This window comes from Haliotis rufescens, unplaced genomic scaffold, assembly GCF_023055435.1.
Source record: "Haliotis rufescens isolate VD_foot unplaced genomic scaffold, xgHalRufe1.0.p SCAF_23, whole genome shotgun sequence".
Classification (NCBI taxonomy): domain Eukaryota; kingdom Metazoa; phylum Mollusca; class Gastropoda; order Lepetellida; family Haliotidae; genus Haliotis; species Haliotis rufescens.
The window spans coordinates 8,310,919-8,383,007 of NW_025963924.1; the positions used below are offsets into that span (position 1 = coordinate 8,310,919).

Sequence of the window (72,089 nt, forward strand, 5' to 3'; positions counted from 1 at the left end):
GTAAAGTTATCTCTTATCGTTTCCGAGATACGTGAAGGGCGAAACCCGTTTCTTTTTCCCCCGCCAAATTCAATGGGGCGGGGCATAATAAAGAAGATTACACCCGGAAGTCAGTGCTGTCGTCATTTACTCTGGTTCCAGTGAAATAAAAAATAATCTGTTCCCGAAAAATCTTGAAAATAATTTGTCTCTTTTTTCTTTTATAGAAAGACAATGTATGTCTTTAAACGTTGGCTAAAAAATAATCTGTCTCAAACAAAAAATCCAATCCGCCAGAACATTTAAACGGTTGCGCTCAAGTACATCGTGTGCAGATCGGACCTATCCATATTACAGCATTCGTGTTTCCTCAATTGAAAGTCATCTAAATTGAAATCTCGTGTTTGCCAGCTGAGCCAGGTAAATGTGCCAGCACCTGCGATGCACCTTCTCTTGGTCATGTTCCGCAAAGTTAAATGTTGACGTCTGGGAGTTACACAAGCTACCCCACGATTTCTTGTGGACCTGATCATTTGGATGGCTTGCTCCACTTCCGGAAACAATAAAAGGAATATCTTCAAGTGCATCCATATGATCTTGTTAGTTTCATCATGCTCAACTTCAGAGGAAGCGTACACACACACACACACACACACACACACGAACGCACGCACAGCTCTTTTCTGATTTAAACCTGTTTCTTCGGATTGACATAATCACGAACTGTAACTTATTGTTCAGGTATATCGATGATCTTGTATCGTTGAATAATTTTCAAATAACTGCATTACCCATTTGAAGTAGAAATAAAAGAGTGAAACCGCCTCATCTCTTTCATATTATATTCAGACCTATAAGTGATCATTCAGAGTAACACTAAACTGTCTTCGAGTCCATGTGACTCCCAAGAGGGATGGCTCTAACAGTCAACTTTACCTTCATGTTGAGCAATATTACAGCAGCTCCAGCCTTTGGTGCCTTTATTTTACACTTGATGTACAATGGTACAGGCTCTTTGTACGAAGATTTTATAAAACTCTTGCCCAAAAGGTGTTTGATGAGGTTACGTAATTCAAGGCTTTGTTATTGAGCATAAAATGTTTTATGGCGGACATTTACAACTTTGATGCCAAACTGATGTCCGTTGCAAATACGACCGCCTCCGTGGCCTAGTGGTAGAGCGTCCGCCCGGAGAGCGGAAGGTCCGGGGTTCGATCCCCGGTTGCGTCATACCAAAAGACGTTAAAAGATGGTACTTGCTGTTACCCTGTCTGGCGCTCGGCATTAAGGGGCTAAAACAAGGACTGGTCGGCTCTGAGTCAGTATACTGTGTCTGCGTGGGGTATTCATATTAAATTCCCAATTTGGACTTTTATTATGTTCCCGTGTTTGTTCATATGAAGATTTGAATTGCCTTTGCGTGTGTTTTCGACGGATCCGACTGATGGGGCAGGATACGCACATCTTTTCGCGAACACCCGGTATCATCGCTATTTGATAGAGATTCATAAACTCATACAATCAATTTGAACATTTGAACCCGAAACCAAATGTAAATAACAAATAACACGCGCACAAATGAAAGCACAAATTAATGGGGGGCACAGCTGGCCCAGTCCTCTAAGGTGCCTCGATTCGCTGTGCAGATTTGCGGCCCTTGGCACGCCAGAAATCTGGGTTCGAATCCCAATTCGCCCCCATTATGTTTCTAGGTTTGTCAGCACTATACCCGTGCTCGTGGGTTTCACCAAAGTGGTAAACGTCTGAGACCTGCATCACTTCGGGCTTTCCTCCCACATTAAACTGACACGCCGTGGTATAACTGGAATACTGTTAAAAACGGCGTTAAACCCAACTCACTCACTCACAAATTAATGTTTAATTAGAAGCGACAAAACCCCGTTCCATAATCATTAGAAATCTCTACACCAGAGCTCACTCTAACATTCCGACTGTATCATTAGCATGTGTTAATGAATCACGATCAAATAGTGACGAAACTAAATCAGTTGAAAGAAATTGGCTACTTGGTGGTTATTGAACAATATCAAGTAACTATATTTTAGGTCACTCAAAAAGAAACAACCTTTTATTGACTTTAATAAGGCGTTTGACAATTTAGGAATTAAACTATAATATAACGCTACAATATAAATGGTAAATCAGGTGAATGATGGAGGAGTAAGCGGACACTCTAAAAGGTTGTGTTTCTCATAATAAAGAAGCTGACAACCATAAATTCTCTCTCTCGACTGACTTCTGAATGCCATTCAAAGACTTGATACGTTTTAATGTGATTGTTAATATTGCATTTGTACAATGGTATTATGTGTATCTATTGATGCATGATATTGTTTGGTCTGCTTCCCTTGCTGTATTGGAGAACGACAAAGAGAAAATTTGTCACCCTTACATTTTTCTCTATTTTCAAATGATCCAGAAGATTATCTGTCGAAAAAGGTGTGCAGGTGTAAGATCTATGGACAATGAAATCCCCATAAATGCACACAGTAAATTTATGTTACTTTTATATGAAAATGGCATTGTACTTATGCCTGTCAATGCGACAGAGCTGCAGTTTACTCTCGATAGCTTCGAGGAATAGTGTTCCTGTCATAAACCCAGTTAAACCAAAGGTACTTATTTCTAAACGCGCCAAGAAGTATTATAAACGTTATTTAAAGTATGTGATAAAATGGTATATATTGTTGACAGAACACCTTAAATAGTTTGAACATACTAATCCCCACCTCTAGTAAATACCAGACCATAGGTGTCAAAAGATGCTAAACGTACAATCACCATCCTTCAGTAAATACTTTACCATTTCATAACACATGTACATCTGTCATACCAATAACCACCGCCTCTAGTTATTATCTTGTCACATATCCGTATGCTTAGACATACGTTTAATCATCACCTTCAGCAAATACGTGTAACTTTGGTGTCAGAACATAATCATATGTTTTAACATAATTATTAACACCACGTCTAATAAATACTTAACCATTCGCTTCAGAGTATATAGGTTTAAACATACTGCTGATATTCTTTGTTCGAAATGCGTCCCCGTTCACCCAGCAGTGTGTGTGTGTGTGTAGGGGGGCACGGGTGGCCCAGTTGTCTAAGGCGCCACAATTCGATGTGCAGTTTGCGTCCCTTGGGCACGTCAGAAACCTATGATTGTGGGTTCGAATATCCCGGTTCGCCTCGATTATGTTTCTAGGTTTGTCAGCACCATACCCGTGCTCGTGGGTTTCACCGAAGTGGTAAACGTCTGAGACCTGCATCAGTTCGGGCTTTCCTCCCACATTAAGCTGACACGCCGCGATATAACTGGAAAACTGTTAAAAGCGGCGTTAATCCCAACTCTCTCACTCACCCAGCAGTGAATTGGTTAAAGTTAGGATGAGATGACAATGTGCTTGTTAACTTTCTCGCGCCTCACAGGCAGCTTGGGTTAAGCCTTCTCAGGGAGCTGAGAGTGATTGTTGAGTGCACACTGATCCATTGATCAGTAATAATAGTGCCTTGTGCATGCCTACGCGTGGTGTGGAAATATGCGCAATATAAATGGCCAATTATTATTTATTATTAATCACCACCTCCAGCTATGACTTTAATCACCGCTATTCCTCTTGGAAATGGCGGGCAAGACGTCTTTATGGTATCGACCTGCTTCGTCTAATTTTAAAAACAGATTAACAGTACCAGTAAACAGTAATTAGACAACCCAGGCGTTGTCAGTGATGAGTGACGTTGCTGGTTAGACAAAGTAAGAATGTTGATTTACCCCCGTAAAAAAATAAAACGAAAAGACATTTTTATTGCATCCTTTGTTTATCTATCGCTCTAACACAGAGACCTTCATTATTCACGACAAGCGTAAGATTAAAGCCGAGCATACTATCCTAGAAGATGTGCAACTGTATAAGTGTAGTCCAAAGTTTCTCCTTCTCGTGTCCAAGAACCTGATTCCATTAATCTCTGTCTTGTCAATCTATCTTAGTTAACTTACATTTCTTAATTGAAAAAAAAACCCTTATTTTTTTTATATCCCATTACTGAGAACTTGAATAAATACACTCTATATTTATCTCTATACCTGTCCCAATCCAAACATCCCTTTACCCATTGATAGTCTCTCCCAAACATATTTACGGGTCAGTGAATACACGGATTACACTGAGCCGTGGAGAAACCACTCAAGCCTGGTCAGACAACCCAGACATGGCCAAGCTCTTAAAAATAGACGACCCGGGTTGTAATCGTCTTGAGTGAGTGAGTGAGTGAGTATGGTTTTACGCCGCTTTTTGCAATATTGCAGCAATATCACGGCGGGGGACACCAGAAAAGGGCTTCACACATTGTACCCATGTCGGGAATCGAACCCGGGTCTTCGGCGTGACGAGCGAACGCTTTAACCACTAGGCTACCTGACCGCCCGTAATCGTCTTGAGTCTCGGTATACCATTACAATAATATACTTGCCTAGCGTCTGCAGCATCGCATTGTGGTTTTACTTACCCAGGTGACAACACTTGTAAGTATACAGGTGCACTCAGTCACCCCGGTAAGTACAAGTACTGTGCTAGACATCTCGACGAACACTAATGACCAAAACGTCAGATAGGATACGCTGGACAAACAATTTCCTGTTTATGACTAGCGTCATGGTTGTGACGCCAGACAATGATTGCACCCAGACGCCAAGGAGGACGTTCAAGTCTCTGATAAGTCTAATTTCCTTCTTGTGTCCTGTACTTAAACACGCCAAGCTCGACGACTCATTTGTCACTTACAAGACGGGAGAGGTCAATAATTGCTACCAAACACAGATATGGGACTACATCTATATTGGAGGGCCATAGATACGTCTGCTGGATTGATAGAGGCAATCGGCACTGGTAACTATAAACTGGCATTAATCCGACCCTGTTAATCCAGACACGTCTGAATCCTGGATCATGTTGCAGATCCGATTGATCTGGTATGCGAAATCATGACTCGGAATTTTAGTGGAAGACAACAATCATACAACATCTCCATTAAAGCAGAATCGATTGACGATTCCAACTTAACCATTAGCATGTGCTTATGGATCACTATCGAATAGTGATGATACCAGATGTTCCAAAGGTGATACCAAAGGTGGAAGCACCCTACGCCACCGTGGCCACCCGTCACGCTGATGACACACCGATGACACACATGCAGAGTCAACCGTTAGCTCACATGCAAAGTGGGGGCACGGGTGGCCCAGTCGTCTAAGGCGCCACAATTCGCTGTGCAGAGTTGTGTCCCTTGGGCACGCCAGAAACCTATGATTGTGGGTTCGAATCCCGGTTCGCCCCGATTATGTTTCTAGGTTTGTCAGCACCATACCCGTGCTCGTGGGTTTCATCGAAGTGGTTAACATCTGAGACCTGCATCACTTCGGACTTTCCTGCCACGCGATATAACTGGAATATTGTTAAAAGCGGCGTTAAACCCAACTCACTCACTCACTCACATGCAGAGTCAAGCGTTTGCCTGAAAAGATACGGGAACATAAACCTACAGTTCTGTTAAATTGCACGAATAGGTTGTTAGTATGAATCTTGTTAATGCGATGTTGCTGTAAATATATATCGCATAGTTGTGATGGTCATTGTGTGTGAGGGTTTTTCTGCATGGATCAGTACAAGAGATTTCTGGCATTATCTCTAATGTAATGCAACACGAACATAGTCACTATCGAAAACACAGGAAGGATTAAACACCATTGAAAACACAGAGAGGATTAATGTGAATGTTTTGAAACATACCTTTTTTTATTTTAGTTACGTTTTGAAATCAGTTGGTTGTTAATACAGTGTGTCATCAAAGTCGTCAGTCGATGAGGGGCCGTGGGGTAGCCAAGGCCCCGCGATTCACTGTGCAGAATTGCGTCCCTTTGGTACGCCAGAAACCTATGATTGTGGGTTCGAATCCCGGTTCGCCTCGATTATGTTTCTTGGTTTGACAGCACCAAACCCGTGCTCGTGGGTTTTGCTGAAGTGGTAAACGTCTGAGACCTCAATCACTTGGCTTTCCTCCAACATTAAACTGACACGCCGTGATATAACTGCAATACTGTAAAAAAGCGGCTTCAAACCCAACTCAGTCACTCTTGTAATGACAGATGATACAAAATATGTAGAAACATACACACACTATCTTTTGCAATCAGGTCTGGGTTCAACAAACCTCCAAATATTTTGAAATTGTACTGACTTTCTAGCCTGTCCGCTCGGAAATCCACTGTACTTGATAGAAACGACAGTTGCAACTCACAACGGTTTGGGCAGTACAAGTGTCCCCCTACAGAGATAGTGTACCCATTTTCGGAATCGAACCTGGGCATACAGCGTTACGAGCAAACCCTTTAACCACTTGGCTACCCAACCGCCACTCAACAATAAGAAGAAACATGACACTGTAACAATACGAACTCTAGCGTCGAATAACGGTAATTTGTATCTCAAACGAAAAGCTTTATAAAGATTATAATATATAACCAGAGATTCTATTTGATAAGTAATCTGATTTACCACTCTGAAGTACACAATCCTGTTTCCGCTAGACATCACCGCTACACGTGAAGCTGAACGTGAATAGACATGAGTGAATTTGTAATACCAGCTCCTAAATTATTGTTATTGTCAACATCAAAAATATGTTGGATCTCAGTTGGGATCTTGTGAATTATACACAGCTGAGCGATATAGTTTTGAATAGCCCTGAATGATGTGCCTGGTAATGGATGGCGGGCATGAGGTACATACCTAAAATACAAAAAGCTGTTCTCACAATTGACGTCTTTGATATCTTAATTAAGTTGAGTACACAGTGAGCTCAAAGCATCGGGCGGGTATTTCTGTGTCAATGATGAATGGATGAAAGATTGGATGTCCGACTGATGATGAATGATCCACATGATATAGTGCTCGATCAATGTTTCGTACAAAAAACGATGTATTTTAGATCATGTTATTTACAAAATTTCGGAGTTGGAAACTTCAAGGGTTTTCACAAGGACGAATTTGTTTACTCAAATTTAATGTTTTTTGTCAGGGACCGACCATTTATTGTTTCCATAAAAACAAAATTGTGCCAGGTTTTAAAAAATATGCCGTTGTTCGCTGGAGACGCTTGTCTCTTGATATAAGTGTAGTTTAAAAGCGAAATGTTCATGCTCCTACTTCCAGAGAAGAAATTGTATGATCGAAAACATTAAATTACAGGTCCCTAGTTCTACATTAGCAATGACATAATGTGATATTTAAATTTACCATACCAAGAAGTAATTTGTTTAACTTGTTACTTGAGATACCACTCACTGAGTAATGAGTGAGTGAGTGAGTGAGTGAGTGAGTGAGTGAGTGAGTGAGTGAGTGAGTGAGTGAGTGAGTGAGTTGGGTTTTTACGCCGCTTTTAACATTATTCCAGTTATATCAAGGCGTGTCAGCCTAATGTGGGAGGAAAGCCCGATGCAGGTCTCAGACGTTTACCACTTTGGTGGTACTGGATTGATTGGGTGAGTGGTTGAATTGACTAGTATTTCAGTTGTATCACGGCGTGTCAGCATTATATGGAAGACCAAAGTGACTGAAACTTTGGTGAGACCACCAAAGATCATAATCGGGCGTATCAAGGATTCGAACGATCTTTGTATCCTGTACGACTTAGGGAAGCAGCTCTACACAGAGACTTCGCGAACCTGAGACCACACAGCCGTCAGTGAATTCCAATGCATTCGAGACATCTGTTTTTGTTTGTTTTTGTGTTATGAAACGCCGCAATATTCCAACTGTATGTAAATATAATTAAGTCTGAACCAAACACACCAACTTATTTTATACATATTATAAGCAACGTCCCAACCCCGTCCATCATCGCCTCCCCATTGAGGTTGGACGATGAAACTGAACCCCACCAATAGAAAGCAACTGCAATTCATATCCCCTTCATGAAATAGCAAATGAATATCATACCGTCTTAGATTCTACCCATTTAAATAACCACAGGCTAAAGTGTACATATCAAGTCAGTATGGCGACAAGCCAAATATAATAATAACAATAATAATCATCATCACCATTTGTTCAAAAGAAAAGCCAGCATTTAAGAAAGCTTAGTGTTATCTGTTCAATTATAATGAAAGCCAAAAGTGAGTTTGGTTTAACGCCGCTTTTAACAGTATTCCAGCTATATCGCGGCGTGTCAGCTTAATGTGGGAGGAAAGCCCGAAGTCGTACAGGTCTCAGACGTTTACCACTTCGGAGAAACCCACGAGTACGAGTATGGTGCTGACAAACCTAGAAACATAATCGGGGCGAACCGGGATTCGAACCCACCACAATCATAGGTTTCTGGCGTGCCCAAGGGACGCAACTCTGCACAACGAATCGCCTGAGACGACTGGGCCATCCGTGCCCCCTGAAAGCCAATAAGCCCTTTGTAAAAACGTAAACTGTTAAACTCTGTCTGTCTGTCTGTCTGTCTGACTGTCTGTCTGACTCTCTCTCTCTCTCTCTCTCTCTCTCTCTCTCTCTCTCTCTCGATGTATATATATGTACGCGCCATCATGTTCTATTCAGTCATGTTGTACTTCATATGCCGTTACACGCGTCCTGAAATGCAATAGATTTCAGTCTGTTCAGTCGGCTGACACGCAATCAATCAATTCTAACCCGGAATCCAACAGGGAAGACATAATCAGTCACGAACAGAGATTATCGTCACTGCATGCCTCAACATTTGTCAGTCACAGCTGCTTCCTGTTTTCATCATGGTTTGCTGGGCTTGGTTTTTTTTATACACGCCACATGTTTTACAATCGCGACGCAAGAATCACCAGAATCAACAAATCAAACAACAGTATAAATAAGTAGGGGTAAAATCGTTTAAATGACAAAAAAAATAGCATTTCTGTTCTTCTGTAATGCATTTGTGAACGACCACCGGTAATGCTGGATCCTGGCTGTAGACGTGTTTACAACGTAACGTTTAACGGGGATGGTTGCAGTATCCCAACGTGTGGAGAACTTGGGATACGTTTGGTAGGAACCAAAATAGATTCAATTTGTCTGGTAGCAGATAAAATCATGTCAATAATGTTTTAAACATGTGATTGGATACTGAGCTATTGCTGTTCAACCGGAGAGCGGCACATTGTATGTTGAAACATAAAGCTGACTCATTAACCCCAAAGTGAGTGAGTTGGGGTTAACGCCGCTTTCAACAGTTTTCCAGTCATATCACGGCGGGTCAGCTTAATGTTGGAGGAAAGCCCGAAGTGATGCAGGTCTCAGACGTTTACCACTTCAGTGAAACCCACGAGCACGGGTATGGTGCTGACAAACCTAGAAACATAATCGGGGCGAACCGGGATTCGAACCCACAATCATTGGTTTCTGGCGTGCCCAAGGGACGCAACTCTGCACAGCGAATCGCGGCGCCTTAGACCACTGGGCCACCCGTGCCCCCTTAACCCCAAAGAGACATATTAATACGTTTTACTATTTTAAGCGGGACAAAAGAATATGATATTTTGTCCAATATCCTTAAAGAAGTGCGAAATAAATAGCTACTTAAAAACACACAAAATGCAGACCATGGGTATTAACCCTTATTTGTCGTATACACTGTTTAAATGTGGAAATGATTAAGATAGCTTGTCTGGCATCTGCAGGTACATTTTTACAGCGCATTCGAAACATACGATGTGCAATTTAAGCTATTAAAACTGTCTTCCAAACAATCAAAGTCTGCCGCACTGAATGAAAAGTTCTCATTCCCAATCATTCTAATCTAATGGAAGCTTGGTGTTACCTTTCCCATAACAAAATTAGATTGTTTCCAAAAATGTGTTACATATTAATAGAGAGAGCCCAAACTCAATATTACCAATTTAATACAAGCAATGTTTGGAAATGGTGGACTCCCACGCATTGACAGTTGGAGTGCATGTACATTAATGTTCTTTCCCAGCTTGGAACGAAAGCCTTTGCGGTTTAATCAGACGCAAAATATTGCGTCTTTAGCGCATACAAATTGAAACTTGGCCACATAAAGTTACTTTGCGAGTCCCGGCAGATGCAGTTAAAACTAATTTAAGTTGTTTGTTGAATGTTACATATAAATGACATTTATATTCTTTACGAACTGTAGTGTCAGTAGTTGATTTACCACAATCTAACAATGACATTCTCATTAATAATACATGTTGAGGTTTTCATGTTCAGTTATTATGACATCATCAATACATTTCCTGGAAATCATGAAGCATACTACATGCAGCCAGTCTCCGACTCCTATGACCACACCTCCAATTATTAGTGAGAGACTCTGGACTCGAAATATAAACAGATGTCCACACTTTAATGTTATAACGGTGACAGGAAATTTTGAAAGACACTGAGACTGTTATGTTCTCTTATATATTGCATTTAATGATCACAAGACAGCACTATCTATTTCTGTTCCAATAAACCGTCATAAATTCTCCCAATAACCTCAAGGAAGAAAACAAAATCAACAGACCGCAAATTGAGTGTACGTTTCAAGGTTTATATGCAATTGGAACTTATCATCATGATTAAACGTGACTCGGAAATAAGGACTACGTGTGGTCTTGCAGTCCCTTTGCTAGCAGACACGCCGAGCATCTGAACACGTCTTCTAATTACTTGATGGAATCGGCTATCGGTTCCAACACGTATGTACTCTGTAATGATACTGCAACGCGGCACCGGCATGTTATTTTCAGTTAGTGGGCAGATTAATCAATACTGAAAGTAAACAGAGAATATTAGCTAGGATTTACACTTCTACTTCTTCCCTCTCTACACCAACATGTCTGACATCACCTCCTTCACACTGATTTACTTTGCAGGATCGAATCGATCACAGGATTACACGTTAATGAATGGAGTGAACGTCTATGTTAAATATCCCTAATATATTGGACTAAATGTATTCCCCTGTGTGGAACTTGTTCAAGATGACCGAGTAGATCCTGTGAGAGACGAAACTAAATATAACATTACTCCACTAGATGGAATGAAAACAACACCTGTGAAAGCAGGCTTTTGAAATAATTATTGAAATATATATAGCTTTTGAAATAAATTATTGAACGAACATTTTTGCCCTATAACAGTCAAGATATTTTGTTTATTGATTAATCGTGAGAGGGGTGATTGGAATAATTATTGCATAGGCACATTTGAAGCATTGTGTGAAGGCTAGGAGGAATTGTATGCAACAGAGATTTGACTGAGTATATATGTTTTGTCACACAATAGTAAGGGTGCAAAAAGAAATGATCCTCTGGTGTATTTTTTTCAAAATGAGGTGCGAGGTCGGTCTTTTCATATATTCTTTTATTATATACTTCAGTGTGAAAGACTGAGTTTTCTGAAGTTGAGAAAAGTGATATTTTCATTGCAGTTAGCATAACACTTGATATTTCACTGCAGTGAATATAACACTTTGACGGAACTATTGTCATACAAGAGTTTCCTCGCCTCAAATTGTCTCCCTTTATCGTAAGTGTCTAGCCCGTACACAAACTGTTGACGTCCTTTTTAAGTTAGTTTTACACTGATAAGGCAAAATAATGACTGATGATCATTTATGGAGTTAACATCTTTTCTTGTCGTTTGCTATTCCCTCGAAAATGTCACGTCGTAAACTGTAAATTTCTCATTTAACTCGTCAATAGAGACTGTTCGTTTCGCAAAGCGTCATTTTTGTTACTTGAACAGCGTGTATTCCTTCGCTTCCAACAGCGGTTTCGTAGCTTTCAAGAATATTATTTTTAATTTGATTTCTATGTAATTATATAAAATTGGAAGATAAATAATTTTCGTGACCCTAAATATTTTTGGAGACATATTTTTTAAAGATTTTGCAAACTCGGAACTACTTTTTAAGTCGCAATTAAAAGAGGTGATGGAGGTAGGAGAGTTTACGTTTCAATGTTTTGCATTTGTAATGAAACAAAAAGAAATTCCGGCAGAAAACAAAACAAAAAGTATATAATAAATAGGATATTGCATGTGTCGAATGGGGAAAGGAGATATTTATTGAAAACGAATGAGATGAGGGAGGAACACTTTTTATTGTTTTATGACCAAGAATGCCAATAAACACAAATGTTTTTTTTAATACGATGTCTTGTCAAGTATGTCATTTAATGAATAATAGAGCATGCTTTGGGATTCGTTAGGAAGCGAGTGAGTGTTGGAGTAATATTACGAGCAGAAGACTAGTACTCATTGTCCATTTTATTACAAGCAGACTCACTCTCTCTCTCTCTCTAACTACCCCCCCCCCCCCCTCTCTCTCTCTCTCTCTCTCTCTCTCTAACTCTCTCAATCGTCTTCAACCTACCCTGCATCCTCAACATCCCCTTCATTCTCAACAATCCTCTCATCCCGAATATACATATACACATCTCTCATCTGATCCGCTGGTAAATTCAGATTCCTGTGCATCCTGTTAGTTTGCAATACCGTCTAATTGGTGAGAGAATTGTCGGTCAGCCAATGCAATACAGTTGTATACCTAAAATGAATATTGATCAAAGAATTGAATGAAATTATATTTTTATTCACATAACAATCAACAAGCTGATACAAAGTAGTCGACGAACACTACAAAACAATAAAATAAATCTATATCAAGATAAACAATTAATCAAACATTATATTCGTATATGAATCATGTAAGACCATATGTAAACATACGAACATTGACAGAGGCAATTAGGCTTGAGTTACCTGTGTTACTTATCAATTAGTATTCATCGAAGTCCTTGTTAGTCTGCAAATTCCAATCGATGATCTTCAAGCTTCCGGCAATGGCTTATTTGATGACAATACAACGCGACAACACATAATGGAACCTGTTCCACTAATTATCGTCGAGATATGACGGTATATGGGAAGTATTGGATTGCGAGAGTACTTGGGATAACATTCAATGTTGTTGTTTTTTAACCTCGCCCATTACCCTGCTACTTTAAAGGAAGCTATCAACCGATACTTGAAGACTCGACGCCCTAGAGTAACTTGTGACTTTAATACGTCACGAAGGAACTTATTACCGCACAGGAAACAAGCCAATTCACCATAAATACAGGACATATAAGTTCATTTAACTCGCAAAGAAACTCTCATTTGCCTAAAAAGCCTCCCTGAAACGGATCGTTTTGACCCATTTCGAAATTAGCACATACATGTAGGCTTCGTTTGGGGGTTTTGGGGTAGCAGCGCTTACAATGAGTGGTCAATGGCTACCTATTACATATGTATAACAACCGTAGGTCCAATATCGCTTTGTGGAATGATACCTTTCATAAAGCGCCTTACGCTACGACAAGCATGACTCTAAATAAGGCATTTAAGACAGGAGTAGCGCAGAACTTACCACTGACAGATTACCATCGCGTTGCCAAGAGTATAATGTTAAACATACAATTCTATTCTATTATCTAAAAGATTCATTATCCTACGTAATTTGCTGCTTACATTTGGTGAAACATCATTACTTCAACGCATAAACGTTTCATTACTTAAGAAGAGTCGGTAAACTTGGGGAAGAGAATTTATTAAGTGTTGGCTTCCATTGTCTATTGCGAATCATCTATCAGCGCCAATTATCTGTTGGCTTCCCTTGTTAAGTTTCCAGCTTTGTTATCTTATTACTTTGGTTGGTCTTACCTGTACACATGTGAGACCTCTGCCTCATAGCATTCATTCATCCGATAGAGGAGTAAGTACATACTCCGAAAAGTTGTGTTCCTCAAAATGAAGAAGTTGACATCCATAAATTCTCTTCCTTATGTGTGTCATTTCTAAATGCCTTTCAAAGACTTGGGTCGGTATACGTCTCTAAGTGTGGCATCAATGTCAAACTACGGCATTGGGCTAGCTATAACACATTATATACAGCATTTGTCTTGACTGGTACAAGCACGCTACCACAAACACTTACATGTGCATGCACGTCGCTAAGTGTATAGTAGGGCAATACTCTTGAACGCGACTTTTAAACCCATTTCACCGTGATCTCACGTCATAGTAAAGGTATCTCATCACGTTTTATTGCATTTAAAATGTCAGTATTCTACCTATTTCATACAAGGAGATTTGATTTGCGCTTCGAGTAAACGAGGTTTCCCTATGTAACAGACAGTGAGTGTGTGAGTTTTAGCAATATTCCAAATACATTTCGGAGGCCCTGAATAAACAAGTGAGGTCAAGTCAACAACGTGACTGAAAGCGTAAACGGTGTGGATTATCCACGCAATCGGGGATTGATGATACGGAATCGGGGTGCGATGAATGACAAGACACAATTGGGATACGGGGAATGACAAGACACAATTGGGATACGGGGAATGACAAGACACAATTGGGATACGATGACATGCAATGGGGGGATGGTGACACGCAATCACACGCAATCGGCGAATAATGACACGCAATCGGGGAATGACAAGACACAATTGGGATACGATGGTATGCAATGGGGGATGGTGACACGCAATCGGGGAATGGTAACACACAATTGGGATACGATGATATGCAATGGGGGATGGTGACACGCAATCGGGGAATGGTAACACACAATTGGGATACGATGATATGCAATGGGGGATGGTGACACGCAATCGGGGAATGGTAACACACAATTGGGATACGATGATATGCAATGGGGGATGGTGACACGCAATCGGGGAATGGTAACACACAATTGGGATACGAAGACATGCAATGGGGGATTGTGACACGCAATCGGGGAATGATGACACACAATCGGGGAATGGTAACACAATTGAGATACGATGACATGCAATGGGGAATGATGACACACAATCGGGTTACGATCACACGCAATCGGGGTACTGTGATACACAATCTATTCTATTCTAATCTGGAGCAACTAAGGGTAATATTACTTGGCAGATATGACATCTTAGACATCATTCACAGAGGTGCTACAAGACACTAACAAGAGCACCAAAAAGCCCCATTCGAAAACATATAGCACTGGGTTTATCGTTTAGTAAGACCTTACACAACATGGCATGGTGCAGTATACAGAAATACAGAGGACGTTTAAAAGCCTGTTGGTAAGGATGTCTGCTGTTGTAATTTTGTGTTCACTGCGCCACCATATATATTTTACTATCTGTCAGCATTACTTGCAGTACTTAACATGTTATGACCAAATGTCAGGAATTTGACAGATGTTATTTGTATTATTTTAAACACTTTTCCATATCTCAGACAGACTGTCTTTGTGTCGTTGGTTTACATTGGCGTGAACAGATTACATCAGTGTCCACTGTCCTGTACTTACAACAGATAAAGGTCTTTACAATACTGTAAATACGCCTGTGTGAACAATTGTTTCAATCTCCATGTATAGACAAACGATCAACAGCTTCACAATTGTTTCCATTGTCCTGCATTGACAAACGATCAATAGCTTCACAATTGTTTCCATCTCCCTGTATAGACAAACGATCAACAGCTTCACAATTGTTTCCATTGTCCTGCATTGACAAACGATCAATAGCTTAACAATTGTTTCCATCCTCTTGTTTGGACAAACGATTACAGCTGTTTCCATCTTTCCGTAGGGATACAAGATTAACAGCTTCACAATTGTTTCCATCGTCCTGCATGGACAAACGTTCAATAGTTTTACAATTGTTTCCATACTCCTGTAGGGACACAAGATAAACAGCTTCACAATTGTTTCCATCGTCCTGCATGGACAAACAATTACAGCTGTTTCCATCTTTCCGTAGGGATACAAGATTAACAGCTTCACAATTGTTTCCATCGTCCTCCATGGAAAAACGTTCAATAGTTTTACAATTGTTTCCATACTCCTGTATGGACAAACGATCACAGCTGTTACCATCTTTCTGTAGGGACACAAGATTAACAGCTTCACAATTGTTTCCATCCTCCTGCATGGACAAATGGTGACCATATGTCGATATTAGACAAATACGAAACATGTCACACTATCGTGTTCTCTTTGCTAATCCTTTGGTAAAATGTTTATATCTACAAGTCACAATATTTCCAAAGAATGTTCTGCACATATGTCACTGTGATTAATTGATGAACCCCCATATTATAGAGCCTGCACATACGTTTTATATCCTCCAAACACTTACGTGCCAACACATCAGATATATATTCTTGATATACCCATTCGCTTGTTCAAAGCTGGTGTCAGAACTCAAAGTGAATTAATCCATGAATCGTTGCTTTTCTTTTCCTTTTTACCCTTTTTACATTTACGTTTGGTAGTTAAAAGTTGGCATTCCACGATGCAAGAAATAATTACTTTTGATGTTGTTGGCCCAGGAAGCTTTCCTTATATCACTATTCCTGTCAAAGGATGACTGAACTTAAGTCATGCTCATAGATGTGTTTCATCTCACTCGTCCGTCGCTAGACACATGAAATCCAACGAATCGTGAAAGTTCATTGACGTTTAGTCATCATCGCACATACTTCAGAACAGTTTGACAACATGGTTCGTGGTTGAGTAGTAGTTGTGTTGCTTCTCAGTTGTCTTGGGAGTCAAGTTGACTCGCCCATAGTGAAACGTTAACACGATGTTTAGTCATCATCACACATCCTTCTGAACAGCTTGACACCATTCTTCCTGAAGTTCTTACTTGTGATACTATAGACGAGGAAGTCAACGGCGAAGTTGATGAAGTAAGGAAACTGGCAGATCTGTTGTGCGAGGACGGTCGTGTGGTCATACATCCAGTGGTCTTTCATGACCAACACTCTCACAAGCAGGTACATTCTGATGGCGTGGCTGGGAAGATAGAGAACGACGAAAATACTGGACACAATTATAAGCATTTTCGTTGACCGTACTTGGGCCTGTGTCAGAACCCCTGGCTCCGACTGATGCATGCAGTACATGTGTAAAGGATGATGCTTAAGACGGAAATTCCGGACTGTTAAGATGATCCTGATGTTGAGGATAAGTATTGCTGTGAAAGGCACCACAAATGTTACTAGTGAGTCTATGTAAGTGAATATAGCGTTGAATTTCATGTACTGTTCTCTCGCTGAGCAGGATGGCCCGTACACGGTTACATTAACGTATGTGGATAGGAAACTGTGCACGTATAGACCAAGGGCAAAGCATGTGACCACACCCACGGCCATTCTAGACCTCTTCTTTGTTACATACCGTGGAGCTTTCAGGGGATGACAGACAACGACGAACCGCTCCACCATCATGAGCACGACATACCAGGCGGACAAGAAACTACACACATAGGTAATGTACACCATTGTGAGACAGAGACCCGGTGCCATAGCAACCCAGGGCATGAGACTGGTAAGCCAGGCCATGAACAGAGCTGCCAGGAAGCCAGTGTCTGAGATTGCCAGAGCGGCAAGGTAGAGTGAACAGGGCAGGAACCGGAACGTTGATAACGTGAAGACGAAGAAGGAACACACATTGCCGACGATTCCAAGGAAGCAGATTGTGGGGATAAGATATAAACTGATGGCATGGGCGATCTCTACAAGATGGTCTGTTCCGTTGTTGCCATATAAAGGGAACTGGAATTCTTGGGAAAAGTTGGTTTCCCCATGGTATTCGAGGATAGCGCCCAGAGACATTGTCCTGTTTGATTCGTCAGGTGTTGAAGGTTTCTTTCGTTATGATCCGTTCAAACATACAATAGTACAATACAATAGTAACTAAGCTGTGTCAGTGTAATGTCATATCAAGTTTATAGGATCCTAAGTCGTGAACCTTCTGATGCATGATACAGAGGTTGACTCTGTTTAAACACAAACAAACTGTCTCAAAATATGTTCTGACGAAACACAAACAAGGATTTGAACTAAATTCCTGGTATTTTGAACTGTTGATGTTACAAAATGACTTTTACAGGGCTATAAGCACCGAATGTTGTTCGCACGAAAAGGTTGTCTGGAGGTCAAAGGGGCGATTTGCTCTTCTGTGTCAGCACACTGGCTAAGGGGACTCAGAGAAGACGAAACTAACTTGAAGGCATGTTTCCATCAAAGGTCATCCCCGTGCTGTCGAGATAGGGCTTGATGTATGTGCATCGTCTTAACACGTGGCGTCTAATGCAGTAAACAACAGAAAAGGCCAATTTCTTGATCAAACCATTAGGGCGCTGTCATCTCTACTATGCAATCTCCATAATATATCATGGCACAGGGGACAAGTTTGTCGGGTCTTGTAGGAATATTAATTAAACCCAAGGGTTCATGGGAACATTAATTCAGTCACTGCCCCGTGTGTTTCTCTACATGGAGTGAAATTTTGTATAAATAGTCATATGTTACCATGCATGGGGTCGTCACTGTTGTGGTCAATAATTGTTGCATATGCTCACCACAAGTAATAATTTGTTAACACATTGGTTTGTTAATGCAATATGGATTGAAATTGCCACTGATGAAGGAAACCGTAAGCCAAGTATATTCTTGACTTTATCTTTATACAATAATGTTGGTTCCTCACTGTTGAAGTTAAGTAGTTACTCGGTGTCTGTTGCCATGGTCACTAATTACTGGATGTCTGTTGACCTTGTCGTATGTAAGCCGTGGAACTGTAATATGTAGAATATTGTCTAACCCCTTGAAAAAGTATCCGGGAAACATGGCATGAGCTAACTCAAGCAGGAAAATGTACCTCATTTACAAAAACGATTTCTGTTGGTTTGCCACATTGGTTACCATCCTCATAATTGTCAGTGTGTTGGGTGAGCTGTCAGACGTTGTCCACTTAAACAGCCCCAGAGTTAGAAACACAGACACTGGATAAGTATGACAAGAAAGTCAATCCACTTTGTGGAAGAAGCTAGTTTGGTGCCCCCATGTTCCACCAATATCGTCCATAAAGCTGAGTCAGATCTGCTCCAAGGTCCTGTAATGATATCAAAATACTTTAAATTAGACAGATAGAAAAGGCCTATGATTGCATTGACAACGACGGACTGTGTTACAACAGCACAGACGCTTGTAACTAAATTATCCAATTACAGTGGGAGACGGATATTATTCGAAAGGATTTCTTCGCAGGAAAACTAATTTCTGAAGCTTTAGCAAATCCTAGAAGAATCCAGATGCATCAAGATAGAGAAACTAAATAAAGATGACACGGAGTATTATTTCGATATATCTTCATTTGATATCTAGAGTGGATTATGTGCAAACATACATGACGAAAGCCGTTTAAATATGCATTGCTATACGCCAGCATGTATGGGTCTAATGTCAATATGGTTACGATTCATGATCATCAATCCGTCTTGTCTCGGAATCAATTAAAGAAAAACACGATTTTATTGATCTTGTATTTCCAACGAGTGTACGACGAATATATTGCAAGCCTGATGCTAACGGACATTTTATCAATAAGATGGTCAGGGATAGCCGGGTTCGTTACACTGACATATGCGTACACGATTTCCTGATTGTACTCAACACAAACGCAAATTTGAAGAACTCGTTCACCAGACATGGCCAATAATGTAGACATATTACACAGGCGTGAGTGTGTACTTTGACGTATCTTGCAACCATGTTGATTAAATCCCAGCACGAAACTTCCAACGTTTCCAAACATAAATGTTAAAAAAACTTATGCAAACATTACATTGTGCAAAAAGAAACAAATTATGTATCCGAGATGTCGCAACAAATTGAGTAGCAATATTTCAATGAAAATATTTATATATGTCTTTTGAAGTATGTAAATGTCAAATAAAGACGAAGTTGTATTGCTTTGAAACTGCCTGACTTAATCAGTTTGATAAATGTAATCAGCAGTCGTGCTTTGCTTCATTCGAAAAGTCAATATATTCAATTCATCTTTCCATTTTCAATTCAGATTTATCTCAGAATAATTCATGTACATGCATCCGCATCGGCTTTCCTAATTAACTGCCAATCATATTAGAGTATTCAAGACCAGGAAAACATTAAGTCCATATTTTCATGCATCTTAATCATCCATTTGACGCTGTAAATGGCTTAACCACATGATCAACGTGTAAGTGAATCAATATATCACAATCACCCAAATATGCCATTTGAAGCACATACACGATTACCTTCTGGCAAATGAGACAATTGTTGTATCTTTTATGCAATACGCTCTAAAATAATACACAAAATGCAAGTAAAATTACATTATACGAATACAGAAGTTGAGTACTTCTGTCAGATTCATATCTAAAGGAAATTCACTCGAATTATCTTTATGTCCAGTGCTACGACTTCCAGGAAATAGAATCTTTGTTTCAATAACGGTGCACGTTTGGTTACAGGTTGACAATGAAATGCATTGGGCGAATGACAAAACAATTTACTCGAATCATTTCTCATCATTATCCTTCATCTTTACACGATGGCCCCATGGCCTCTTAGAATATAGTGTTTCAATAATGGAGCACGTCTTGTTAAAGGTTGACATTGAAATGTCGAGGCAATAGACAATATAATATCAAACGTCAAACAGAGAAACCGATTGCATAGGGTGTAAAAGTCAAAATAGGGGTGAAATAAGCACATGAATGGATCACTGGAAATCAATGATGACATCTGGTGTACCCGAAAATCATATTGTACCAACAACACAAAATGCAATTATCTGGTGACTTCAAAACAAAATAATGTTCCACTATGCTACCATATCCTTCTTCAACTGAATACTGAATTTGCACCTGCTTCCGTTTTTCGCGAAAACCTGATTAAGGGTTGATCCATTCATATATACTTCATCACTATTTTGTCTCTTACGCCCTAGGGAATTTATTTCAGAGTAATTCGATACTTAGTAGATAAACCTACTGTGTTTCTAAGCGTAGAACTAGGTTACAGGTTGATTCAACCGCGCCAAATTTAATTTAGGACCGAATGAATAGTGTGAGGTTTCAATGTTACATTTAGCGCCGTATATCTACAGGTAATCCACCTCTGCATTGACAACACAGTATGTTTATCTCTATTCTTCCATGACAAAAATGAAACGAAACTATTTGGGGTTAGCAAAGGCCGCATGTGTTAAGTCCAATGTTTTGAATGGGTTATAGAACTGAATGAAGGAAACACCGATAATAGCCTTTTAAAGAAAATTTGGTATATTGTGTTTTATCATACTTAACTGGCATATAAAAACAGGCATTGGAATTATGTGACACAGCTCCTTCGCAAGCCATCGCGAAATGTTATATGTAACAAACATTAGCTACCTCTAATCAGCAGGCGTCAAATTGGCTGTTTCAGCCAGAGGTGGTCATTGTGATTGGGTACTTCTCGTTGACCAATCAGAATCAAGTAATTATATAATTCATGGTACAATGATAATTTACTTGCAATTTGAATCGCGTAGAATTAACATCAGATGACGTTGTGACCCTTGGCTACATCATGTTGAGACTACATGCATGCTCAGTTATTAATGGAACGTGCATGGTCTCTCTCTACCACTGACAGTAGGGTTGCCCTAGTCGTCTAAGGATTTGCAATTCGCTGTGCAGAGTTGTCCCCCTTACGCGCGCCAGAAACCTAAGATCGTAGGTTAGAATCCCCTAAATTCCAACACTGTTGACATAAATCAGCATTCATTCATTACATACATTATTGGATTAGGTGATGTTTATATGATATGCCATTTATCGCGTTTATCAAATTAAAATGCCTGTTTTCCTTGAGTTAGCATGACAGGGGTCGTTTTGTAAGAAGCTGCACTACTGGTCTATGCGAAAAATAAAACTCAACACCTGTTTTAGTTCGTATCGATTTAACTTCACTGTATCATACTTATCCTGAGTGTCACGTTCAAGTCAGAACCTATTGCCTTTTACCGCTAGTCATTATACTGGCGACATGATGGGTATTCTAAGATGGGCAGTAACACTTCTAGTAGCTTTGGGTTTTTTCAATGGCGTAAATAGGTATATTCTTGGCCATGAAAGCAAATACGACCGCTAATTATGTCTTTTTCCGGAGATGAGAAACAACCAAATGACATGGATAGTCTTGGGTACATGGTCAAGTAAAAGTTTCAAAGTGGAACTCCATCAGCCAACCATATGATCTGTGCTCCGCGCTTAGCAGTAAGACAATCGTGACTCCAAGGGACGGATCGAAGATTTTAGGAGGGTTCAAGTTCCCACTTCAGTAGGTGGTGGGAGGTGGGTGGGTGTGGTGGTGGTGGTTATGGTGGGCTATGTATGTATGTGTACCTTTATTAATCATACTTACAACAGCCAAATCACAAATCGTCATGGTAGGCAAATTTCATCAGATGTGAAAAAAGTGGGGTGGTAAGCCCAGACCACCACACACACACACACACACACACACACACACACACACACACACACACACACACACACACCGCCACCACACACATACTTTCTTTTCTTCTCGTACTAAGGACATATACTTTCAGGATACCATGATCTGATTTCAGAGCAGCAACAGACACTTCCTCTTACTGTAAAATATATAGTTGTAGGTTTCCCACTCATGTCTTGACGTTGTGATTATTAGTGAGTGAGTATGGTTTTACGCTGCTTTTAGCAATATTCCAGCAATATCACGGCGAGGGACACCAGAAATTGGCTTTACACATTGTACCCATGTCGGAAATCGAACTCGGGTCTTCGGCGTGACGAGCGAACGCTTTCACCACTAGGCTACCCGACCGCCCCACGTTGTGATTAGTATAGTGTGGGACATTAAGACATTCTCAGTGTAATTGGGTTAATAATGAATTGTTTGAGAGATCCATATTATACGATTTCAAATAACAGACACACAAGGTGGAGTTTCAATGACTTCAGCCTTCTGGGACTGCCAATTAGCCCGATCCCAGTCTCCTATAATAAATATGTTCGGCATTAGGTAGCGATCGATAATGACTTTGTTTTAGCTAGCTAGGGTTCCGATAATGACAGGGTCGTCCGAACCTCATCACAGTTCTCATAAAGTTTATCATTTATGGAAAAATAAACACATTTCTTCATTGCACTTGCAATGGCCGACTTGTTACAAGAGTCAGTGAGCATGAATTGGGATTTAACTTTTCAACAGTTATATATGTCAGCTCAGTGTAGGACATGAGGCAAAAGCCGAAAGTGATGCAGATCACAAGTTAAATACTTGTACTTGATGCAACTGGTGCTGACAAGGTATGGATCAAAAATGAGTAAATATTGGGGTGCGAACCCAACCAGTAGATTCTGGCAAAACCAACATACAGAATATTTACTGTCAAAAGACGCCCCAGACCTCTTGTGCTCACATGGCCCAGTGACCACATGTCTGGGATATTCTAACGACAGAAAGTAAATCAATATGTAATGATGAAGCTGAGATTCATTCAACCAAATGCCAATTCGTCAAAGATACAGCGTCAGACAAAATTGAAATTAATTTCCAAAGTAAACTGGATGGTTGTGCAGCATTCTGATTGGTTGAAAAACGTGGTTAAATGGGATTCGATTTCTTTTGGGTCTTTTCATTGCGTGTGAATGATTTTAATAACATCTTTTTTAATACATGACACTTGTAATAGATAGCAACTTTCTTGCTTTGTGCATAAAAAAGTGTCATGTATTCATGTTCTTCAAACTTCTAAATACCTATGAAAGACATATGTTTTCTCTCAATCCAAAATATGAAATAGAAGTGTCCTTCGTTTTGGAGAAATGAATACCACGTTAAGTAAATATTATGTTCGTTCAATATTTATCAGATCAAATTCTATTTCCTCTTTTTCACATTCTGCTTACCAGGAGTTCAGTTACAACCGGAGAAGATGACGTCAGATATCTAATTATAACTTTTTTGGTATTTTACAATATCGATAAACATTATGTTTTTTTCAGAATTCTGATATTGTTTATCTCATAATGTTTCGACATATCGCGTAATAATTGTTTAATATGAAGTGTGCAGGATATACGGCTTTTCCATTGGACGAGTTGCCGGTCACAATACCGCCAAACTGTCGTTCCTAAGCGTATGAACGACATATTTAGACGGACACACTATTTTCACGAGACTATATTCTTGAACTGACGCAATCACCGACGGGCTATTTCCACATTCCTGGGGAATTCCAGCAAGAATAAATACAGATGGGTTGTTTTTTGTCATATAGACACTTTTATTTTCAACTCAGCGTTTTTGCATACATCGGAAAAGGTCAGTGTTTGAATGCATGCCCGTGATTAAAAATCCTTGCAACGACCCATCCAAATCAACAGTACGACGAAATGCACACCAAAATTATTCATTCGATCCGTGCCTAGACTAGTACTGACAGCACAATCAACAATATGCAACAGCAATATAGGGTTATACTTCAGTATCTATTCGGCACATGTTTCTAAAGATCTTTCAGAAATGACCAACACCTTATCACCACAGGTTCATTGACAATTTTGGAAATCTCCCTCGTCACGTTCATCGTGTCCGTCATTTTGACTTCCTGTACTTGATGTAAATGTTTTTCGACGTACTGTCACAGACACTGACTTAGATGTAGTTCTTAACAAACACTACACCTGATGTCATCGCTGGTTTTCAGTGGTTATATTCGGATCATTTTCACAGCTATTTTAACCCTTACGCCAAATCAAAAATCTGTTTCGGCGGATAATCTAGACTTGTTATTCTCTTGCCTTGACAATGTATATTCATCTAATGACGATATTGTTTAATTAATTTTAATATCTAAACTACAAAAGAGGTACTTGTAGAACAATTTGAGCATATATACACAAATGTCATTTCTCGTTTTGAGGAACTATTTTTCCCGCGATACAGCCGGTTGTTGTATGGCTGTTAGTGTGAACATTAACTCACACATACAAAATGAAACTATGTATACATCCTTCAAGGTACAGAGCAGAGGTACACAAAACGTATTGTCAGTTTGTGTGAGTTCTTTAGAGAATGAACCTTCATAGTCGCCAACTCCGACGTCCATACAATTAGACATTGATTACGGAGGATGTGAATAGGAGTTATGCCGGAATGTTCTTTAAACCTTGACGTCACTGCATTGCATCTCCAGAGCACAATTCGACCTTGTCATGTAACGGAGATTAACAGTGAGACATATTGAAAGAAATATGTGAGACACGTTTTAATCGATTCATTATAACATACTAACGTATGGCTATTATAATGTCTCATAGCTAAACGTTCTATCCATTTATGCAAAACTGTTAACAGTGAATAATGTCCCTGTAAGCCTGTATAATAAACAAGCGCAAAAACATGCACACTAAACCCTGATTACTTTAATTGGACAGTACGGTATATAATTACAAATGTTATTTAATATATCTGAGAAAAACTTAACTCTTCTTAATAAGAGACCAGCAGACATAATTAAATAGAGATCAGAAAAGACGAAAGTAAATAGGAAAGTATACGAAATTTGATAGATATACAAAAAATGTTTCTGCTGTTAAATGAAACACTGGATTCAAGACATAATTCTTGAAAGAAATCATCTAAGACCTACGTGTGTTGTGACTGAGAAATGCCCTGGGCAACGTCTGGCTATGCGTCAGGTCTAGGGCTTCAAGAGTGTGAACAGCGATAAGACAAGGCTTCGTGATGATGGCACAATTACACGACTCACTAACACAGATAGCGACGGACACATGGCACACACTCGATCAACACTTTCACAACAGATTGTGAACCCTTATACTGCGGAAGCCGGGGCTTCACATTCTGCATGTTCCATCATCGTGTACCCAATAGACGACAGCAAACAACTATACCGAATAATACGTACAGGATCAAAGCATCTCTGGAGCCAGCGTCAATTTTTAGCGTTATCCTTTTTATTCACGAATCGTTTGATGCCGTATCTAATTACCATCACTGAAGCCATGTTAGACAAACCAAATCAAACGCATTTAATGTCCACAATTTAATTTATAATGTGCATGTTATTGCATATCAGATGTATTTTTGCTACGCATTCGGGCTACATTGTGATTTAATTGACTTCGTATAGTGTATAGACATGGATGTGCCATTAACCCAAATCGTTCAAAGAAAGAACTCAATCACAGATGCCAGTGGCTAACAAACATAGCACCATCTGATTGCTATTTACGGTACCCTCGGCATATTATTCATTGTGATAGACGTCACATGTGGTCTAACATCAGCTGTCCATTACTGCAGTGTAGCATTACCATAAGAAGTTTTATCTCTGCTGCAGCACGGAGAACATTAATATTGATACAGAATTATGCCCGGGTCTGTATGGGTTATTCATGCTTTCATGAAAATGACCCACTTTACTAGTCCCTTCCAAGAAGTTACGACATATGATATATACGAGAGCTATCGGGGATACGATTGTGTATTTGAATTGATGACAAGACAGACAAGCCATAGTTGCGAAATAAAAAGAAGTTGATCCTCCATACCATGTGTCAAACTAAGCACATCTCTACATTCAGCAAGATACTGTGAATTTGAACTTTAAAGCTCTGAGTTATCAAGCGAAGATGCATTTTTTTAAATGGACGTATTGGTGCAGTTTTGGTGCTTGATATTACTTTTAAACTTTAAAAGGTTTAGTTTGATTTAGTTAAATGGTTTTTAATAAAGAAGCATGATTACTATGCTTGTAAAATTGGGTTCGCATCCCTTCACCCCGTCTCGCGGGTGTCACGATGCAGTGAGTGAGTGATGATGATTTTACGCCACTGTTAACAGTAATATATACATATCATGTCCGTTAACATCGAGAATGAGCATCATACATTGTATCCATGTTGGGATTCACACTTCTACGCCACCGTCGCCAATCTTAGTATAGTTACTTACCTATAAGCGAGTGATTTTGAGTTAACGCTGCTTTGAACAATATTTCATTTTTATCAAGGTGCGTCAGTTGACTTTTTGATGGAATCCGAAATAACCTCTAACCAGCTGACGTGGTGGCAGGCCAATGGTGGTGGTCAGAGCAAATGTGGGCTTCAAACCCTGAAGGGCGCCCGCAACTCTGAACACCGATCACTGGGCAGTGCCATTTTATAAGTACTTCCAACAAATGCAATAACTACATCCTCGATTATCCAGTTAATATTTCCATTTCGTGATAAATACCCTGACCCCATCCATCTCCCTAGCAGGTTCGAATTAAAGCCGTTGCCTCAAAATGCACTGGCCTTACATGATTGAATCAAGCGGAGATTGAATAGAACTCGACTCCTCTGGTTTGGTATTGTCTTAAAGAAGCCTACGAATGCCCGGACCTATCACTGAGGAGGAGATCGCTTGTCGAGGTCCCTATTAGAATGTAGATTTCTGCCGAACTCTCTCTCAGAAGTCTTTTTGATTGGCTGTGTATTATTAGAAGCGAGGGCGACAGAACTTCCGTGAGTCCCAAAGAGGAACAGGTCAGTCGAAATTGCTAGGGCAGAAGGCGACCTCTTAAACACAACATTCTTTGAGTTAATATCAAAGAAGGGGAAATGGTGAAGCCACTTCCCTAATGAAACTGTTCCTTGTTACAGTTGTCCAGAAAGGCACGATTTTCAAAAGGTAGATCGTGTGTTCAGGTGAACATTTGTGACGGGTGCTTCCGGTGGGTCAAGATACGCTTCCCTTTTCGCGAAGACCTGTTATCATCACTATTGACAGCGATTCATAAACACATGTGTATAATACAGTCGGAATCGAACAATGGACTCCACACAACGTTTGTACATCTGTTGTGCAACAGCAGTTATGGAAAGATTATTCAACATATCTCTGTATTAAAAAAGTATGTACCTGTTTAGATGTGATCATGAAATAAAGAAACTAGCAATTGTGAAACACTTGTTAGGAGCATTAATATAAATCCCTACTTATTATGAATTTGCAATATCTGCACGTGTACCAGCATTAATAATGTAAGCTTTGTTATTATCAATGTGTTGTTGCCTTGGGTGTAATAAAAGTTCAGTTCAGTGGCGTTTTGGGGGTGAAATTGGGTTTCACATCGAGTTCAAGATTATTGCACAAATAGCGACGTGCATGCACGTGTGTGTGGCTGCTTGTACTAGTCCAGACTAATGCCGATTTTTTATAATGCTAGCCCACTGAGACACCATTCTGAGTATACTGATTGCGAGCCGACCAGTCCTTGTATTAGCTCCTTAATGTCGAGCGCCAGGCAGGGTAACAACAATTATTTGTTCAACGTCTTTTGGTATGACGCGGTCGGGGACTTCCGCTCTCGGAGCAGAAGCTCTACCACCAGATCATGGAGTCTGTCAGTTCGTATGGGTACAGGGTATTTACTATAATGGAAAGGAGATATAATACACTCTATAATTGAAGATGCAAAAACGTTGGACACCGGGTAAATATCCCATTGATACTGATGAGCATGCAACACTGATGACACTTTGATCCCAAATCGATTCCATATAAAAGGACTTTCATTTTCTGGTAATTACTGCTCAATCATATGTCACTGCGGGATGCCTGTTTTCAGAAAAATAACTCTCAGATGTTTTCCCTGTAATTCAGCAGCTGATATAGAAACCGATTAGATTTACAACCAGTGTGACAATACTTTGTTCTTCCCACACATCGTGTCTACCTGGTCGCCATGCTGACTGTGTTCATCTGCTCCAGATAGTGTGTGGTAATTCATTTAGAATACGCAAGAGATTGAGACATTGTGATTTAATAAGCGCATAAAACAACGAATTCAAACAACTCAAATCAGCCATGGTCACAAGACAGAACGAAGGCCAAATGGTGGTATTGATTGGGAAGATTTGTTGCCCCTTTTTCAGGAACCATTGGGACTGCACAAAGTAAGAACAAGACTATACCCTGTGGTGGAAGAAAGGAATCTGGCAACCTTCTTTATATTCACAGAAAATATTTGAGAAAAGTGGAATTAATACCATATTGATTGTAAAAAATCAAAGGATTGCTTCAAATTTTCAACACGAAAAGAAATTCAATTATAAATGTCAAAACATTTGATTTTTCAACTTTGTACACCATTATCCCACACGACAAACTTAAGGGAAAATTTCATTCCTTGATCCATGGGGCTTTTGTTACAAGACGTGGTGTGACCATAGATACCGTTAATATCTATCTTCAGAGGCTGAGGACAATTTGTGAAAAGTGATAGAAAATGCCATTTGTAGTTTACTGAGAAAACAATGTGTGAAATGCTGGACTTTCGGAGTGTCATCTCACAGTTGTGTGGCAAAGAAGGTGACCGTTCTACCTATGGCATTTTGTTCGGATAAAAACAACGTTATCGCACTACCCAAAATAACAACTGCGGGATATTTCTGAACATAGATGGTGGTCGTTTAAAGTTGTTTGTTTTTTTGTTGTTTTGGTTTTTTTTTTAATTTTGAGCACCTTCGTTTCCAAACGATTGCATTGTCTTTCACATGCTGCTGTGGCTTCGTCTGCGATGACCGTACATATAGCATTTTATTCATGTGAAAACAACTTGGGTGGGTGAGTATGGTTTAACGCCGCTTGTAACAATATTCCAGCAATATCACGGCGGGGGACATCGGAAAATGGGCTTCACACATTGTACCCATGTGGGGAATCGAACTCGGGTCTTCGGCGTGACGAGCAAACGCTTTAACCACAAGGCTACCTCACCGCCCCTGGATATTTCTGAAGCTTCAACACACATGATGTTTAAAGTTTGTTTTGTGCCTCTATGGTTTGCCAAAGATTGCATCGTCTTAACATGGTTCTTTGGCTTCGTCTGCAATGACCGTACGTATTGCATTTTGTTCTTGCAAAAATGTTTTTGTCACACTTCCCGTAATTCCAAATTTGGAATATTTCTGAAGTTTAAACTCATGTTATGGTCGTCTAGGGTTTGGTTTGTTTTTAAACAAATTCTTTCCTGCTTATTTGATCTTCAAACGATAGGGGGCGGCCGGGTAGCCGTGTGGGTAATTTAGCGTTCGCTCGTCACGACGAAGACCTCAATAATAGTAGAAAGTTGATGTTGTACAGAAATCTAAAAGTAACTTTTGGTTATGGACTATATCTCAATCTTTTACCACGGGGTCTACGAAAATATGTAACAATGATTAAAATATCGAGTCACAAGTAAAAAATAGAAGTTGGAGGATATCACAACATTATGAAAGCTCTGATTATTGTGATACTGTGATTATTGTCAAGCTAGAAGTGTTAACGTACTTGAAGATGAGTATTATTTTCTATTAATATGTCCCAAATATAAAGATATCATAGTAAAATATGTACATAAATACTATCGGGAAAGGCCATCTGAACTAAAACTAGATAGCCTGCTACAAACAAGTTGTAAAACACAACTGTTAAACATTTCTAAATATATTAAATCCTGCTTACAGTAAATATGAAATCGTGTCCTACCTCCATTGTCAATATATATTTTTGTTGTATCTGTTAGACGAGGGGCCGAAGCCCAAGTCTTTTTCATGAATAAATATCTTTTCTGGTCTGTTCTGTATTTCCAAGCACCAATACTCAGCGTGTTTAGTGGGCAAATGTCAAAATCGCAATCCCTAATGAGATCCTGTCTACATGGTTACGCCCGGTGATTGTTAAGATGACAAATCCTATCTACAGTCAGACAACATGGCACTCTATATTCATTTCCATTATCCTCTTATAATCAATGGCAAATGTTAAAAAAACGCCTTCTGGAAAGATATCCGGAATCCTTTACGAAAATTCTTCTGATTTATTCTCACAGAAACAAAAAGGTTGTGTGGGGGGATTTGCCGGACCCCCTTTTTTACAGAGCACCGAGCGGTGGTGTCTGTGACTGTGTCGCTCGCGCCACACTGACCACCAAGACACCAGACCATATCTCTTTAAAAAAGTGACATGAAATACAAGGAACCCTTTAGTTCCCTAACTTTATTAGCATGGCATATTTCAAAATTCCAAATTTCCGCCAAAATTATTTAACCGACCATAAAGCCCCTTCAGGTTGCCTTTCGAAAATACCCTTCTCGACCACATCACTAAATGGCCTGGCGGGCTCGTGCGAGAGATCAGTAGCCATATCTGAGCTTGTAGACCTCTGCGGCTTAGGACCTTTTCCATAAATTAAAATAGTTGGATTTGGACGAAATATGTTCGAATTGTTACCTACATGTATGTCGTTTTATCACTGTGTGTACATCTGACTGCACTTCTTACCGTTATTACAGAACAGGCCGATTGTCAACAACGTCTGACTGTGGCCGTGATGTCTCATAGACTAGGGCTAGAGTAACTTCCCTTTGACAACGGGCAGTTACTCTAGCGGACAGACCGATGGATTGCCGCGAAAAGCAAGTAAAAACAAGTTGTTTAGGCAATTGTTGTTTTGCGTATATGTTGTTTCGCCAGTGTATAAGAAATAGATCTCAGTTGGAATTATATTGGCCACTATTACTGTTCGGCTGACATATCACTAACCCTGTGACGTAATATGTCTTAATATGCACATTCCAAGAAAACTTGCAATGTTTCGGTAATGTTTGTTTGAGATGGAAAGCGATTTTCAAAAACAGAATAGACGAATGACATTATATGTTAAAGGGGTTATCACGCTTGTGTGTTTTGGGGTGGTTAATATCCTGTATTAGGAATACACATTGTATTTAGCGAGCCATTTTGATAGGCGTTATATAGGTTCGTATTCTTTTCGACCAATGGTCTCTTACGCGAAATATGCAATGTATTGAAAAGCGCACGTAAATAGTTAGTCACTTGAGGTCTCTGTGTAAGCATACTTTACCATTTTGCTTCCTGCATTTCCTTGGCACCTAAACTGGGGGATATATAGGTTTAATATAAGAACATACACCTTTCACTATGCAAGGAAGCTCTAGACCATTGGTACGTAATTTCGGATTCCCTACAATTGATAGACAATCAGGTATATGCTCGTTTATGGAAAGCTAGCTTTATAACCTGGATAATAAATACATTCATATTGAATGGAAAATACCCAAGCAGAAATTGCTTTCATCAGTGCCAGCTTATTGCTGGTGTAATTAACCCAGGAAGTGGACCAGACACACGCAACATGATCAATATAAAAGACAATTTGACTCCAAGCAAATGTACAATGAGAAGTTGTATACAATGTTTGCATGAGCAATCAATGTATATTCACAGCGTATCTGACCAGAGGGGCGGTCGGGTAGCCTAGTGGTTAAAGCGTTCACTCGTCACGCCGAAGACCCGGGTTCGATTCCCGACATGGGTACAATGTGTGAAGCCCATTTCTGGTGTCCCCCGCCGTGATATTGCTGGAATATTGCTAAAAGCGGCGTAAAACCATACTCACTCACTCACACTGACCAGAGATTATAATTATAAATATAATGCCATTTGTAATACAGGTACATTTATACACTGTATACATATTAAACTTTCAGATTATTTAGCCCAATATTTATAATAAATAAAATTAAATGATTAAACACCACACAGTACATCTGTGTTATTACCAGTGAATATCTGCAATAATTTACGACAATATCTATATTCCAGAAGCATACACAAATGCACACAAAAGTACAAACATACCTTTTACACGTATACACTATTTACATTTTTGACTTCACTCGGTTTAGAAACACGATTCTTAAATGTGAAATAGTGGGTGAGTACGGTTTTACGCCGCTTTTAGCAATATTCCAGCAATATCACGGCGGGGGACACCAGAAATGAGCTTCACACATTGTACCCATGTCGGGAATCGAACCCGGGTCTTCGGCGTGACGAGCGACCGCTTTAGCCACTAGGCTACCCGACCGCCCCTAAATGTGAAATAACATTAAAATTTCGTCATAAGAAATGACATACAAATCAATATTATATACTATTCACGACAATCGTGCACAGAGTTAAAAACATGATCGTGCTAAAACAAACTAGCGTTTGATAGTCGATGCGCAATGCAATACAAGACAAAGTGACCCGTGAAGATTCGGGGTAGAATAGATCTTCAGCAACCAATGCTTGCAGTAACAGACGACTATGCTTGTCGTAAAAGGCGACTAACGGGATCAGGTGGTCAGGCTCGCTGACATGGTTGATGCATGTTGATCGATGTTCATGATATTAATCACTAGATTGTCTGGTCCAGATTCGATTATTTACAGACCACCGCATATAGCTGGAATATTGCCTAGTGCGTCGTTAAACAACCAACCAACCAACCAACCAACAAGACAAAGTTTTACCTTTTATGGCGTGGATGCTACGATGATGTCTGCCTCCTGCTGAGAAACTCACTAATAGTTCCGTTCAGTTATATAAGCGCCGGATATTGAGTTGACAGACGAGATGAGATCACCCATACAGCTTACTTACGGTTTTATGTCAAGTAGCGGAGTGCCTTCCTCCTCTTATAACGGTAAGAATTGAAATGCTTCAAAGTGTGTTACACAATTTAGAATGCTTATTAACGTATCCAAGCGATGTTATTTATACAAACATACTTGTTTTGCACGAATGTATGGATATGATATTTACGTCAGATTAAACAGTTTTTACGATTCCTGGGAATGCACTTTTATGCATTAAGGATTGGCTGCTCGGAACTTTGCCACAATATTTGCACTGTCAGTCAGATGATATGGTAGTGGCTTGCATTACATAATCATAATTTTATAATCCACAACAAAACCTAAATCAGGCAAAATATGCATAAAGAGAGTGAACGTGTTATCTGCTTCAAATGGTGGAAGCGCTAATTAGTCTGTGAATCGCCAGTGGGTGGCAATGCTCCGGAGCGGTTCCAGTCATGACAGCTCGTCTGAGTGCAATATTAGGCAACCAAAAAGGGGAACCGAGTTATGCTCAGGATAGTGAGTAAAGAGGATCGGCCACCTCCGACACAACTCACGGTAACACCCGAGCGTAATCTCATAGATTTACATCTCTTTTAGATGTTTACTTCCGTGTCCACGAGGCCGCGGCGAGTCTATTTCCTCAAGTATCAGGGTATAATGCGTGAGTGAGTGAGTGAGTGAGTATGGTTTTACGCCGCTTTTATCAATGTTCCAGCAATATCACGGCGGGGGACACCAGAAATAGGCTTCACACAATACTCATGTCGGGAATCGAACCCGGGTCCTCGGCGTGACGAATGAACGCTTTAACCACCAGGCTACCCGACCGCCCCTGCCAGGGTATAAATTATGGAATCATCAACATTGTATGAATACACTTGTTTCATCAACGTTAATATTGTTGTGAACATTTTTGAAAAAGTGCTTATAATTATTTGCTCAGTTATGTTATTTGTCAGTGTTGAATGCGACTCAGTAAACGCAACAAAGTCACACAGGAAAAAGGATGCCATCTTATTTAAAACGAATAGTAAATCATTCAGGATTGCAGCTTTGAACATTTTGAGAATTGTATGAATGTTTGAGAAATTACATTTCAGAAGAATAAAACGCCAAGCAAATTAATGAACGTCGACGAAGATACCTCTCAACGAGATATTAGTTTGTGAAAGACAACTGCTAATTCACAGATATCAATTTTCAGGGTTTCTGTCGTGAAACTGTTTTTGTTCTGTATGTATTCTACAGTTAGCATTCAGTATTTGTGGAGCGAGTGTATTTTAGAAAACACAACCATCTTTCGTTGCGTCGCATGCGCAGGTAAAGTGCATCAAATATACGACCATCCCACCCCTATCCTGGTACATATAGTTATTGCTAATCGGCGAGAAAGGCACCAGCGATTACCCCAGGTGTTCGCGAAAAGGGTAAGCATGTACTGCCCTTACGGAACCTTTGATGGTATGGGACAAACTGTTTTCGCAGAATGGCGGAATATTTTAATAACGCTATAGATAAATTGCATTAACTTCAAAATCAGTTGAATTATGAATCATGATACTTGAAAACAACCTTCATGTATTAACAAAATAAAAACATGTCATTGAATTTATTAAATATGAAATTATCCTCCCCCATGGACCATTTTGTTATAGCTATAGGTTGGCTAAATTAAGGTCAGATGAGTTGAAAAAAATGCCATGATACTTGTAAATACACCTTTATGTATTTACAAAATAGAAGCTTGAGTTTTGCGACACAGCAGTGAATGTTGTTTTGCGGCACAGTTAACGATGCCCCAGCCATCTAATCTGTAAGACATCAAGTATGGGTTGTGAGGTCCTACTTATGGGTCCTAAAGGGAACCTATGACCCCTCTGTCCTCTGACCTACCAAACATCCCTTTTGTTTCTACAAAATTCAGATCTAAAAATGTAAGAAAAAACATCATCCTCGACCATCCGGGGTATAATTATATCCTTTCTCTAATGTACATACCCTGGTCTTATTTGCCACGATTCGCACCGGAGGGTATGTGTAAGCTTTGTGTCATTCAAATCGTTCCCAAACTATGATCGCGAATAATAAATTAAAATGAAGATATAATACACTGGATAATCGAGGCTTCTATTTTGGACGCCCGCCATTACATAGCCCAAATCGATTGACCGAAGCGACGCGAGATTTCGTAATTACAAGCCTATATGACGATGATCTACTCACAAAGACTTCTTGATGGGAGAATCATGTAAAGATGGCTTCCCGTGAGACACGTACCCATTCTTTTCAGCATACAATTATTCCCCGGCTGAATTTACCGTTATTAATGCTCCCAAATGCCGTTTCGTTCGTAGAGGACAATATTTTACCGATATTTAAGGGCTGGTTCTTTACCATTGTATTGCGTCATGGAATATATGAATTCTGTGATAAGATTCCATGGATCCATAATGGTCAAAACGTTTCTCTGTATTTATTTGCGATTCCCTTTGCTGGTGGAAATATTCCTACCATTATCGAAGTAGGAGAGCAAGAATTGGCTTAACAGACTCGGAATCGTTCTGGACCTAACGTAGTAACAACGAGATCACGTGTAACTCTTACCAAAGAAGACGGGCAAGAGTTTCCTTGAATGGTTCAAAATAACACTGAATCGTTGCGAATCGCCAGACTGTTGGGGTGCTGGCCTATAATTAGGCAGTGAGACAGACAGAAATAATCCTGTCCAGGTCATATTATTAAACAATAAAAGAACGCTTTGCTCCACCGTTGCCAGTTGTCCGAAGACACCATGGATGCATACTGTACCACACGTGTGGGGACCCTTGTCAGAGTAGTTCCTCGGCACTGTATTTCTTATTGACGAGACGATTACATTGTATCGGGTGGTCAGTGCTGGTGACTTGGAGAGTGCTGATAACGCTGTTCATAAACCATTGGTTTATCTGGTCATGACTAGACTTTTTACCCTTGACACAACTTAAATAGTGACTGCGGCATAAAAAAAGTAGAAATAATATACCGTTATATAAGTATATTACATTAAAAAATCACGAAAAGCGTGAAAAACATGTTCATGAAGGAGTATCTTCAATATGGATGTGTCTGAAACAGCAAAACAAGTCAAGTCAAATGTATCTAACTGGACCTATATGCATAACGCTTTGATCTGTCACTGACTACTATATTGTGATGGCTCTGATGGCCTAGACAACACAGTTTTAGCTTGCATGTTAACAAAAGATGGTTTGGCTTGTTGTTCTCGTTCGGTTATTTATAAAAAAAAATAGACAAACACTGTTTATATAGCGACATGGAACACGAATACAAAAAAGACGAGCTAATTTAAAGAAGAAAGTACATGCACTGTTTTAAGGAGCTGCAGGGGAGAGTCGTGTAGCTTCATCAGTTCAGAGCAAAAATCCTGAATCTAACGGCAAGTTTTCCCAGCTCTCAAGCACGATGCCCATGCTCAACAACAGCTACTGTACAAGGTAGTAGGATTGCCAGAGCCTGGGGATAAGCGTTCCTCTTTTTACTACTCTCAATGCATCACGCTACTGAAGTGTTTAAACGCTGGAGGTCAAGGCCCGCCAGACCTTGATCAAAGCTCCTTTAGCCTGAGTCGAGATGTTTGTCAGTCACGGGGTTACACGAAACAAGCTTATTAGACATGCAAATAGCCTCTTGCCCTACTTCATGGATTGCTATTAATGACAGGATATTTAATTTCTGCAAGTCTAATTGCAGGCTGTCAGATCAAAGGACAGTGGTCATTTTCCTAATGTAGCCAATTTTCCATCTATGTAGAAACTAACTTCAAATTACTCTACTTTTGAACCTCCTCACTGATACTTGGTGACACAGAGATGTTGGAGAAACAACAAATTGGTTCGGTTCCTGACATGTGTTTGAATGTAGAACTCTGGACTAAACCAAGATCTATATCAACCACGACTCCTTCAAACCTACAAATTACTACCAATGGTTGTCGGGGCTGAGAGAACCTGTTCCAATATAGTTACTTTATTGGTAGTCAATACAGTGTACTTGTATGTGTGAGAGTGACATTCGTAATCATAAATAAACACATTGGAAAAGGTTAAAAACCTCTCTTCTTTATTCTTATACATCCCGAACTGCCATGTTTCTTTTAAAATTACACGCCTTTTGGTCTGACTTTGGTCTGACTTTGGTCTGACTTTTGTTATCCACATCCAAGATACCACTGCTATTTGCTGAAAGGCTAGAACAAGAACACTGTGTCGCAAGATGGTCACAATTGCAGAGTCATTTTATTTAAAGCTAAGAAGTAGGAAGCACAAAAAACTGTTGCCATGGTTACGAATAACCCAATTAGATAATCGATTTAGTTTCCGCATGAGTATGTGTTTTTGCAAAGAAAACGCAAATGTATTTAGTCAGAAAGGATACGACGTTTACAACAGCTATTTAATATATGGAAATTTCTGTAGGTTTTGTGCCAAAATGTCTTCTAGGTGTATGTATCCCATGTTCCCTTAATACTGTTAATCCGGTACTGCTTCTCGTGAGATCGTATGGATATACATTTGTCAGTTTAACCTATCTTGTATCATGTGAGAGCAGACGGTCGATGGTGTAATCGCATGGCCGCGTCATACCGAAAGAACAAGGAACAATGAGCTCGGAGTCTACTGTGTCTGTTAAACTGCGGCATGGTAACTCAGTGGGCCAGCACTATAAAACGGCTTAAGGTCGGATCAGTACGCGCAGCCACTTACACGTGCATGAACGTTGCTATTTATTTGAAATAATCTTGCAACTCAACTAATGGGGCCAACCATTTAAACTATTGTGGGGGTTAGGGAGCTGGGATATATGAACAAAATAATGATCCAGAATATATTGGGAAAAATGTGCACAGGTTAAATACACAAAAATGTCCTGAAAAATAATATGAGATAAGAAATGCAATTGTTTGGTTGAAAAACAGTATCCCCAAGACAACGCACGCACTCACGCACACACAAGAATTTGGATGGTCCCTATCGGGACAAAATGTTATCCATACTGAAACTGTTGTGGAGTTCACTCCTTGCCTATTCAAGACTGAATGTTTTGTCCATGAGGGGAGCAAAGTTGGCGTTTAACACTTCATCGTTTTCCCTGCTCTCTTGGCATTTTTATTATTGTATTGTGTTCAAGCAACAATTTTAGGTATCCATTTCAATAACCCTTTCCAGTGAAGATTAAACCAGTCAGTTCTATTAATCGGGTTAACTGTCAAATCCAGTCCAACACCCCGTTGTTTGCGACTGCTGTGGTTATTACTCTAGTCTACGCATACCTGGTTTAAGACCGTATCTCACTATTGCCTCTAGACTGGAAACAATTACGAGTTCCAAAATGAAATAATAAATTAATTTTAGATAAGTGAATCATGAGTTTTGCGTATTTCACGTCATTGACGTCAGCAATTCTGGATTGCATACCAATCTATCTGTTCTTTAGAGACCTTGTTTCATTCTGTTTTGTTGCAATCCATAGATTCCCGACTAAGCCCTGTTGCTGGCCCTCGGGCATTGTTTGCACAGAGGAGACCAAACGTCATAATACCGACGATCCCAATATTCTGATCCATGATCCTCTATTGCTAAAAAATCCCAAACGATCATTTTGATTAACTGTTTCTTCGCTTGCAACATCATCAAGGTGATCATTTCTCAGAAGTTGTGAAAACACAAGATAACTACCAAACTGTCTGCAGTTCGCCTGACTGTGCATTTTGCCACATTGTACGGGAATATTTTAATAAATGCTATATTCCTAATCTAGACTGAATGAATTTCACTCTAAAAACTATAGCGTAGTTATGTCCGGGTGTACAAAACACACGAAGATTGATAAATATGATACAATTGATATAACTGTTTCTTGAATGCCAGAGCGCTAAATGCCCATATTAAACATTTTAACCGGCATTATATTTCCAATTAATATCAGGTCAAATGTTCGAGGTACGGTGGTATAGCCTTGTGGTTAAAGCGTTTGCTCGTCAAAGCCGAAGACCAGGGTTCGATTCCCCACAATGTGTGAATGTGTGTCCCCGCCGTAATATTGCTGGAATATTGCTAAAAGTTGTGTTAAACCATACTCACTCACTCACTCACTCACTCACTGTACACCTCGACAATTAGTAAGCACTACCTACATGTACTCTATATGTGAATATAAAGTAGCTACAGCCGTTTAAATAATGTAGTAATTTTCTAACACATACATTTGTTTTGCTTACAAAATTATAATATAAAAAACCCTGCGAAAACCCTACCCATGACATATCAATGATCAAGCAATAAAAGGTTGGTTAATCCTTTGAACACTGAGGTTACAAGATGAATATGTCATACAAACTCAACTGTCATTCCATTCTTGATGCGCTGCCACGTGTCAATTGCTTAACATGTAAATAAACACACACTCACACACACTAACACACATGGACATATATGTTGCCATGGAAGGAAACTCGAAAAATACTGTTTTCAAAAATCCCAAACAATCAAAAGGCCCCAGTTCATGTGATCACTACTAGAACTATGTGCCTAGCTTGTTAAAAAAAATATTGTACGTTTTTCAAAATCTTCTTCAGAAACGAGCACAACCGCCATTTCCAGCCTAATACTCTGTTTATACGGCGAAAAATTGCATATATACAAATTTGCACACATATGCAAATTTACACACGTGAGCAAAAGTATATTTGCTGTGCATTCATACGAAGTATAAGTCCCATAAGCAGATTTGGATTAAATTGTCAAAACCATCCATTTCTGTCATAGCTATGGAAAAGATCAGACTGGAATGTTTCCTGGAATGGTTGTTCTGCAGCACTTTGAAGAGACAGACTGGCTAGAAAACTTCAGAATGAGAAAGGAAACATTGGATTTCATTTGCAGAAGACTTGAAGGTGAACGCTCTCCTTCCCAAGACACTGTTGAAGAACCATTGGGTGTCCTAAAGAAGGTAGCAATTGCCATTTACTGGCTTGCAGAATACAGAGTCGGTAATCTCTTTGGTGTTGACAGCAATTGACAGCATAGGTGTTGATGATGACCTTGTGCCCAATGTATCGCAATCATGTCCATGACGTCCCGGGCTTCAGTCAGCGAGAACCACGATGCCCGCGTGTTTGCCAATTCCGATATTTACATTCAAGGTGATAATGGCATTCTTTTCCCCACATGGAACAAGAAGGTTGGTGATTCCAATATGCCAGTGGTACTACTTGGTGATGCGGCCTACCCATTAAAGATTTGTCTTTTAAAGCCTTTCTCCAACAGAGCCAATCTAACTCCTGCTCAAGCCACATTCAACTATCGCCTCAGCAGGGCAAGGATGACGATAGAGAATGCCTTCAGTCGTTTGAAGGGACGTCGGAGATGCTTACAAAAGCGATTGGACATTGATGTGGAGTTTGCTTTCACGGTGATTGGCTGTTGCAATGTCTTGCATAACATGTGAGAGTGTCAATGAAACCTTCAGGGATGAGTGGAATTAAGACACAAATGATGACGCAGATGATGAATAAGTGGGCATACAGGATGGAGGTGATGAACCTGTCCGTTGTGCAAAGACCCTTAGGGATTAAGTTGTTCTTCAAAACAATTCTCTTCCCTTAATCCTAAAAGACATCTCGTTTCATCGTCGCTCCATGCAGATCCACATTTTTGGCCCTCATTTGTTCTTTTTCTGCTAGCCATTTTTGACGGTCTGGTCTGTTTGAAGTCTGGACATCAACTGGTATCATTCTGACCAATGAGGATTAAGCGTTGCTAATTTTTCTTTTAATAAATTGCATATACTCACAGGTTGTAGCAAATTTGCGCCTAGTCCCAACTAGGTGCAAATTTACTCATATGAGTAAAATCTGCACATGAGTAAATGCGTCCATACGGTCAAATTTGCTCACATAAGCAAATTTGCACATATGCAAAAAATACACACGTGTGCAAATGCCGCCGTATAAACAGGGCTTTAGTCAAAGTTGCTGCTATGGAAACTCGAAATGTTTTTTTTGAATTCCCAAACTATCAAAAGGCACCAAGTCACCACTAGACATATCTAACTTTGGTCAAGGAACAGTGTACAGTTTCAAGATCTGCTCCGGAAATGACATATTGTACGGACGGACGGACGCACGGGCGGAGAGTGTCCATTTAGATTTACAGGAATTGTTAGTTAATTTCAACTGTTATATCTTTGCATTCATTGCTCACGTGAAATATCGAAGAATATTCAATGCTCTGATTGGTCCACCTTACCAAGTAATTTATATAAGGTACTTCCAGATATAATATGTTTTGTATCATAAAAACTTCAATCCAGCTTATCGAAAGAGGCGACTAAACTTGGTATTAGTTTGCCAACATGACAACTGGGGCGTTCATGTTCACTACTACCACATCATAGGACATAAACTGATAATCAGATTATTTATTTATTTATTGATTTATTGATTTATTGATTTATTTATTTATTTATTTATACATCTGTGTCATCATCCCTCGTGACAACCACTGTGCTGACAGGGCACATTTCCTAGTCATAGAACAAAATCCAAATATCTTAGTGCTTGTATTTCGCTGACACGTGTTTTTCTTAGCTCATATGAAAAACTTTTTTTTTCAAAGGATGAGAAACCATGGACAGGAAACACGCGTATTTCCCTCTCCTTGACCCAAATCACAGGGGTCGCTCTTCTATGCGGTCGTTATAAAAAGTAATCTCTTGATTACATGGATTCGGAAGTTGATTCTCCAGGGTATAGAAGATAATGACCTAGCTTCAAATATCGGAGAAGCCTAGAACTGATAACATCCTAACAACGAATGCTTCTTAAATGTTTTTGATCGATGCGGACATCTGTCTCGCATATATCAAGGAGCAGCTGCTCAGATCCACTCTAATTTGTATCAGGTGCGGATGTCATAATTTGAACGAAAGAAGCCTCACTACAGTGATTGCATGTTTTTTGTGACGGGTGCCATCAATGGGCAGCAGGATGCGCTCTTCTTTTCGCGAACACCTGGTATCATCACTATTTGATAGTGATTCATAGACACATGCTTATGATATAGTTTGAATCGTACAAAGAACTCTTTTTAGTAGAGATTTCTTATGATTTTGGAACTGGTAATGTCGCTTTTTATTTTATCTCAGGATGTTTGTATATTTGTATGAAATATTATTCTTACACTAATGTTTGAAAAGCCAGTTATTTTAATTTCTTTGTAATTGTTGGAATGCAAACAGATTTCGGTTGTTGAGCTTTCAATAGAGCTAGTTCCCGAACGAGCCAAACGCACACGTCACTACAAGATGTGTATATGTGGTCTTTCGGTCATAGTGTCAACAGCATGTGCATAAAAGTATCAATTCTAGTTTAGTATATTTACTTGTTATTGCAGGTATACAAGACGTTTCCTGATGTTACAATTAGGCGGCAAACAAAGTCACACGGCATTCTTAAATTTCGTTTTACAGTAGAATGTGTATTGAGGCGACAATGAAATGTAGCTAACTGATGGCAAGTGGTGAATACTGTTTTATGCCGGCAGTAGTCCTGCTACTTCACGACGGTCTGTAATTCATCGAGTCTCAGTAGGAGAATCAATTGACTGGAAACTTGAGAAGCGATCTACACTGTGGAGGCACGATGACATGCCATCAGCCAAGTCTGACCACGCGCACCTGCTTCAAATTTACAATTATAACTTAATCTTTAATTTTAATTTTAATCTTAACGCCGGCAATGATCCCGTGGGGATTCGGTTCTTAATGATGCTACTAAATGGATCGGATGGTCAGGCGTGCGTGTCTGATACCACGACGGCCGGAATCGTTTCTTCTCACACCAATCACTGGTTTGTCTGATCCAGGTCGATTATGTACAGGCAAGCGTCAAATACTCATAGGTGAGTGAGTGAGTGAGTTGGGTTTAACGCCGCTTTTAACATTATTACAGTTAAATCGCGGCGGGTCAGCTTAATGTGGGAGGAAAGCCCGAAGTCATGTAGGTCTCAGACGTTTACCGCTTCGGTGAAACCCAAGAGTACGGGTATGGTGCTGACAAACCTAGAAACATAATCGGGGTGAACCGGGATTCGAACCCACAATTATAAGTTTTTGGCGTGGCCAAGTGACGCAATTCTGCACAGCGAATCGCGGCGACTTAGACGTCTGGGCCACCCGTGCCCCCTACTCATATGTGAGTATAAATGATGCATTTAATATATCATTTGTGTAATGTTGCAGGTTTTGAGGAGAACTAGGACGCATTTTTAATTCTGTATGGATGAATGAAGTATGTTTATGTTGTTCTACATATATCCTTGGGAAGCTCACCCATGAAAATTCGGGGTAGAATAGGTCTTCAGCAACCCATGCTTGCCGTAAGCGGCGACTATGCTTGTTGTAAGAGGCGACAAACAGATTGGGTGGTCAGGCACGCTGACTTGGTTGATGCATGTGATCTTATCCTAAATTGCGTCGATCGATGCGCATGATATCAATCACTGCATTGTCTGGTCCAGACTTGATTATTTACGGACCGCCGTCATATAACTAGAATATTGCTGAGTGCGGCGTTAAACAACAAACAAACAAAAACAAAACAACACACTGCATTGTCTGGTCTAGTCTCGATTGTTTTTTAGGCCGCCATTACAGAGCGGAAGCTGTTCCGAAACACCCGGATGCGGCAAAACAAAAGTACGACGTTCATCATTTCAAACTGTAAGCCACGGAACTCATACACCGTATTGATTAACCTTACGCTTATGAAGAAACAAAACTATTTTTGAATGACTTTTATTAAATTTGCTCTCCTTGACATTTCAAGACTTCTAATTTAAGGAGGCTATGGTCTTGTATAACAGGTCAAATCAGATTACTCTAAACTGCCAGCAAACCTAATCTGGTTTCAAAACTATCAAATAGCCAATTATCTTGTACTGAAAGGTAACCAGCGAGATCACCTCATCTGCTTCACATCTTCATTGTAGATCTGTGTATAAAGATTGAAATTATAGCGACAAAAAAACCTCCACAATACTGTATAACAAGTGGGATGACTTCAACTTTCCAACAATCATCTTTCCCTTTACGTCAAGCAATATTCCTGCATCTTTTAATTGTATCTCCAGAGCTCTCATTTCGGGGAAAAAAAGCGATAAAACCCTTGCCATAGCCATATGAAATCTCTGCTAAAAGCGGAGGCGATTGTACGTGTTTATGAATTACGATCAAATAGTGATAACGCCCGGTGTTCGCGAAAAGGTAAGCGTATCCTGCCAAACCGGTGGCACCGTCACAAAACATGCAATCCACATAAATCTCGAGATCACGAAAAACACGGGAATGGATCCAGGAGAAAGTGTAGGTTTACCGAAATGAGAGCCCTGGCGACATAGAGGACATATCCCAGCAGCTCCAGCCTTTGGTGTCTACATTTCACAACTTTTGAGTTACAGTCAAGCATGCTCGATGAGCGCCATAGGACTCTTGATCAAAGGTTCCTTGATCAAGGTTACAACATTCCAAGCCTCAGTTAACGGTGGAAGCCATTTCCAAATCTGACGCATCAGTGACCAAAATGATGTTATTATGTTCCCTATTATGATTTGTATCAAATGTTCCTGTTTCTTCCTGGGAACAATTGACTTGCCTTTGCATGTGTTTGTGACGGGTGCCACCGGTCGAACAGTATACGCTCACCCTTTGCGGAGACCTGGTGTCGTCACTGTTTGATGGCAATTCATAGCTAGCGCCATCGGAATTTTAGTCAAACTCTGCTTTAAACAGAGATTTCTTGTGGCTATGGAAAGCGTCTCAATCTCCAAGATTCGCCCTGATGTTTCCTGGTTTCGTGGGTGAACCCAAGTGGTTACCATCTACGACCAGCACCACTTCGTGCTTTCTCCCACATGAAGCTGACTCGCTGTGATATAACTGATACTGTTCAAAACTGCTTTAAAGCGAACTCACTCACCATCTACAGTGGCAAAATCAATTCCACTTGTGTGTAAAGGTTGCATGATGAACTAACATCGAAATCTTCAGTGTGATGCTGGTAAACACCTACTTCTGACTGAATTCTTGACAAGTTACAAAAGTTCTGATGATGTCAAATTACATTGGCACTGCCTAATATTTCATCCGACATGAAAATATCTGTCAGCAAATGATGCAAGGGGAAGCCTAATGTGACTTTTGTATCCTGCCATGCATGTAAATCAGAGAAAACATGTCTTTATGTAGACATGCATCGACGTTAATTTAGACTTTCTGAAGCAATAGAAGTTCACTTCACAGTGACGAGATGAGTTAAGTCGGAGTTGAGCGTTCAGGGCTTCAGATTTGCTGGTAACATTAGCTATTCAAAAAACGATTACTGACAAACATGGAATATTTAACTGAAAATATAGGGAAATAACTTTTTTAACGTGACAAGAAGACTCTAAATAAGAAAACTGAAGGTAAAGTACTGATATTCCCAGATATTCATGTACTAACAAGTGAATAATTGTTTAGAGTTTGTTTTTCAACAAAAAAGGGCAACGCGAATGGAATATCTCTCATGGGGTGTTCTTGTAACAAATGACTGCTGTGCAGTAACTGTTAAAAAGCGTTACTTCTTTCAGATTTGTCTGTAAATATATAGGTCTCGACCAGACAATCCAGTGATCCATATTGTGAGCATCGATTCACGCCGTTCGGGTACGATGACATGAACTGAGCCTGATCTATTTGGTCGCCTTCTACAACGAGCAAAGGTAGCTTGGTTGTAATTCTAGCCCGAATCCCCACGTGGTGAAGTCTTACGACCAGCATATGTTGCTGGGGACCCATTCCAATCCGGAATCTTCACGTGGTGGACTCTTACGACCAGCATATGTTGCTGGGGACCCATTCCAACCCGGAATCTTCACGTGGTGGAGTCTTACGACCAGCATATGTTGCTGGGGACCCATTCCAACCCGGAATCTTCACGTGGTGGAGTCTTACGACAGGCATATGTTGCTGGGGACCCATTCCAACCCGGAATCTTCACGTGGTGGAGTCTTACGACCAGCATATGTTGCTGGGGACCCATTCCAACCCGGAATCTTCACGTGGTGGAGTCTTACGACAGGCATATGTTGCTGGGGACCCATTCCAACCCGGAATCTTCACGTGGTGGAGTCTTACGACCAGCATATGTTGCTGGGGACCCATTCCAACCCGGAATCTTCACGTGGTGGAGTCTTACGACCAGCATATGTTGCTGGGGACCCATTCCAACCCGGAATCTTCAGGTGGTGGAGTCTTACGACCAGCATATGTTGCTGGGGACCCATTCCAACCCGGAATCTTCACGTGGTGGAGTCTTACGACAGGCATATGTTGCTGGGGACCCATTCCAACCCGGAATCTTTAGGTGGTAGAGTCTTACGACCAGCATATGTTGCTGGGGACCCATTCCATCCCGGAATCTTCACGTGGTGGAGTCTTACGACCAGCATAGGTGCTGGGGACCCATTCCAACCAGGAATCTTCATGTGGTTGAGATTCTAACTCGGAACAACCAAGGGATCGAGTCTTGCGACCAGCACAGGTTGCTTTTTTCGAACCCTTTTTCTAACCGGAATAGGCGACTATGCCTGTCGTACGAGGCAACTAACGGAATCGCGTGGTCAGGCTCGCTGACTTAGTTGTTGTATGTCATCGATCCCAATTGCGTGGATCCATACTCATGATATCAATCACTGGATTGTCTGGTCCAGACTCGATTATTTACAGACCGCCGCATATAGCTGGAATATTGCTGAGTGCGGCGTTAAACAACAAACAAACCAAACCAAATCTAACCCAGAACAGCCGAACTCCTGCTATCCGGACAGACACTCTATACACCAAGAGGCGGGTTTTAGAGGAAGCGATAGGAGTTAGTTTAACACCTCTGTAAAACATCGAGTCTGACAGTGCGTGATATTGCAAATCTCAATGGTTTCCAAAAGCTACTTCGTTTTTATTTTCTAGCTGGACAGTTGAAGCATTTAAGTCGTAAACGTGTTCGATTATATGACGTACGAAATGTTATTTGAAACCTTCTTAAACTGTTCGTTTAGAATCAGCAGAAATATAAACAGCTGTAATATAATCTTTTAACGTCAGTAGGTATGACACAGCCAGGTGATCGAACCACCGACCTTCTGCTCTCCGGTCAGAACCTCTATCCACTTGCCCAAGGACGTGGTTAGGAAATAGTTAAACCTGAGATATTATTTCAGCATTCAAGGTACATAATTAAATTTGTCTTGTAGTCAATGTTAATTCTACCCAAGTTTCCGGCTTGACGACTCAGCGTTAAAATCTGTAGGTTAAACTACTTGACTAGACAGCGCTTCAACCACTGGGCTACCTTAGTAGAGGATTTAAACCACAAGGCTAGCCCACTAGATAGAGGAGCTTACGCGTAAACCTCAAGGATAGCGCAGTATAGCCAGCGCTTAAACTACAAGGTTAGCCTTCAAAAGGAGCCAACACTTAAACCAATAGGATTGTTGCAATATAGGAGTCAAAGCTTAAAACACCAGAATACCGCACAAAATAAGCCAAAACTTAAACCACTAGGACACCCCACTAGAGGAGCCAACACTTAAACCACTAGGATACCCAACTAAAGGAGCCAACACTTAAACTACAAGACCAGCCCACTAGAGGAGGCAACACTTAAACCAATAGGATTCCCGGACTATTGAAGCCAAAGCTTAAATCACCAGACTACCGCACAAAAGGAACCAACACTTAAACCACTAGGATACTCATTAAAGGAGCCAACGCTCAAACTACAAGGCTAGCCCACAAGAGGAGGCATCACTTAAACCAATAGGATTGCCGGACTATTGAAGCCAAAGCTTAAATCACCAGACTACCGCACAAAAGGAACCAACACTTAAACCACTAGGATACTCATTAAAGGAGCCAACGCTCAAACTACAAGGCTAGCCCACAAGAGGAGGCATCACTTAAACCAATAGGATTGCCGGACTATTGAAGCCAAAGCTTAAATCACCAGACTACCGCACAAAAGGAACCAACACTTAAACCACTAGGATACTCATTAAAGGAGCCAACGCTCAAACTACAAGGCTAGCCCACAAGAGGAGGCATCACTTAAACCAATAGGATTGCCGGACTATAGAAGCCAAAGCTTAAATCACCAGAATACCGCACAAAAGGAGCCAACACTGAAACCACTAGGATACTCATTAAAGGAGCCAACACTTAAACTACAAGGCTAGCCCACAAGAGGAGGCATCACTTAAACCAATAGGATTGCCGGACTATAGAAGCCAAAGCTTTAACCACTAGGATACTCATTAAAGGAGCCAACACTTAAACTACAAGGCTAGCCCACACGAGGAGGCAACATTTAAACCACTAGGATACCCCATTAAAGAAGCCAACACTTAAACCAATAGGATACCCAATTAAAGGAGCCAACGCTTTAACCACCAGGATACCCAATTAAAGAAGCCAACATTTAAACCACTAGGATACCCCCTTAAAGGAGCCAACGCTTTAACCACTAGGATACCCCATTAAAGGAGCCAACACTTAAACCACTAGGATACCCCATTAAAGGAGCCAACGCTTTAACCACTAGGATACTCATTAAAGGAGCCAACACTTAAATTACAAGGCTAGCCCACAAGAGGAGGCAACATTTAAACCACTAGGATACCCCATTAAAGAAGCCAACACTCAAACCACTAGGATACCCCATTAAAGGAGCCAACGCTTTAACCACTAGGATACCCCATTAAAGAAGCCAACATTTAAACCACTAGGATACCCCATTAAAGGAGCCAACGCTTAAACCACCAGTTGCAGGGTACCCCACGGAAGGTGACAACGCTCAAACCACTAAACTACCCGACCCGAGGATGAAATAAAAACGTATTTCGAGAAAAATACAATTGTACACTTGATGTTTGATAGGCCAAACTATCTGGACGTTCATTAACCATGTTAAGTGTGTCTGGCATCTCGTGAACAGATAATATTGGCAATAGACCTTATTTAGTATGAAGACCGCAACTACCAACAAGACATAACAACTCAGAAGGATATTTATTTGAGAGAGTAAAATGTAAAAAAAGACAATTCCATTAGATCGTCTGAACAACGATTAAACAAATTAGTTTTAGTCCATATGTTGCTCTCGAACCATGAATCTTGACCCTTTAAAGTGACGTAACAACCATTAAAAAGTAAAGCAGAACTCTTATTTGTTCTAATAAATGGTTGAACACTAAATTTCGTCAGTATGAAACAGAACATTCATCAACGATGTCTTTTTCAAAATTTATGTGATTTCATTATTTTCCATTGAATATAATAAGCGGTGAACGTCATTGACACAACATTTGAAAATACATTAAATAGCAAAGCTTTTTCCCATTGTTCTCAAAGCTATTCGAGCAGCAGCAGCTGCGTTTGAAGCGAGTGCCACATTTGATTGATTGGTTTCACAGGGTCGGCAGGAATAAAACAACCTCCTCTTTTTATCATGAAACTCTTTTCTTTCTTTTTTAAAACTGTTCCGTCTGTGACTCGATTGATGGCCGTAAGAAGATTGGACATGGTTTCATCAAATGATAGATTAGGAATTGTAATTCCAGAATTCTAATTATCTGTTAAGGGTCAATAGTAAATCCAAAAGATTTACAATACGTCTTGGCTTCGTGAGTAATACTGGAGCATGCCACACAAAAATTACAAAATACGACTGTCTCCACCTGTAATTGGAAGATGTACTACTGTTGTAATCTCATTAAACATTTAGGGGGTAGGGATGGTGGAGGGTGGGGGGTGGGGATAGGGGCAGGGATGATAATATAGGGAGCTTTTTAGAATAAAACCGAGATTGCATAACTTTTGTTTTTTTATCAAATCTCATCCATTCAATCAGCAGGTTAAAAATATTAAACATTTAATTTTATACATTATTTTCAGTAGATGTGTGACGGAATGTGACTATTTTATAGTGACCCATTGGCACATGTTCATGGTATAGCCAAAATCAATGGAAGCTGCTTCTAGCAGAGATTTCGTTTAATTATTGAAAATGTTTCGTCGCTATTCTACATGTATTATAACCTCACGCGAACAGCAGATGAAAAACATTAATAAAAACAAATATTATCTGCTTTTCAACTAATGGCATTTCGATCTTTAAATGTATATTCCCTTCAAGTACAAACATTTGGGAATATATAAATTGCCGAAGGAAAGTGTTAAGAGTAAGTTAGTATGGTTTTACGCAATATTCCAGCAATATCACGGCGGGGGACACCAGAAATGGGCTTCACATATTGTACCCATGTGGGGTGTCGAACAGGGGTCTTCGGCGTGACGAGCGAACGCTTTAACCACATAGAACCCTTAAATAGCTCAAACCTACTTGGCTTGTAGAATGTTCAGTCTTCTTTTCTTTTCTTTCGCCGTTAACGACTCAAAGGTCGAGATTACCCCTAAACGTAATAATTACAAAATGAGTTCGCAAATATTTTTTTCTTTAAAATTGAATAACATGGGGAGCACTTTTTCCTTTCTTTAATTTCAGGTAGTATATGATAATTTCACAGTTGTAGAATTAACACCAATGAAATTTCTTCACTAGTCTGTGATTGCACCCCTTCAGAAATATGTGTATTACAATGTACTATTGTTCTTACTTGCTTTCTCTCTACTTTACTTGCTTTCTCTCTACTTCATGTGCCATTAACATGTGAGTTTTGAGATATTAACATATATGTTTAACAGTTCCTATGTTGACAACACACTCGTAAAAACGACGTTCATAAAGATATTGACGTTACGTGTTGTATGACTGGCGTGTTTACTTTCACTAATTGTGTTTTCAAACCAAACACTGCAGTCTCTCCTTTCTCCTTGTCGCATATATTGCGCTCATTAAACCCACGGGAGATCGAGTCGTTGATATCTTACCATCCTCCTCATAAGAACTCCCGCTAGTGTCCACAGAGTATGCCCATAGCACCGCTCGATACGGTCTGATTTTATATGACGCGGAGGTTAGAATTTCAATATCAGCTGCTGTGTGGTCATTGACGAATGACGAAAACCATGTGTAATATGCTTCCTTAACTCATGAAACAGCAAAAATAGTTTTGCAGTTTGAGAGGGTCTGAAAATTAATAAGCAAGTGCTGACAGAAGAATTTTAAGTTAATGCATATCAGTAGGAATGAAAATTATGTCACTTCTTCTTTGCCCAGTGTATTTGGTTTAAACATATTTTAATCACCAAAAGTGAATGATATTGGGTAAAAGTTCTTCAACTTTGGACACCTTCTCCTAGATATTTACACCATTGATTTACAGCGTGTACTAAACATGAACAAAGCAGAAGGAAAGAAAAGAATAGGACAGTTCTGTGAACAGTGAGAAAAGTTTAGTTTATATAAACCTCTTTGTATTACGTATATAACTCTTTAGTCGATTTCTTTAGTCTATTTTGTTCTGGTAAATCCCCTTTTCCATTGAATATCAAAATAGGATCAGGTGGTGTATTTTCGGCTATACTGCTTATATTTCTGAGTAAACCGTCTCTTTCCTCATTTCACAAATCACATTCAAAGAAAAAATGATATGCATTTTCACATTTACTACCACATAAACATTCTGCTGTGTCTTTAAATTCTATTCTTCGTAAATCATAGTTTAAGTTATTAACCTTTAGTAGTTATTTCTTAGCTTAGTGTGTATAATAATATGTTTTCTATGCCCAAAGGAGAAGAACGATGGGCCTGTTTGTCATGAAGAGTCGATTCCACAACCATCAGTGCACGGCGTTGAGGACAAACCAGCTTCAAATCACTTATGGGTAATGTGACGTGGTATTGACGTTGTTCCAAACGATACACAGCCCACTGTTTAAGAACGACTTCTCTTCAAGCTATAAATGATGCTGGATTAGCGGCGAGGTAGATACTGTTTATGTTAGAGCACGGAAACGAAGCTTCTCTTAGTAGTTACAAGATTGTTCCACTTACCAACGAAATGCCCCTGAAAATCCCTCGATGTTGCCACTAGCGTTAATCCCGGAAGGCTCATCTGGAGTTAGCAGGACTCAAACTTACCCCCAAAGTTCACAGAATGTTCGTTTGCATCCATTTTTAGCACCAAGGACATCTGGATTTCTGTCTAACTCTGACTTCACAGGATGGATAGATTTTGCCGTAAATAGAGCTGCCATTTTTTTATTTGCGATGAAATGCTAGCCTAAGGGAAGTATAGCGTGATAATCAAATAAACGTCCGCGTTATAAAGAGTTCCTTCCATTAATTTAACAAATATGATTTAACATTTCATTAACAAGTCATGCTTGTATTGTTCAGTAGCTGTTAATTTAGACATAGTTGTGCATCCGTAGCTTCATCAGCTCTAATGCTTAAATGAACTTGTCACTACACGTTTACCAGGGCCCACTTCCACAAAGCGATCGTAGCGCTAAGATGATCGTACCTCTCATTCTTAAAACAATAGGCATACGACAGTCGTAGCGCTACGATTGCTTTGTGGAACGGGCCCTGCTCTGGAGTTGTGACCGACAACAAAGCAAAACGTAAAGATGCAACTAAAATTGTCAAAATGCTGATTTTAGAGTGTGTTTTTCCTCAGAAACTTGAAACTGTTTAACCCGAGTTGATTTTCATAAGAGATATTTGTAAAAAAAACAGTATGAACATGAGGGTGAAAATACTTCTGCTGTTGACTTTTTTTGTAATTGTACAGACATAAACATTAACTTTCACTAGAATACTTCACCCGAAAAATGTGACACTTCATGTGGAACAAAAGGTGTTCATATTCTACGTCGCATTTTTCAAGAATATTGAACAAACTATCAGTCATTTATTTGTCGAAGTTTGTGTACATGTGTATTTTGTCTGTATGTTTATGCATTTGTATAGCATTATGCTGTATGTTATGTTCTTAATGAGTATACAATTATTAATGTCTGAATCTGTGTCTAAGGGATATGGCTGATATATTGCCAATGTGACTATAAATCTTAACTCACTTACTCACTGTGTCTATGGGAGAATTACAGTGTTACTTTAACACAACAAACCCCATGTTACCTGCTAGGCCATTCGTTTTCTTCAAATAGTCTCAATCGTCTCAACGCCCCGTCATTAATTAAACGATCGGCGTTGTTTATGGACTAAAGAGAGAACAGATACCGTCTGTTCATCCCTGCCTTATCTCTCTTAAACAGAATAAGAAGGAAATGTCTCTTTATAAAATAGCCTCAAGAATTCGAACAAACTGTGTTCAACAAAAATGTTAAATAATTGCCAGTTAGAATCACGTCATTACGAGAGACACAGACAAGTTTGAGAAGAATCCAACGGGTATGCAAGGGGCCACATTGTTAGACGTCACGAACAATGGCACGAGCACAGGTAAAACCACAGATGTATGCACCAGATCATCCGGGCCACCAGTTTCTTTCCCGTTTAAAAATACCATTCTTTGGACATAAGGAAGAGAATATATGGATGTCAACTTCTTTATTATGAGGAACACAACGTTTCGGAGTATATGCTTACTCCTTCATCAGGTGGTGACATCCATATCGTCTCTTCCTTATATGTATCACTTCTAAATGCCTTTCAAAGACCTCATCCTTTGGACATTCCATCGTTCAGCAAATGAAACATTTCAGAACCAACAATTGCCAAACGTCATCAGGTCACTGAAATGCTGCATGTTAGAATGTAACAACGCGAGGTGGCCAACTGTTTCCATTACCACAGGAACACCATTTCATGACTGATGTTACATATACAAAAAGACAATTACTTCGAGGCATTCACTTGTAACGATGCCATCACAGGACTGGAAAACAGTTCAAGGTATGACTTGTATAGAACGTCTAAGAGGCTTAGTTAGCCAGAAAAATACTTATCTATATTAACATCAAGAACGTCCAGTTATTCAGTTTAGTCTGGATAATATCCACTGAAACATCGAAGAGAAAATGAGAAGATAATATTTTCAAAATGAAATTCATTTACTTTTGTATGTCCTTACTATTGTGATCTAAGTTTATACCAGAACGTTATTATCCTGTACCTGCTTTTATTTCTCTTCTCTCTTCAAAGAGATGATGCTGTCAAATTAAAACTGGCTATATATGTTAAAAACGCAATTTCTCTCAGAAAAGAATTGTTAAACATTAGTATAAATAAATATGTAGAACTACTTAAAAATAACTCCTTTGTATATGGGCCGGAGGCTTAACATGCAATAAATATCTTTGACTTTGACTTTGACTCGTGTCACCCATCTCCGCAACAGGCATCGTACCGCCGTGACCACTGGTAAGCTCTGAACCGCCTACAGCAGCATGACATTCGACCACAATGCCCCACAATGTCTGAGCTGAAGCCACGTCCGACAGCCCTTAGTTCGGTAGAGGAATGTTGTGTTTTCACTGATGAATGTCGTTTCAGCATTTCTCACAGTGACGTCCGTCCCCGCGTTTTTAGACGTTGCGCCTATGCAACTTTCCTTTTTTTAGTTAGTATAGTTGCATTTGTACATGAAGCCAGAATACACTGCAGACACCTGAGACACACTACTCTGTTTCTATCATAATCGATATATCACAAACCAAGAAAAATGAGATCATTTGAAACAGATTCACCCACGAGGAATCAGCAACCATTAAGCCTCGGGATATAATGTTTGACAGAAATTGCCAATGAGACGCCGACACTGATCTTTAACGTGGAACTCTATGTCCAAGTGTCCGTCAAATCTATGATTACCTTAGAAGCATGTATGTTGAGGTGACCCAGGTCTCTGTTCCTGAAGGGCAAAGGTCCCGAATAACGCGAATACTTATAGGTTCTCTTAAATACTACCGGCAAACGGATCGTACACAATCATTATGTCATGACTGTTTACCTGTTTGGGGAAATAATGCATCTCACTGAATATTTTAGAATGTTTGAATGCAATTTTCATTCCATTTCTTTTTCTCTGTTTTACCATAAAGTTCATCAGTAAATGTTACAAAATGTGTTAAAAGGTTTAAACTAATTTTGCCACACATTATGCTTGTTTAAGTAAAAAATAATAATTTGATGATGACCTTTATTCTTACCATGCTCATGATGTCAATCACTGAAATGTTTGGACCAGACTCGATTATTAACTGACTCGACTTATATTTAATGGTGATATTTAATAGTGAGTAATAAACACTACTTATGATTATTTTATAGTCGGATTCGTACAAGGGACGCTCATTTCCGTGGAGATTTCTTAGGATTTTGGAAATGGTTTTATCGCATGTATTTCATGACACACACACACACACACACACACACACACACACACACACACACACACACACACACACACACACACACACAAAATGATTGTTCCGTGTGAAATAGCATTGTTCGGCATCACCTTTCACAAGGACCAGAAAAAAATATTGTCACTGAAACAAAACTCCAAGAACAACTTGGAATATTAATTTATCAGTTCCTTGTTGAAACCTCATATACAGGTCCCGAATGAATTAATTAAAATTTATGTTATACAATATTCAATATCATAGCTCACGGCGGTCCGTGTTTAATAATGTTCATTGCGGACTAGCTCGATGCCACACAATTCGCCATTTCACAAAATTTAACCACCCGACCCCCCCGTAATAAGGCTTCTTGTATTCTTGTATATATATAGAGAGAGAGAGATATAGATATAGATATATATATAGTTATATATATAACAAAGATAGGAGCAGCAGCAATAATAATAATAATAATATTAAAAAATCATAATGATCATAATAATAATAATTATAAGGTTTCTAATATCACGCTAAATTCCATACGTGTATAATAAAAACAATTATAACCTAGCCAGGGCAACATCTTGTAATTCATGATTTTCATTCTCAGCTCTCTGGGGAGTATACAGTATGTATACTACCGATGAATATTACGGATTTATTTATGCATCTATCTTTCCATATATAGATCCACCAATATCTATTTTCTTTTTATCACTATAACGACTATTGATAGATTGTGTTTACTTCACATCAAACTTATATTGCCCCTAAAAGGAAACATAAAACAATTACCGATTCATTGAACGACATTGGAAACAAATGGTTGTGACGAAGGAAGAAAGTAATTCATTCAATCTCAATAATAACAATAAACAACAAATGCCATGACGGTACCTACCTATCCTTTTCCAAAAGTCTTTGACAATACAGTCACAAACATCCAAGCATTGCACATCTCATCGGAACAGTGAGTCGTGTCTCTCGCCTCTAGCGTCCTTAAAGCTTCCGTCTCTCGGCAACCGAACAACTAGTTCCCAAGCGTGACGTCCATATACTTACGATGTCTCTGCCTTCTTCAACAGTATATGCGCGTTTCATTAACATTTACTGTGGCAACAAGTACGACTATCCATCAATACACGATCCGTGTAGGCGTGGGGAATAACGTCCAAGACAGACCCTCCGTGAAATAGTCTTGAGTACGTTGAGCTTAGTCGTTGAAATGAACTAATCGTCTCCGACCAGAGTATATGTCCCTCGTTATTCTCCCCATGCAAACATCCAGCTGTTAATACTGATGGAGACACAGTACCTGGCACTGGTGTCCGATATCAGTGTGATCCCAAGGATGTTATTATCACGTTGTCATGCTCTGTTCGTCATTTACCTGATGATTAATATGGCGTGTACTTGATGTTTAACGTGGCTTAAAGTCAGGTGAAGAATACTTAGTCTAGAATCAAGCAATATTTCAGACAAATCATCCCCTCTTCCAATATGACTGGAAACCCGACCTCCTCATTTGCCCTTTGTCAAATTGCCGTTGAGCCTGGTTACCGTTCCCCTCGTGGGCGTCTGTCGTTACGGAGACGCGTACGGCAAATGACGTGCACGTGTGTGGACGCGTGTGAATCTTGTGCCACGGTTTCAGTCGCCTACTCTGGTTGATACGTTTATATCTTTAATTGATGCTATCACATTACAGAGGAAAAACATTACTTGAAAGGTCAATAAACGGGAAAAAAACAAAAGTAATATTCATGTGTAAATTGATGTAATAACTCAGAGAAAAGGGCGTCGCCGTCGTGTGATGTGTACAACAACAAAATGAAAATGGCTTAACGCCGCGTTTAGCAATGTTCCAGCATTGGACACCAAAATTGACTTCACACATTGTATCAATGTTTGGAATCGAACCCGGGCCGCCGGAATGACCGCTTTAACAACGGGGTTACCCTACAACACACATGTAGACCTATTCTAACCCGGAATCTTCACGGGACGGCCAAATAGTGAACAAAATGGGGTCGGTAACCAATATTGTTGTGATGAGGAAATAACATTTAGCCAAATATTTATTCATGTGATAAATATTGTAACATTTAACAAAAACGAAAATACGACCGAATTAAGTATTCTACTTTGACAGAAGAAATTCAATGTAGTTATTCGGGCTTAATTTCAAGCGACCATTCACAAACAACGAAGATATTAAACCGAGTTGCCACTTCATAAACGGAAATTAAATAGATGTGGGGACCGCATACGGTGCAAAAATTGATGATATAATTAATAACGAAACAGAAAAAAATGATGTATTTTCGATTTGTTAAAAGTTGTATATCATGTATGAGGAAACCCGTTTAATCCGCACGTCGTAATTCCAAATTCATTACCTTACTATGGCATCATGATGTGAGAACATTTTACCTCGCCAATAATCCCTGCGAAAAGTTTGCTGATGCTGATGTGGCGTTAAACAATAATCACACATCACTCCAACAGCAACAGTTGCCAGGAAAGAATATGTGTTAATAGCAAAGCAACACATGGTTGTTGATAACAAGTGTTGTTGTTAAGTTAGTTTTTTGTTTGTTGTTTAACGCCGCACTCAGAAATATTCCAGCTATATGACGGTGGTCTGTAAATTCAGACAATTCAGTGACTGATATCATGAACATCGATCCACGCAATTGGGATACGATGACATGCAACAACCAAGTCAGCGAGCCTGACCACCCGATCCCATTAGTCGCCTCTTACGACAAGCATAGTCGCCTTTTGCGGCAAGCATGGGTTGCTGAAGACCTATTCTACCCCGGATCTTGATATACCTTGATGCCGTACTGATGCGAGTGAGAGGGTGAATTTCTGAGTGTGCGAGCGAGTAGAGCTTTACACCACTAACACTAACACCGGCACACCAGAAATTGGTTCAGGTATTGCACCCATGTAGGGACTGGAACACGGGGTTTCGGCATGACGAGCGAACGCTTTAACAACAAGGCTACCCAACTCCCCTCTTAATGTTACAGATCAGTATAAGGATTGCCCAGCACACATTACACACTGCCGTAGCACAAAATCAATGGGGGCTAGGATATTAGCGTTGGTTATATATATAGCCGGAATAGGTCGCATACAGACTTTCGTCTTCCACAACCGGATGACGTCCCGAGCGATCACTCTTATCTTTTGTGATGGTGACGTCGAGTCTGATCTGGCCTTCGATCGCCGGCCGTGCCACACCAATAGACGGTAAAGAGGGGACTTGCTGTTGCCCTGCCTGGCGCTCGGCATTAAGCAGCGTTGGAAATACCTGCCTGCCTGACGGTCAGGGACAGGCTATTTTTGTCTCGGGCAACTTTTAGAAAATGTAAGCCCTATTCTCGTGTTGATTTTTAAAACGAATATGTAAAAGATGTGAATAGAAATTTGTTTGAAATTCATAACAGGGGACACGTCAACTGCAAATACAGCTCAGCGACTCATTTGTGACTGCACGAAATCTTACTGAAGCCAATGTAAGCGTTTAGAAAATTGCGTGAATCTCTGGGGTGGACTGCTACAACTCCTCAACAGTTCGTTGTACGCGTGTGGCATGGTAATGCGAGGCCGACAAAATGTTGTGTTGATATTGAACCATTTAACTGACTGTGATTGTATTACTACGACTCAAAGTGAGATTGACCAATCAGAGAGCAGAACTAGTCCATATGAGCCCGTATACCGTTAGTAGAAGTCCAAGGTGGTTGACACTGACCTAATATGAGACCGTATTTCGTCCGTTACAGCCATTTTGGATTTTCCTATACCCACCTCGCATATGTCGCGTGCAAATTCTCGTACAGAAATTCGTTAGTCGACACCTTTTGAGTTCTAATATACATAACTGTGAGGTGCAAAGAAATTAATTTTTAAAGAAACCACGTTTGTGACTTTATTTATAAAAAATAAAGAGAATGGTGGTCAATGATTTACAAATAGAAACGTCATAGAACATACTATAGGAAGACGTTACAAACAGGAAACGTGACACAAATGACGTCACATAGCAATAGAATAAATAGCAGCCCCTCGTTAGGGAAAGAAGGGGCACGGGTGGCCCAGTCGTCTAAGGCGCCGCAACTCGCTGTGCACAGTTGCGTCCCTTGGGCACGCCAGAAACCTATGATTGTGGGTTCGAATCCCGGTTCGCCCCGATTATGTTTCTAGGTTTGTCAGCACCAAAAGCGTGCTCGTGGGTTTCACTGAAGTGGTAAACGTCTAAGGCCTGCATGACTTCGGGCTTTCCTCCCACATTAAGCTGACACGCCGTGATATAACTGGAATACTGTTAAAAGCGGCGTGAAACCAAACTCACTCACTCACTCACTCTTTAGGGAAAGGCGGACTGCTGTCAAGTTACAGTGATCCGTTTTACTGGTCCTGTCAGTTATTCCGGTTTAAGGTGTCTAGTTTTCAATTTGACATGTGCGATAAAGATACCAGATGGTGTAATCTTTTCGGCATAATAAATTCGTTATGGTGTCTTAAGTTGCTGTATACGGTGTCACATTGTTCTGCTTACTTAACATGATACAGTAAAACGGCAACTAAAGCCACTACTACAAATATTGTTTGCAAAGATTTGATTCCATAAATTTACAAAATCTCGCCTGGCAACTTTCTTTACTTTCGTGAGTTGCCAGTCTGACTGTCTGTCGAGAGATATTGTGAATAATCAACATTGCATGTATTTAGGTGATAAGGACTGGTCGACTTTGATTCAGTGTTCTCTGTCTGAGTGGGGTATCTATGTTAAACTGCGGCATGATTTATCAGTGGGCGAGCAGTATAGAATCAATTAGTAGGGCCCAGCTTCTCTGCTTCCACAAACACTTCATCTACGCCGCATCAAGAATAAGGTTCCCTATCGGATATCTGATCGTGTGATCTTAAGGTAACTATTTATTTGAGTCATGCACGTTGTCTACAAGCCAAGAGATTGGAATTTCATAGTAGGTGGGTAATCCTGAGCTCATATTATGAATCAGTGGCGGGTGTGGGGGTGTATGGTGGGGGTAAGATCCTCACCAATAAAATATTTCTTTGAGTGATCTGACAATGCTTTACACATGATTATGTGAATTGTTTAGTCTACATTGACACCAAAGGACTGGGTAGAGAAATACGTGTCAATTATGAAATATGTGAGGATGCTCATTTGTGCTAATTCCAGGGGCAAGTGTACATGTTTTGACAAAACTAGCCAATTAATGAAGGGTGCATGGAAAACAATTCTTTGAGCCAAACCTCAGAATAAAACTATATTTTATTTTTGAAACTTCCTGTGAAGCGACATACCTAGATTGGGGGTAAAATTATGAGAAGATTGATAGTAGATATTCGTATGTTTGTGGTACACAACCGGTATTGTTACTCGTGTTTGAGAATTGTTATCTCCTGATAGTCTATACAAAGAAAAATTACTATCAAGAAGACCCATGAAGATCCGGGGTAGAATAGGCCTTCAAAAACCCATGCTTGCCGTAAAAGGCGACTAGGCGACTAACGGGATCGGGTTGTCAGGCTCGCTGACTTGGGTCAGTTGCGTGGATCGATGAATTCGAATACGATGTCAATAACTGGATTGTCTGGTCCAGGCTCGATTATTTACAGATCGCAGTCATATAGCTGGAGTATTGCTGAGTGCGGCGTTGAACAACAAACAAACAAACAAACAAAAACTGTTTTCCATAGAGTGTCTTTTTGTTGTTGAACGCTGTACTCAGTAATATTCCGGCTACATGATGGCCCACTCAGAAGTACCATTTTTACTCCTTTTGGGATGACTCGGCCAGGGGATCTCTCCGGACAGACGCTCTATACACAAGACCACGGAGGCGTTCACAATCAATTGCGATGCAATCCACGAAACCACCGGGCTTGATCACCCATCTATTTAGTTGGATCTCACTAAAAGTACACATGAAGGATGCTGGGGACCCTTTCTCTTACCGGTGTCCACGCGAGGTAGTGGAGGAGTACAAAAGCAGCTGATGAAAAGGTGCATTTAATTTGTATCCATGTATTGGAAATTGATTACAGTGGGTGACTGAATGTTTTACGCTACAAACAGGAGTAGTGAGTGAGTTGGGTTAAACGCCGCTTTTAACAGTATTCCAGTTATATCAAGGCATGTCAGCATACTGTAGGAGGAAAGCCCATAGTGATGCAGGTCTCAGACGTTTTTACTTCGGTGAAACCCACGAGCACGGGTAGGGTGCTGACAAACCTAGAAACATAAACGGAACGAAACTGGATTCGAGCCCACAATCATAGGTTTCTGGCGTGCCCAAGGGACGCAACTCTGCACAGCGAATCGCGTCGCCTTACACGACTGGTTTGTGTTTGTTTTCCTTAATTGTGTGTGTTCTGAAATTCATCATGTTTGATAAGCAGTTGTTCTGATATTGAACGCAAACAATCCTAATGGGTTATTATCAGAAATTGTAATAACCATTGATGCGTAGGCTGTCCATATATCGATGTTTTCAAACGCACATTTTGTGTGTGCAAAAGGCTGAATTTAAAGAGGTATCAATAGGAAAAAGCATACCTCTTTTTAACAAATCAGAACCAAACATTCTTCAATGTCATGGTAGAATTCACATGGGATTGCCATACGTATTCGTTAATGATGAGAACACGTTCTTCTTTGGTAGAAACCATGCTGTCCAGGACGTCTTGACTGTGTTAGGCGATTGAGCACACACACGAATTAGCCAACGAAAAAACAACTTTACGAACAGTTTAAGAATGCTTCAAATAACATTTCCCACCTCACATAATCGAACCAGTCTAACATTTGTTTTGCCTGTCATGCCACTTTCATAAGCACCTGTTTTACAAAGGCGTCAAATTCATATTATTTTCTCTACAAACTACACATGGTTTCAGAATAGACTTTGATCTTCATAATCATTTTTCAAAGAGTTGAGGTGGGAGGAAATATCTGTCAAACCACTGGACCCCATTCATACCTCTAAATACCCTTTCATACAAATGCCACACTTGACTCTGACGACAGTTAGGTTTCTTTTAAAGAAATGTCTCTGCATGCCCTTGAGTGATCTGTCATCAGATCTGCTAAAACGGTGACATTAGTGGAATTCCTTTAGGTCAAATTGTGACGGTCTTACTCAGAAACAGATCAGATTTGTAGACAACGCCGAAGTTAAACTTAGTTCCTCCTTTTGGGTTGTAAATCCTCACTGATACCTTAATATACAATAAAATACAAAGTTGACACCTCTACACTTTTAAGGTTTTAAGGTCACAAACACACTGTAAGTTTACTTCTTTCCTTGATAGGGTGATCACTTGTGATTTTAACAGGCTACAATACCATATGTGTTCTCAACGGGATGACGAGGATGGGATCTGTTCATGTATGAGAAACAGACAGACAATAGTTTATTAGTGTCTCACTTCTGTACATACATAAAACAGCTTTGACATAGAATGTACAGAACCATTCAATAGACTTATGAGAGACAAATTATCATAACATATATGCACAAATGCTATACAGGTGATATAGTAAAACGTTATCCACATAAAAGATACTTTCTACGATTAATAACTAAAAAAACAGTCTTTGGCAAGTATAAAACACATATTGGAATCACTGAAAATTAGAAAAAGTTTGTCGATATCAGGTATTTCTAAAAGCTTATAAAATTTAGCAAAACATTCATTAAAAAGAGTTGTCCTGAATCGTCATATAACACGCAGTGAAACAAAACATGGACCTCGTCTACTACGCTGTGATAACAATGAAAACATTTTCTATCATGGACAGGTACCGGTATACCTTCGTACCGACCGATTTCCTCTCGAAAAGGAGCCACGACACATCTAAACTTGGCTAGTACCGATCTATAGTTTCTGGGTATCTTATTTGAAAATTTTTATTCTATACTTGCTTGTAACATCGGTACATTCTCAATTTATTTAGCCCATTTCGCCCCTCTTCTTTTCTTAACATGTCACTCCAACTGGTAACATATTCATTCATACGCCATTGTTCCACCTGTGTACAAACAGAATATTTATCTGTAACACTTTGCGTTTAACAGATGTCCTAAGTCCATATTACTAAAGCTCTTTCTTACCATTACCCTACCATTACCCTACCATTCCAAATTCCAAATTTTACAACCATTTATCAGCCCAGTTAAACACATGTTTATTTAACCTTCTTGACACATTGAAATGACATTGAAATGGATTGACAAATCAACTATTTGAACAACTTTAAAGGAATGGCAAACTGTACCCGCTATGGATGATGGTACAATCTGACTCATCATTTGAAACGACCATCATAACATTCCACTGCATCTCTCAAATTATAAATGACATGAACTTCTCCACACACATATCGACCATAATAAGCCAGACCATCACAGACGCTCAATCACCCAGTGACGTGACAGGAACCAATCTGAAGACATAATTGGTTGAATAAGTGAGACATTTTCAATTGTGGATTATACATGCATTCGGGACATACATCATTGTCAGATAAAGCCTAACAAGAGGTTTCAGACTGCATTAGAGCTGGAGTGTGGCACTTCATTACGATAGACACGCAGGTGCATTCTTCTATATTGTTGTTGCTACATGTCTGTCTCTAACTGACATGTAATAGTTGTTCTGCCTTTATCAAGCATGGTTTGACCTCGTGTATTGCTTGTGAAGTCAACAATTACCTAATGGTACAGATAAAAGACGTGCTACGCTGATGTTAGGACAGGTGGCTAATCCCAGAATAACGAGTCATGGTGAATCACGGACTGAATGTCACCGGAATGTCATTGCATGAATAAGTATTAAGTGAAATGTCATCTTTTATTAAAGGCACATTTCATGGCGCGATAAATGCACTCGTCTGTTTCGTGAGGGGTATTGGGTATTATCACTATTATCACTGGGGTTGGCCGGCAGATCAGTGTTGACCCCAGGGTGTTTCATTTTTCAGCTTTTAGCTAATTGATGCCCATGTCCACATCGAACGTCTTTCCCCTGCCACGAGAGATGCCGCCTTTGTTCCCAATATAATTGAATCAATCTATTTATCATAGACACCTAACGTAATATCTTACATTGGTGCTGCAGTCGTCGGCAATCTTGGTTGGATTTGCAAATCAAACACGGATACGTTTGCACACCATATCTGGTCATCTGGATGGCCACTTACATCCGGACTGTGTATGCAATGCAGGCTTTCTGTCTCAGTGCTTGTTTGTTTGTTGCCATACTCAATATTCCAGCTAAACCCACGTTTGATGGTGGCTAAAAATGAAACAATCAAGAAATCCTTATTCGATAGTATATTTGATCCGGATATCATAGGCGATATTACATGCATTATATCAAAGAGCATCTCACAACTGGTTTTGTTCGCATGACGTCTCAAGGGACATGGGGGTCGCAATGTCACAGTACACAGAAATGAGCACAGTGAAGTATGTACTTTCAAGTGCATACTTTCTTTTTACCCGGCTATTGATATGACGACAGTCTGTGAAAATCGAGTTTGGGCTCGTGATTGACATAATCTGATACGTACAATCGGCAATTACACAATGAGCAAATGTAGGGATTCGAACCTGGGACGTCACCAGAAATAGCAAGCGCGCTGACGACTCAGTACTGAACAAGAGTTTTCGTGATAAAGGCGTAAACTATTTTTGTCTAGACTGAGAGACGTTCATTTAATTTGAATCTGGAGCTAAGACAAATTACATTCAGAAGTACGTCTGCATTATGTTGAGGTATGTCTATCATGGCATTATCGTACACAATGTGGATTGCTCATGATCAGTGACCAACAGGAAATTGATCATTGCTCACACCGTCAACCACTGGTTTATCTTGTGCGAGCAGTATTGCAGGCAGCAGTGAGGAAGCCAACTTTAAGGTGCGTGAGCGTTTCATGAATGCTCACTTATCTTTACTAATTTGCATTTTCATCATCGCCTCGATAATCCAGATATAACGGAAGGATCACACTAGGTATGAGAAGTTAACAGTAAGCCGGATGACGTCTCTCATGACCGTTGTGTTACGTGTTGTGCACAGAAGTGCACAGAGTTTTCGAGTGCTCTCTTATCTTATCTAATTTGCATTATCATCAACGCCTGGATACTCCAGATATAACGAAACATTTTTTGTCGAAGAATCACATTCAGTATGAGTAGTTAACAGTAAGCCGGATGACGTCACTCATGACCATTGTGTTACGTATTAATGCACCACTGCAATCATGAGAATAGACCAAACATGCATTCGATGCTAAAATGGTTTTGTTTGGTGTGTTTGTTGCTTAACGCACTCAGCAATATTCAAGCTATATGACGACGGTCTGTAAAAATAACCGAGCCTGGACCAGACAATCCAGTGATTGACATCATGAATATCGATCCACCCAATTGGGATACGATGACATGAATCATCCAAGTCAGCGAGCCTAACCACCCGATCCCGTTAGTCGCCTCTTACGACAAACATAGTCGCCTTTTACGGCAAGCATGGGTTGCTGAAGACCTATTCTACCCCGAATCTTCACGGGTCTCGATGCTAAAATAGTGCGATGTCAGGATGTGTAAGAAACAGATAACTGCACTCGTACCTGTCAAATGCCACGCACCATCCGATCCCATTAGTCGCTTTTTACGACAAGCATAACTTGCTGAAGATCAATTCTCCAGGCAATGTAATTCTACAGTAATGTAATGCACAGAAAAGATTGTCCCGAGCCCCTGTGCTCTTCTGATTCATGACCTTTGTAATGAATATCGTAAGATTTCTGTTTAATGCACTCTGGGTTTTAGCTTGGAAGGTTGTACCTATTTTTTCAATATGGTCTAATCGTTTTTGTCTTTCTTCGTTCCATACATTGAATAGTCGTACCACCCGTACGCTTTTGCATTATTTATTTGGAGAATAAGCATTGTCGCATAAGGATTTGATCAATGATTCTGAAACGGGATTGCAGATTCAAAATTCTCGTTCGGGATTTACATCAAATGGTACAGGGCCTTTGACATCCTTGCCAGGAATGTTAAAACTACGTGACTTGAAAGCAATGTCAGAGCATGTGTTAAGGAGACGTTCCTCTATAACCTGCACGGCATCATTAGTTCAGTATCCCGTTCATCAACTAGGGACACATATCGTCGCAGCAGTCTTCTTTCTTGTCTCCTTTGTTTCTGGATGATTTACCTTCCGTATGGTTTTAACTTCAACTTCAAGGGAAATGTGGAAATGACATTGTGTAAGAAATACGTCACAAGCATTGTCCATTATACCATGGCATAGAATCGTTGTGCAGCTCCGGAAACAGTTCGCAAATAACTTTTCTTAAGTCAGATCCGTACATGTGTCGGTGACTTTGTTTCAGATGTCTTGCAGCATTCATGTCCTCGGAGGAGCTTTCAAGCGGTTTTCTGGTGGACATGTTGGGGCGTTTCCTGATGATTTGTTGCATAAGTGAGAAAAGTGGTGTCCGGTGCGGGTCCCACGTTTTGGTTGTGCCGTATGTTCCCATGTTTTTTTTGGTGAGCAGTTGTCTTGCCTTTGCGTGTGTTTGTAGGGGAGGCCGAAGTAGAGCTGGATAAGTTCTCCTTTTGCATTATAACTCAAGCACATGCTTACTGAATTAGTCGGAATCGGAGAATGGATTCTGCCTTCAGATGAGATTTCACAGTATTATGGACAATTCTTTTTCGCTTTAATTTAAGCAGATTGAGAAGTTATGTTGCTCATAAAATAGGATAGACTGTGTTGATTAGATGTTGCAATCAACAGGTCTCCGAGAATGTGTACTCAAAGGAATGACGTGGAAATGGATTCACAAAGACACAAAAAATCAAATATTTTAAGGAAGGGTGTTTCATGCTCTGCAAAAGCAGTGATGTCATGATCAGGGTATCCTTTAAGCGAGATTATCGCGAAATGAAGACACTGGATTGAGGAGTACAACGCATGAGATTTCTCGACATGGTCGGCGAAAAGAAGCTGGACATTCTGGAAAGGAACCAACGAACGATGATTTGCTTTTTCAAAAAGGAAAATCAGCCCGCGAGTCATGCAAGAACGCCACAGCCATTTTATTATTCATTGGAAACGATCGGAAAACAACAACCGAGCCTGAGTCATATAGGAGATAACCTACTATGTTTTGAAATTTGATGCACCCACTGTAGATTAGAAACCTCTTACAGTAATTTGGAAGTGAGCGATTTAGCTGCAGACGACGACATGAGAGAGACTGGTCATTTTTGTTTGTTTGTTTGTTGTTTAATGCCGAACTCAGGAATGTTCCAGCTATATGACGGCGGTCTGTAAATAATCGAATCTGGACCAGACAATCCAGTGATTGACATCATGAGCCTCGATCCACGCAATTCGGACTTGATGACATGCATCAACCAAGTCAGCGACCCTGACCACCCGATCCCCTTAGTCGCCTCTTACGACAAGCATAGTCGCCTTTTACGGGAAGCATGGGTTGCTGAAGATCTGTTCTAACCCGGATCTTCAGGCTCCTTTTTGTGACCAATGAGGCCATGACACAGTGGTTTTTGTTTGTGTTCCTTAATTGGGTGTGTTCTGAAACAGATTTCATCATGTTTCATAAGCAGTTGTTCTGATATTGAACCTAAACATTTCTAATGGGTTATCATCAGCAATTGTAATATCCATCGATGCGTTGGCTGTCCATATATCGATGTTTTCAAATGCACATTTTGTGTGGGGAAAAGGCTTAATTTAAAAGAGGTATCAATAGGAAAAAGCATACCTCTTTTTAATCAATCAGAACCAAACATTCTTCAATGTCATGGTAGAATTCATATGGGATTGCCATACGTATTCGTTAATGGTGAGACCACGTTTTTCTTTGGTAGAAACACATGCTGTCCAGGACGTCTTGAGTGTGCTAGGCGATTGAGCACACACACAGATTCGAATTAGCCAACGAAAAAACAACTTTATGAACAGTTTAAGAATGCTTCAAATAACATTTCCCACATCACATAATTGAACCAGTCTCATATTTCTATGCTTCAACTGTCCAGATAGAACATAAAAATGTAGTTGCTTTTGGTAACCCATCGCTGCCTGAGATTATCAATATTGTATCTGTCATACCACTTCATACGCACCTGTTTAACAAAGACGTCAAATTCATATCACTTTCTCTACAAACTACACATGGTTTAGGAAAAGACTTTGATCTTCATAATAATCTTTTAAAGAGTTGAGATGGGAGGAAATATCTGTCAACCACTGAACTCCATTCATACCTCGAAATACCTTTTCATACAAATGTCAAACTTCACTCTGACGATAGTTAGGTATCTTTTAAAAATATGCCTCTGCATGACCTCTGCTAAAACTGTGACATAAGTGGATTTTTTAAAGTGTCAAATTGTGACGGTCTTACTCAGAAACAGGTCAGATTTGTAGACAAAGCCAAAGTTATACCGAGCAGCTCCTCCTTTTGGGCAACACCTGAAGGGATGGTGTAAATCCTGCTGGGGTCCATGCAGGTAGCAAAAGTACTGTATGTCCCTATGGTCCCCAGTGAGGTGATCTATCTTCAGTTGCTGGCGATCTATAGCCTTTTTTTTATATCATATCATTAGGTATAGTGACATCTTTTTATGGTTGTATACTAGTTTTAAATAATATTCTGTGATCATCTAGGTATTTTACTGTCCTTTGTTGACAGGCCGTTATTGTTTTAATGTATATATTATGTTTAACTTTTGGTAGTCACGATATGGCTGAAATACTGCCGATGTGACTATAACTTTTAACTCACTTACTCACTCACTCCTCCTTTTAGGTTGTAAATCTTCACTGATGCCCCAATATATAATAAAATACAAGGATGACACCTCTAAACTTGTAAGGTTTTAAGGTCACAAACACACTTTAAGTTTACTTCTTTCCTTGATAGGGTGATCACTTGTGATTTTAACAGGCTACAATGTCATATGTGTTCTCAACGGGATGACGAGGATAGGGTCAATACATGTGTGACATTGAGATGGATTGACAAATCAACTATTTGAACAACTTTGAAGGAATGGCCAACTGTACCCGCTATGGATGATGGTACAATCTGACTCATCATTTGAAACGGCCACGATAACATTCCACTGCATCTCTCAAATTATAAATGACATGAACTCCTCCACACATATATCGACCAAAATAAGCCAGACCACCACACACGCCAAATCACCCAGTGACGTGACAGAAACCAATCTGTAGAAATAATTGGTTGAATAAGTGAGACATTTTCAACTGTGGATTATACATGCATTCGGAACATACATCATTGTCAGGTGAAGCCTAACATCCAAGAGGTTTCAGACCGTATTAGAGCTGGAGTGTGGCACTTCATTACGATAAACACGCAGGTGCATTCTTCTTTATTGTTGTTGCTACATGTCTGTCTCTAACTGACATGTAATAGTTGTTCTGCCCTTATCAAGCATGGTTTGACCTCGTGTATTGCTTGTGAAGTCAACAATAACCTAATGCTACAGATAAAAGACGTGCTACGCTGATGTTAGGACAGGTGGCTAATCCCAGAATAACGAGTCATGGTGAATCACGGACTGAAGTTCACGGGAGGAGACTGTTCTTCAATCCATTGCATGAATAAGTATTAAGTGAAATGTCACCTTTTTTACATGCACATTTCATGGCGCGATAAATGCATTGTTTGGTGAGGGGTTATGTGTATTATCATTATTAAGTTCATTATTATGCAGAGTGTTTTCTTCCGAAGTGACCACCTCTGTGGTCTAGTGGTAGAGCGTCCGCCTGGATAGCGGAACTTTATGGGTTGGATCCCCGGCCGCGTCATACCAAAAGACGTTAAACGATGGTACTTGTTACCTAAAGGGCAAAAACAAGTACTTGTCGGCTGGGAGTCAGTATACTGTGTCTGAGTGGGGTATTCATGTTAAACTGCGGCATGGAATCTCAACTGGCTATCACTATAAAAAAAACACACACACATACACATACACACACACACACACGTGCATGCACGTCGCTACAAAAGTGCAATAATCTTGGACGCGACGTTAACCCCTGCTTCATCTCACCTTTGTGAGTTGGGCAGGCTTGAAGATAATCGTTTGTAAGTAATCCGTTTAAACGGTAACACTTATATTCCAGAAGCGTATCTTCAAGATTTATTAATTCAAAACTGAGTTTGTTTTATGTCCAAAATATAAGTTGGCTGTATTTGTAAAGTAAAGTAAATGATATATTTCTCTGGTACATCAAACTGAATCAGTGGAAATGTTACTATTCAATGGCTAATAACTAACACGTTTCTTCATTCCAAATTGCATCATCAAATACAGTGAAAGGTGTGAGACACGGAGAAAGGGACAGAGATATGGGTATGCAGCAGATACTGGGGCAGGGGCAGGAACAGAGATAGAGTCGGGAACAGAGACAGGGGAGGGGATGGGGATAGTGACAAGGAGAGACAGGGACAGAAGCGGGGACAGAGATAGAGTCGGGGACACAGACCGGGGAAGGGATGGGGATAGGGACAAGGACAGAGACAGGGACAGAGATAGAGTCGGGGACACAGACCGGGGAAGGGATGGGGATAGGGACAAGGACAGAGACAGAGTCGGGGACAAGGACAGAGATAGAGTCGGGGACACAGACCGGGGAAGGGATGGGGATAGGGACAAGGGCAGAGACAGGGACAGGGACAGGGACAGAGATAGAGTCGGGGACAAAGACAGGGGAAGGGATGGGGATAGGGACAAGGACAGAGACAGAGTCGGGGACAAGGACAGAGATAGAGTCGGGGACACAGACAGGTGAAGGGATGGGGATAGGGACAAGGGCAGAGACAGGGACAGAAGCGGGGACAGAGATAGAGTCGGTGACACAGACAGGGGAAGAGATGGGGATAGGGACAAGGACAGAAGCGGGGACAGGGACAGAAGCGGGGACAGAGATAGAGTCGGGGACAAAGACAGGTGAAGGGATGGGGATAGGGACAAGGGCAGAGACAGGGACAGAAGCGGGGACAGAGATGGAGTCGGGGACACAGACCGGGGAAGGGATGGGGATAGGGACAAGGACAGGGACAGGGACAGGGACAAGGACAGAGATAGAGTCG

At 40.1% G+C, this 72,089-nt stretch overlaps 1 protein-coding gene and 1 pseudogene across 1 annotated transcript; one reads left to right on the plus strand and one right to left on the minus strand.

The window, feature by feature from the left end:
- Positions 1-12,611: 12,611 nt before the first annotated feature.
- Positions 12,612-57,118, minus strand: LOC124151817 (thyrotropin-releasing hormone receptor-like). The gene is made up of 2 exons (XM_046524457.2): positions 56,766-57,118; positions 12,612-18,972 (listed from the first exon to the last, which is right to left on the minus strand). Exon 2 carries the CDS (start codon positions 17,688-17,690, stop codon positions 16,662-16,664), a length of 1,029 nt encoding a protein of 342 aa, XP_046380413.1. The 5' UTR covers positions 17,691-18,972; positions 56,766-57,118; the 3' UTR covers positions 12,612-16,661.
- Positions 57,119-71,492: 14,374 nt separating this feature from the next.
- The window catches only part of LOC124151777, an 8,855-nt pseudogene continuing 8,258 nt past the window's right edge, over positions 71,493-72,089 (plus strand).

What these genes read in the sequence shown, in the direction of transcription:
- LOC124151817 (XM_046524457.2), bottom strand. Translation starts at nt 17,690, where the DNA reads ATGTCTCTGGGCGCTATCCTCGAATACCATGGGGAAACCAACTTTTCC.